Source organism: Gossypium hirsutum, chromosome A11, assembly GCF_007990345.1.
Source record: "Gossypium hirsutum isolate 1008001.06 chromosome A11, Gossypium_hirsutum_v2.1, whole genome shotgun sequence".
Taxonomy (NCBI): domain Eukaryota; kingdom Viridiplantae; phylum Streptophyta; class Magnoliopsida; order Malvales; family Malvaceae; genus Gossypium; species Gossypium hirsutum.
The window spans coordinates 100548620-100620708 of NC_053434.1; the positions used below are offsets into that span (position 1 = coordinate 100548620).

General features: G+C 32.9%; 3 protein-coding genes and 2 long non-coding RNA genes across 5 annotated transcripts; 3 read left to right on the plus strand and 2 right to left on the minus strand.

The window, feature by feature from the left end:
- Window positions 1–7257: 7257 nt before the first annotated feature.
- Window positions 7258–8096, plus strand: LOC121210038 (10 kDa chaperonin 1, chloroplastic-like). Its single transcript, XM_041082114.1, has 4 exons — window positions 7258–7395; window positions 7483–7530; window positions 7633–7680; window positions 7978–8096. The coding sequence occupies exons 1-4, from the start codon at window positions 7258–7260 to the stop codon at window positions 8044–8046; spliced, it is 303 nt and encodes a 100-aa protein (XP_040938048.1). The 3' UTR covers window positions 8047–8096.
- A 6150-nt stretch (window positions 8097–14246) lies between these two features.
- On the plus strand, window positions 14247–18605 carry LOC107902360 (uncharacterized). Its single transcript, XM_016828561.2, has 5 exons — window positions 14247–14370; window positions 14490–14554; window positions 16983–17059; window positions 17596–17654; window positions 17750–18605. Exons 1-5 carry the CDS (start codon window positions 14317–14319, stop codon window positions 17993–17995), a joined length of 501 nt encoding a protein of 166 aa, XP_016684050.1. The 5' UTR covers window positions 14247–14316; the 3' UTR covers window positions 17996–18605.
- Window positions 18214–19506, minus strand: LOC107902369 (uncharacterized). The gene is made up of 2 exons (XR_001685599.2): window positions 18878–19506; window positions 18214–18537 (listed from the first exon to the last, which is right to left on the minus strand). It is a non-coding gene; the product is annotated as an uncharacterized lncRNA (long non-coding RNA).
- A 5961-nt stretch (window positions 19507–25467) lies between these two features.
- LOC107960409 (uncharacterized) lies at window positions 25468–27930 on the plus strand. The gene is made up of 3 exons (XM_016896753.1): window positions 25468–26936; window positions 27018–27401; window positions 27870–27930. The coding sequence occupies exons 1-3, from the start codon at window positions 25468–25470 to the stop codon at window positions 27928–27930; spliced, it is 1914 nt and encodes a 637-aa protein (XP_016752242.1).
- A 5395-nt stretch (window positions 27931–33325) lies between these two features.
- LOC121209938 (uncharacterized) lies at window positions 33326–34150 on the minus strand. The gene is made up of 2 exons (XR_005905144.1): window positions 33856–34150; window positions 33326–33516 (listed from the first exon to the last, which is right to left on the minus strand). It is a non-coding gene; the product is annotated as an uncharacterized lncRNA (long non-coding RNA).
- Window positions 34151–72089: the final 37939 nt, after the last annotated feature.

Genomic DNA, 72089 nt, shown 5'->3' on the forward strand with positions numbered 1-72089 from the left:
TCCATGAGATGCATGCATGTTTTAGTTGTTAGTTTGAGTTCTACCTAGCCCATGGTCTAAATCTTGCTATGTGATGGAGATGATATTCAGCCATGGGTGTTGTCTTTCTTGGTTGGTGTTTTGATGTTGTGGTGATGAGGCATGAAGATGATTGAGCTTGAGTGTTTAATAAAAAGGTTTGGATGTGAGAGTGTGTGAGGAGTAGAAATGAGGGGTCTTAGCAACTTCATGAAGGTTCGGCCATGGTGCTTCAATATTGCACTTGTGTTTAACCCTAGGATTAATTAGTTATATGGTTAGTATGGGTATGGGTGACCGAATATGAGAGCATGAATAGATGGAGAGTTTGGTGAATTGATATGTGGTAAATGTTAAGTGTTAAATGAAATGGAGATGATAGATTAATGTCGCACATTCAGCTATAGTTAGGCATGTTGATGATCTTATCTTGACTTAGATAATTAGGCATAAAAGGGTGGTAATGAGGTTGAGGTTGTTGAATGGTTAGTTGGGTAACAAATGAAGCATTCGGCCATCACTTGGGAGCTTATGTGATGTTGAGTTTAAAATTAGCAAAGGTGATTACCGAATGTCCAAGTATGCATATGCATGTGTGATTAGATTATTGATAGTATGGTAATTGCATGAGGTTATTAGCCGAATAGCTAAGAACATAAAGTAGCAAGATGAAAATTTTACCATGTCGTTTCGTATGTCATAAAACCATTAAAATGTGGATACCAATATATGTAGCAAAGCGGTTAAGTGAGTTAATTTATTTGTTTAAGCTCAAGACTCTAAAAGAGAGGCGTCCAACAAGGGAAAATCGAAGGTCATCGAATAGCCGCCGAAATTGTTCGACCACATCCGAGGTAAGTTTTAAGCAATTAAACGTTGAGTAAATTCAATTATAATAGGACATGATGAGTTGATTTAATAAGATATGATGTGGCCATGATATGTTCTAAGCTCAAATGGTAAGTTCTTAAGTGTTTGAGCTTGGGAATTCAAGGGTAATTTGAAATAGTCTGCTTAGGACAGCAGCAGTAACGTGACTTTAGAAAATCACCATAAATTTATGGATTTGAATTAGAGGCTTAATGAGACATGAAATTAAAGCTTAATGAGTCTAGTTTCTTATAAAAGAAACCGTGTAAGCAAAGGAATTTCCGATAATGAGATATTTAAAGTTGTGTGAGACGGTGTCAGAATGACTCCGAAATCCCCTGTTCGGTATTTAGAAAATCATTATAAATTGTACAAAAATGGTTATAAGATAAAATTTATATGCTTAGGCTCCTTAATGAGTCTAGTTTCAAATGAAATCAAATACAACACATTTTGAATTCTGTAAAATGAGAAATTTGATTCTTAGTGAAGAGTGGTCAGATTAGTCAAACAGTGAAACAGGGGAAACTTTAAGAAAAATCTGGTATTTATTGGCCAAACCTAAAATTCTGGAAATTTTATGGATGGAAGATATACGAGTCTATATTCAGGAAAAATTAACGGAAAGTGATTTGGAGTTTTGTAGCTCCAGTTATAAATATTTTAGTGACTATTGCTCAGGAAAAACAGCTTGTGCTGAATTTGAGATTATGTTGTGAACCTTGATAAACTTGTTTTAGTTGCTCATAAGCTATTGATTAAACCCATACTTGAATTATATATCGTGATATTGTAAGTTATGAGTATTCGAATATGAAATGATAGTAAGGCCTAATGGCCGATGTGATGAATGTGAAAGTGTATATATGTGATAAGGCCTAATAGCCGACGTGATGAATGTGAAAGTGTATATGTGTGATAAGGCCTAATGGCCGATGTGATGAATGTGAAAGTGTATATGTGTGATAAGATAAGGCCAAATGGCCGATGTGATGAATGTGAAAGTGTATATGTGTGATAAGGCCTAATAGCCGATGTGATGAATGTGAAAGTGTATATATGTGATAAGGCCTAATAGCCGATGTGATGAATGTGAAAGTGTATATAGGTGATAAGGCCTAATAGCCGATGTGATGAATGTGAAAGTGTATATATGTAATAAGGCCTAATGGCCGATGTGATGAATGTGAAAGTGTATATATGTGATAAGGCCTAATGGCCGATGTGTGAATGTGAAAGTGTATATATGTGACAGGGCCGAGTGGCCAACGTGATGGATGTGAAAGTGCATAAATGTGATAAGTCCCGAAGGGCATTTGTGTCAGCACTATATCCGGGTTAAAACCCCGCAGGCTTTATGCGAGAATATTATCACTGATTAATGTCCTTAAGCTTCGTGCTTGTACTATATCCGAGCTCTAAAGACCCGATGACTACGTGTGGGGATTATGTTCGGGTAAGACTTCGTAATAAGAATTGCTTATAAATATATTCAATGCGAAAGGTTAAACAGGTATGTACTCCAAGTTTATATGTGAGCTTGATTTGCACTAAATCATAAGGTAGTTATGTGATGCATACGAGAGCAATCTATGAGACTATTCCTATGATTATGTGACATCGGATCAGTGTGAGAGGTGATGTGAAATCATACGATATATCTATGTCACATGAGCTCACTTTTATGTGAAAGTTTATCTGCTTATTGTATATGATGAGATGTGCATATTCGGTAAAGGGATGGTATGCCCGAAGGAAGAGTGAAATAAAAATACGAACAACTATGTTATAATTTGATTGTTATCTGTTGACACTGCTTAAAACTTACTAAGCATTGTAATGCTTACTCCGTTTACTCTGTTTCCTCTGTTTTATAGATCTCATTGCGAAGCTACAGGCTCGGGGATCGTCAGCAACTAGTCACACTATCACTATCCACTGTTTGGTACTGCTACGTTTCGGATTGTCTTATGGCATGTATAAAATAGACTAGTGGCGGAAGAATATTTTGGTTAATGTATATAGCCATGCGAAAATGGCTTATATATATTTGAGCATAATGTTATAATCATTTGGTATGGAATGGTTAATCACTATCATAATTTGTGCTATTTATGCTAAAGAGCTAGTTGAATCATGGAAACTATGAAATAGGTAAAGTCTACCTTAAAGGCAGATGCTGGCAGCAGCAGTGATGTAGATTTGGAAAATCACTAAAATAGTAGGATTTGAATTAAATAATGAATAAATTATGTAAACGAACCTTGATGAATCTATTTTCATAGGAAAGTAACGAAACTATCATATGGACAGTATGTTAAGAGATATTCAGGTTCTCGTGAGACAGGGTCAGAACGGTTTCTGGATTCCCTGTTCCGACTTTGGAAATTCATTATAAATTAACCAGAGATAATTAGGAGTCATTCCATATATGTATAGATTTATCTCTGAGTCTAGTTTCTATAGAAACAAACGGCATCAGTATTGAAGCTCTGTGCAGGGAGATATCCAAGTCGTAATGCACAAAGGTCAGTGTAGCCGATCCCTGTAACATGGGAGACTTTGACTAATAAACTGTACTAATTGGCCCGACCAAAAATTCTAGAAAAAAATATGTAGATGGGCATATGAGTCTAGTTTCAGGGAAAATTTACGGAATTGGATTTCGAGTTTCAGAACTCAAGATATGATTTTTTTAAGCGACTAGTACGCAGACTGGCAGCTTGTCTGAGAAATTTTTTTTAAGTGGTTTGAAGTCTGTTAACACCTCGTGTTCGACTCCGGCGACGGCCTCGGGTTTGGGGTGTTACATCCTCAACCGTCAACCACCATTGATATGCTTCGTCTCAAAGTAAGGAGACTGCGCCCTTAAATTTATTCTCGGGAGTACAGTTCAAATCATTCATAATCCTCTCTGTGGCCACTAACCAATACTTGGCCACAGTAGGGGTGACTCCAATGACACCCCTAAACACCTCAGCACTATTGGATCGGAGTCGTTCAGTTATCGACCCTCGGCTCCCAGGTCCAGAATAGGGTCCAACGACCCCTCTCAAAATTTCAGCATGGCTTGAGACAGTGCGTCGTCCCCAGCCGAGTGACTTTGATACCCAGTCTCGTAGCAGGTGAAACTGGTGTCTCACTCGTATCTAAGTGCACATGCTACCCAGAGAGGAAGACTAAGCTCGAGCCCCCTACAGCCTCTACCACAACCTCGAATGCCACGTCTATGAGTCCCACGAGTGCTCATTATATATTTCGAGTTTTATCTACATCAAAAATTTTATGCATCAGTTTCAGTATTTATTAGCAGATGTTTTATGCATAAATTATCAGAAGTTCAGAGTTGTTTTTAAAGGTTTCAATCTCAAACTACTTAGTATAGCTTCAGAAAGTACCAACTATAGTGTTTTTAGAGTTTTCTATGATAAATTCAAAAATACTTACAAGACCGATATCGGAGACTCGGTGTGCCACACACTTTCCCAATTTATCCAAGAAAAAATCTTTAAAAACCAATTCTTTTCAAAATATACTTTTGAAATCCAAAATTCACAACCTGAGCTTTGCAACCTGACTCTGATACCACTAAATGTAATACCCCAAACCCGAGCTAGATGTTATGTTGAATCCAGAGGTGTCACTAGGTAGAGGTTTTGAAAACAGAATGTCTCGTCAAAACGTTTCACATTTTTAATCGAAAATATCATTTAATTAGTTCAGTTGCAAAAACTTATTATAGCAGAAGCCTTAAAAAAGTTATATTTTGCAAATGTAGTCGTGTTTTAGAAAAACCTTTCTTTGCATACAAATTGTCATATTTAATGAAAAGCGTTTTGCTGAAGCATGCAATTTATCAAACAGATAAAACCAAAACCAACAGTTATAAGACCATAAAGTCTGGAAAGTCCCAAAAATTACAAACTCTCAAATAAATACCCAAAATGTAAACAAAACCATAAATTGCTAAGTTTAAATAAATTACGGTTGTGTGGTCACCATTGAGTCTCTGTCGCATTGATCTGCCTAAGTTTGTGGATTACTTGACAAAACAGACAACATATGTAAGTTTACGAAAACTCAATGTGTAACCCAACAGAACTAAACATGCAAACATACAGAATTATAAACACAATCAGGAACAGATATTGTTTCAGATTTAGATTCAGTTAACAGAAGTATACATGCATAGATCCTACCCCTATCCTCTACACACTATCTCCTACCATCCCATCATGTGGGGTTAAAAACACCCACCTATCCCTACACACCACATTGTGCCATTAAGACATATCAGAATATATGCAGCCAAGCTGCCAGAATATAGGCGATAAACACCAAACAGAATACTTCCTCATCATATACAAACCTCACCCCAAATCAGATACAGAAAATTAGATACAAATTTATCAAATTAAACATGCTTGCCATGCTTTTATACAAATAACAGATATACATATAGCAGTACAGTCAGGCATACATTTAGCATCCTACTCAGATCAGTCTATCAAAATATCATAGCATTCAAAATAGGGTTTCAATAACCCTTACCAACCCTATAGTAGGCCCACAGTCAATCGGAGCGACTCATGTGACCTTAGGAAAAATTTCAAAATTATGGGCCCATATGCTCTTGTGGCCTGTCCGTGTGGGCCCACATGCCCATGTGGCCTACACACTCAACTTGGCCTTACCCGTGTCGCCCACATGACCACACTCACGTCAGCACACAGTCGTGTGTTGTGTACAGCCATGCCTTCGTCGACTACACGACCATGTCTTGCACACGACCATCCACACGGCCGGCCACAAGTTCATGTGGCATCGACAATGGCCATTTTTGACTTTTTCCAAAACTCAGTTTCTCGTGTTTCGGATACAGACTTGGTATCGTTTTGATGCTACAGCAAACCCGAATCCTCCAAAACCTAAAGATCGACATAACAACGTTTAAAATTAGACTTAACACACGATTAAACTGTAACCATAAAAGGCAACAACAATTCAAAATAAGCGTTCATTGCTTACCCCAACACCTCGAACAATTTTTTACTACGATTCCATAAGAAGCGAGTCACAATATTCTCGATTCGCTGCTGCCAAAACACAAGTTCAACATCAATGAAAATTCGACAACACCAAATGGATTAAAGAGAACTCCCTACTCAGCAAAAACATACTATCTCTACTTACCAAGCGAATAAACACAACGATTCGAAATACCGCAACAAGAAGGCACAATTTTGTTAAAACGAGAAAGGAAAAGGGGGAAATTCTGTAGGAAAAAAAAAGGGGAAAATAGAAGTGGAAGGAAAGGAATGTCAGATTTTTCCAAGAAAGACTTTTTAGAAAAACAAGTTTTACCCAAATCCCAGTACATCCACAATCATAACCATTCAATACTTAGAATTCTAATACAACTGAAATTTTAACACAGAGCCGAGCAAAAATAAACTCACGCTTGCTCAAGGATTCGAACACAAGACCTCCAACACACCAACACCCTTACCACTCAAACCAGCAAGCTCATTCTGATATGGATTTACAGGAAATTTAATATAAGCCCACTAAAAAAGGATAAGGCTTGGTCTAAAAAATAACAAAATTAAAAAAGGTGAGACTTGAACCCAAGACCTTTCTCACACACCCAAAACACTTAACTATTGAATCAAATAGATGTTTGTGTCAAATACTCACAAAAACAGAAATAAAGAAGTCAGGGCATTACAATTCTTCTTTAATTCTTCCATAGGTGAACTTCTTTTCTTCTGCGACTATTTTAGTTGTTCTCTTCTTCTCTTTAATTGTTCCTTATTCTTAGTTTAGTTATTTTCTGCAATTGTTTTGGCTTGTGAAAGAATCAGGTTTTTTAGCTCTTGATATTGGATTGAAATATTTGAATCTCTGATTTATGATGAAACAAGAAAAAAAATCTTACAACAATTGATTGTTTGATTTTTTAACGGGATGGGGCTCATTTCTTTTTTTTTCTAACTTTTCCTGTGACAAACATTTGCCTTCAAAGGGCAATGATAATGTTGAAGGGTTTTTAATTTTTTTTTTATCTTTGTTGTTTTTCACTTCCATTCCCTATCCTTTGAATTTATATGAATATTGAGTTACATAAGTTTGTTATTCTTAATTGATGTTGGTTTCACTACTCTATATTTATATTGTCAAGTAGTTTCATTAAGTGAGTCTGTATCTTGTTAACTCTTGACATTAACTTAGTGAGCACTTTAAGCATAGAAGTATATCTACATGATGACCTATTGGTGGATGAATGCACATTTCTAGGTTATGGTGTATAAACTTGTAAATCATTAGGCTCCCTTTGAGAAATTATCTATTTTGTGCTAGTCTCATGTGATGAATATCTTCTGTTTGTCCCACTACTATTGCCAATTGTTGAGAAAATGGATTGCAATTTTTATACCATCAAAATCAATTGGTGGGGTTTTGTTGCCCAAATCAATTGTCAAGTTTGAAAGGTACCTGATAATGGAGGTATGATGACAATTTGTTAAACAAATTTTTCCCCTTTTCAAATGAATGCTTGAGATGTCTTAATTCATTTTATGATTTCAACCTCAGATAGTTTCAGTTGGTGTCGAAGTGGGAAAAGTGGAGCCTAGAAAGAAGGTAAACGAATTTAGGAATTTTCTAAGCAATCTCATGCTAAGTGATGTCTGTCAAAATTTTTCCATTTTCGTATGTAGTTATTCTTCTAATAAAATCTAAAAGAATTATTATACTTTTGCAGTTTTTTTCTCGAATATAAATGCTTATGAGGTTAGTTAGCATTCTTTTTTGGCGAAAATATCATTTTGTTTTACCTTGGGTTGTCTTATATGTCAATATTCAGCCTAGTTAGAAAAGAAATTCTAGTAACTTGCAAGTTTAGCAATAAGACTATCACTAACTATTAAAATGATAGTATATGTTATAGCGATGAATTTTTTTAGTCATAATCTCTAGTTCATTCATTAGGCCATAAGTTTCTTTGACGAACATAGTAGTAATATTATATTTCAAAAAGTTGGGTGCACTGCACATGAGGTTTCTAAAATGCTATTGTGTTGCTTGTAGGTGGATTTGGGAACAGATACTAGGCATGTGTTTTGTAAAGAGAGTTACTTGTTAGCTGAAGTTGATTGAAGTTTCTTCTGGTCTTTTGTTTTAAGATGAAGAATCAATTGTATTTCAGAATTGAGCAGTTGTTATTTGCAATTACAATGTTGTTCAGTTGCTGCTACATTTATGTTAGTAACTTATTGGAGATGATAATAATTGTTTAGATGTTAAGAAAGCTTGGTGTTCTTAAACATGCCTTCATAAAATTTTTGGCGAATAATATGAACTCGTTAAAAATTTGACTCCATGTGAGTTGTGAAATATACCAACTATTTTGATTTCATTGATTTTTCAACAAATTCTAGAAGATATTTTCTTGTTCTCACAAATGGCTAGAAACATTATGCATCTCTATGTTCTTCAAGTGGTAAGTCATGTAAATTCTTAAAACTTTGGTATTTCATTTCTGTAAGACATTTTTTTATGGCAGAAAGGCGAAGTTATAATTTTGAAAAGCAAACGATAATCGTTGTTGCTACAATGGTGATGCATAATTTTATCTGAAAATATGTCGATCGAAATGATGCAGATTTTATGGAATATGAAAATATTAACAGGGCATATGAGAATATTATTGATTTAGAAAATGTGCTTGATGGAGAAAGTGATGATGATGATGTTGATGATGATGGTGAATCAAACAATTCAAGTGGTATTGAAATGGAATTAACAAGAGATGCTATAGCTTCTAGTTTAATGAATTCACTTTAAATTGTAAATGCTAATGTAAAATTTTTAGTATATATATTTGGTATATAAATATTATCCCTTTTTGAAACTTTAATCCAAATACATGTACTATTTTAATGTTGTAGGTTTATGTTTTCTATGTTATGTTAATATCTAAAATGGGTTATATATTCAAATTATATTTTAAAATAAAATAATACAAATGTATTAAAATCATTAATTAAAAATTAAAAAAATCATTTTTTAAAATAATACAATTGTGTTAATATCTAATTACAAATATTTAATGATTATATTTAAATATTTAAAATATAGTTTATATATTCTAATTAAATTTAATAAATAATTAATATTATTTATTAAATTTAAAATTAATATTATATATTAAAATATTAACAATAAGTTATAATAAATTATTTTTATATTCTTATTAAAATATCATAATATTAACTAATTTGAACATTATTTAAATGCATATTTGTTACTTTATAATATTATGTTTAAAATGGACATTTTATTTCTCAAAAGTATTTTTTGACAGCAATACTAAACACTTAATTTTTAAATCAAACTTCTTAAAAGTAATTTTTCACAGCACTTTTCAAAAACAATACTAAACTGGCCCTAAATTTCAAAACAAATTCAACAATCCATTGTTGTTTTCAAGCAATTAAATGTTAATAGAAATCTTTTACTTATTTTTATTTGGTGTCATAAGATATGCATTTACAAGCAAAATACTACTATTATTATTATTATTATTATTATTATTATTATTATTATTATTATTTTGATTGACCCGCATAATTGTTCAATTCTAACCAATGATGAAACCATATATATAACCACTGATGTGTACTTAACTTTGGTTTGAATTTGGAAAGATATTTTTATAACTTTTTATCTTTTTGATTTTTTAAAAAAAAATTGCATTCCCAATATCTTTTTGTACTTTGGAATTTTTTTTATTTTTTAAAATTTTAAAAAGCTTTTTCATAGTTTTTGAAATTATAATTTTTTTTAATTTTGGTTTTTAAGTTATTTGTTGACTTACTATATAAAATAAAGTAGTTTCATGTCAGCAGCAAAAGATTGAAACTAATTTGCTTCAAATAAAATAGTTAGAGCCTAATTGAATAAAGGTGTAAATATTAATAGTTAAATTTGTTATTATCTCTTATATACAAAAAGTCAAAATAAACACTTAACATCTCGGATTTAATGGAAGGACTATTTTATTGCTTCATTTAATGTACATACAATTTAATATTTTTTAGTAAAAAATTTAAAATATAATCTGAAATATAATAAAAAATGCTATAATTATTTTACCTTATTGAAAAATAAAGAAAGGATTGTATGAAACAGTGACGCCATGTCATCTGTATTCCTTTCTAATAGTTTTATGCCACATCAGTATTCTTATCCTGAATTTTAGGATTTTAATTTGGATTTGATTTTTTTCAGAATAAAAATTCTGAAATTCAGGATAAAAAAACTGATGTGACATAAAACTATTAAAAAAGAGATACAGATAACATAATATCACTATTTCATACCATCCTTGCCTGAATGGTATATTCTATAATCCTTACCCCTGTCAAGATAAATAAATAAAGATATATTACGCTGTCAAGCTATCGTTAGTAGGAGTACTTTTTCAACTTATCTCTATTAAAGAAAAATGACAGAAACGACTTTTGGATTGCTCAATTATCTTATCTCTTACCAAGTGAAACCGACATTAAGTATCCAAGTACAACGCAATATGCTTTGCATCTATATAATCCCCGAAACCCCAGAAGTAGCATGCTCCATGCTTCATGCTTCATGCTACTACACCCCACTAAGGCACCAAATTAGCCTTCTATTCTTTAGCTGGTCTGCTTCATGCTGATTTTCCATAGCATAAATTGCCTTATTTCTTCCTCCTTTTAATGGAATAATCATTCTGCCCTTATTCCCCACTTTAACAGTGTTTCATTAGTTTGTTTAACCTAATATTTATTTTGCGAAATACCAATTCCTCTTTGTTAAAGGGAATTTTTGAATTTTTCGAAAAAAGTTTTTGAAGATCGGTATTGAATAGAATTGAGAGACAAAATTCTTATTAGTATTCAATACCGGTTTTTATTAAAAATTAAGTCAACTATTTAATAGACAACACCTTAAAAATTTCTTTCGAGAGAGCTTCAATTCCCTAACACTTTCTCTATTCCTTAAAAAGCTGTGATAGTCATTTCAATTCCACCCTCAACAGTAATACACCAAAAACATGACCATGTCTACGTCTTTCGACCAATCTTTTGATGTCATCCGCCTCAGCAAACAAAACGGTGATTAGTTCGCCGGTGACAAAAAATCAACAAAAATAAGAATTCTCCCAAAATTCCCTCTGGTTTTTGGTGAGAAGGAAGAACTAAAGATGGGGAACAACAAACTAAAGATATCAATAGGTTTAAAGCTACCATCAGAGGACTTCTGGGGGTTTGTTCGAAGGCTTTAGGCTTAGATTTAAGCTATTAGGGTTTGTTAGAGGGAAAAAAGAAGGCAAAGATCAAGTTATGGTAAATATTTAATATCTAAAATATTGTATTATTTATATTCATTTAATGTATTTTTATTTATGAATATATCTTAAGATAGTATAAAATCTTATAAATATTAAAAAATAATATATTTAATACTAAGTTCTTATGAATTACTAATAATATCTTATATTAGGCAAAACAAATAAGTTTGATTTTTATAAAAAAATATATATTTATTTAATATCATTTTATACTTATATTTTATTTATGTTCCAACTAACAATAAAATTTTGATTTCATTTCTCCAATCAAACTATATTACATCTTAATTCCATTTATATTTAATTATTATTCTATTTTCACTTTATTTTATTTTAATAAATCAAACATATCATAATTTTCAGTTTTATTTTATTCTACGAACCAAAACGTATGGTAGTGTGGTTGATATGGTATGTCTAATTTATAATTCATATAAATGAGCCAAAGTTATCATTTGTCAAGTATTTCTTTTTTCTGATTTTTTATTTGTCCCCTTTTGTTTCTTTGTAATTTTTTTTATTGAAAATAAAATTCAAATTAGAGTTGGAGTCTGGGAAAGAAAGAGGAAGAGTATCACGCGATAATTTTTTCTTTTTGCTTGAATTTTATTTATCTTACGTTATGAAATTAGTAATCTTGCTAAGATGACAGTTGCCATTTTGTAATTTAAAATTCGGTTTGAGGGTGATATATATTGTTACAATATTATTTCTATTTTACAATTTGGACGTCCATCGTAAAGCATTCGTTCGAGTTTCAGTGAAATATCGTTAGAGGTCGGTCGATATATGAAGCAATTTTATATATTTATTGATGTGATAGACCATGAAACAATTCTCACCAATTTATAATTTCTTTTGTTTTCGTTTCCCAAATTCTCCCATGCTTCAGTTGATTACTACGTGACGCCTATGTATTATTAATATTTGACTTTGTTTTTTTTTTTATGAACTAATTTTTTTTAATTTGATAACTAGCTAATGAATTTTTTATATATAATATTCATTAACTTTTAAATAAATAAAAAATATGCAATTAAACACATCCAAATTCATACCCTTATTGGCTCAATTGACAAATAGCTAATATATCTATGTTTTATTTAAGTAATATGTATCATATTATTAATTTGTATAAGGACTAGGATAACGTATGAGATATGTTTTCTTAATATATATACTCTTATAATTTCAATAATGATCGCACAATCAACGTTCGATTTTGGTAAACTTTTTTGACCTTTCACTCGATCAATCAATATTTTTCTTTAACGAGATGTTAACATTTTTGTTTTGGTGCGGACTCTTTTGCTTCAATTTTTTTACAAACTTTTATATATATATATATATACACACGCATTATATTGGAAGGGATTCACTTATACGATATAAAAATTAAAGTAATTTTATACATTTTCATAAGTATTTATATAATTAATATTTTAATTATTTATGAAATATTCAATTTTGATGTACTATTTGCTTTATGGAAAAAATATTTCAATCATTAAATATGTATATATTAATATATAAAATTTTTTAAATTGATATAATAGAGATATCAGATCAGTTCAATAATTTATATCATATAAAAATAAATAAATCAATATAATCTATATACTGAAAAAACAACCATTGATTATTGAGTTAATTATTTTCATTAATAAACTATTGGCAAGAAGCAATTTAGTTCCTACTAAAATTAATAATTAGTGACAAGATTTTGAAATAAAAATCTGAAGAAGTTTTTTTTTTAAGTTTAAACATAATAATGTCAAATTTAGTCTTTAGTGTTTAATTTTTTTTATTTTGACCATTATTCCTTTTTAGCTAAATTTGACTTTCAAATTTTTTTTTAAAAAAAAAAGTTAAATTTGATCATCAATCTTCCAAAAAAAGTTAAGTTATTTTTTAATGAAAATATTGTCTAAAATTTTAAATTTATAAACACGACAGCTCGAATGACAATCCACATGTACTTCATGCTATTTTTTTTACTTTTTATAAACTTTTTATAATTTTTTGAATTTTAAATACTTTTATTTTTTATGTTTTTTAAAATTATTTTCTGACATGGCATATAAGAAAAAATAATGTTTATGTCAATATGAAAGTACAAGCAGACTGCCGTATATGTTGCCACACCAACATCATTAAAAAATTAATATTTTAATAAGATTTTTGTTAAAAAAGTGATTTGACTTTCTTTTTTTGAAAGATTGATGACCAAATTTAACTAAAAAATTAAATTAACAAAAAAATTATAAACATTGAGAGTTAAATTAAATATTTTATCAGTTTTTTTTAAACTTCACTTTCTATGCACAACTCAAGTTAACCCAAGCCAATGTAAAGCTTAAGAGTTATGTTATTATTATCTTTTATCATTAAAATATTCAGTAAGGAAACTAGGATGATAAAGTTTAAAAATTTGTATTACCTTTTTGTTATGGTAACTTGTATCACATTAGTGCCAAATAAGAATTTTAACCTTTGCTTCAAGTGAATTATGACACAAAAGTGTAGTAAAATAATATTTTATAGTATTACATTAAATTTTGATTTAACAAAATATTTTTTTAATTTTATTTGTATGCTTTTGAAAAGTATAAATTCTAAACCACCCTAACATAAAAAAAAAAGAAAAAAAAAGAAGATATCAGTTTTTACAAAGAAAAAAAGTTACATTTCGATAATTAAAAAAAAACTCAAATGATTGCATTTTCCATTATTTTGGAAATAATTAAAATCTTACAATTAAGGAGGAGGATTGCGATTTTGTTTTTAAGCAAGAGAATTGAGATTAAAGAATAAATATAGTTGGAAGTATATGAGAATAATTAATGTGTTGCCTAGGTAATCTGCACGTAAGATATGTCGTCCGTTATGTTGCAAAATATTGACTAATTTAATTATTAAAATCTAGGAAAAGGTCCCAAACCCATGACACCTACTCATTTTCGACTCTACTCACAGCTAACCTAACTCTCTCTCTCTCTCTCTCTCTATCTCTCTCTCTCTCTAATATATATATGATCAAAACAATGCATTCCAAAGAGGGGAAATCAATTGCAAAAAAGCTAAAGGTATAATTGTTGTTCTCTATAATTCAAATCCAGTTCCATCGCCATTTCTCTTCAATTGTAAATTTTGGGTATTATGACAATTGAACAATGATTAATTTGCTTTGATTATGGTTTCCCAGCAAAGGATGCAGATACGCCACCAATATAGAGGCGATGAAGGGCAAAGGTGTGTCGGAGGATTAAGGTAACGTGTAAAGTTCTTTTACTATAAAATGGTGTAATCTAATTTAATTGTTTTAATTTTGATGCAAATAAGTGTTGGGTTTGATATATAGGTATCAAGAGATTTTCTACCGACGACATACAACTTGTCGATAGCATCAGATATTTGATATTGCGAAATCGAATTAAAATTACTAAATTATGAAATTTAAGTTAATTATTTTATTTTAAATAGAGTTTTACATTTAACCAAAAATGCGTCCCATTAATTTTAGGCATAATAGTTTATTTGACCCTCCATTTAATTTTTTTCTTTTTAGTCTTTACATTTACATTGTTTCTCAAATCACTTTTAAATGAATGAAAAATTTAATATCTCTTAATTTTACTGGCGTAATATAAATGTGGATTTTAAAAAATAAAAACTATTTAAAATATATAAAAAAATAAAACAATATTTTAAATTTTTAAATTAATTAAATGCTAATCTAGTATACCTGTGGACTGTTACATGAAAAACTACAAATTTTATATTAAGTTGCAGTTTGGACAAGACAAAAATTGCATATTAAAGGTAGAAATTTGGTTAGACTCGTGTGACATTTTTAAAACCAAGACCGTGACCAAGAATTACACCTCTAATAATATTAAATGCAACATTTAAGTATATATAAAACATACCATATTATAAAAATATAGCATGAAATAAATAAATGAATATTTAAAAATATATTTAATATAAATTATTAATGTATTCATATTTATATAAAATATGTTTTACCATATTATAACACAACAAAATATTATATTATGACACATATACATCATTGCCAAGTGAACCAAAACTAGTCAGACCGTTGCAAAATGTTTTATTTTAAATTAATTAAAAATATTTTATAATTAAACTTAAATAAAATTGATTAATTTTTTGAATTATTATCCATTTTTTTAGAGCTTAGTAAAGTTTTATAATTCAACAAGTATAATTAGAAATTTGACAAATATTTTTATATTATATTTTAAATAAAATATGTTATAAATATGTAAAAGTAATATATATAAATAAAAATATATAAAAAAGAAAATATTCTTTTTATTCTTTCCTTTGTTTCTCCTATATATTTGTTTATGGATACCTTAATGAGCACGGTTAACCCTAAAATTAAATAATAATAATAAAGGGTGTCCCGGTCTCTATCAGACTAGTCATCCAGCACTGTGCCAGCGCATACTGTATAAGTTATTTAAAACATCGAAAAAAAAATTTAAGACTGCATAAACTCTATTTAATATTTTAACCTCATTCCATAATTTGCTGCTTTCGATACGATAAAAGAATGAAAAACAGCAAACACAAATTAATTTTTAAAGAAAACGCCAAAGGGTGGATTTATGCTGTATCTTTTCGGTCCAAAACCACTTTCCAAAAACAAATATTTATTCAATTTAATACTACATTTTTCTTTTTTTCTTTTAAATATATTATTTAGTTTTTAAATTTGATTTTAATATTCGGACTAAATATGATCTAATAAATATTTTACATATACAAGTGTTTAATTGGCATAAAAAATTAAGTGTCAACTTTTATTAACAATTTTAGTTTTAAAATCATTTTCCTTTATTCTCCAACTTCATAGCAGATAAAATAATAAAAAAGTTAACTTCTTTCATTTTGTTGCCTTCATTTTTATAGGTGTGTATTTGATCGAATCGAACCAAGTAAAAAATTTTCAAGTTAATCGAATTGATTAGTTTTATTTTATCATTCTAATTCGATTTAAAATTCTTTTTGAATCAAGTGAAATTATTCGAGTTGAATTAAAAAATTAAACATGACAAATTAAATTTTTGTTACAATATAATTAATTTCATGTTAGATCACATAAATTTGAAACCATATATATTTAAAAAAAATTTCAAAGAAAAAAAAGTATTTTAGTATGATAAACTTGAATCATTAATTAACTTGTTCAGGTTCCAAAATTATTATTTAATAATTTTTTTAATTTTTTAACTTTCTTTATATATTTTTTAGAATTTTTTTGATTTTAAAAATTTTTTTGAATTTTTTTTGTAAGTTTTGTTAAAAGGGAGATCGATTTGCTCATTTTCTTAATAAGGACAAAAAGGGTATTTACATCAATATGTTATTCGAATATCACATTCGAATTGTAAAATTCAATTCAATTCGAACTCGAATTAATTATTTGAGTTGACTCGAATAATTCGAATAACTCAATTTAATTAACTCGAAATTTGATTTTTTTAAATTTTTTCGAATTGAATCGAGTTTTACTCCGTCTTACTCATTACATCAATTTTCTTTACAGAAGCAGAATCTAACTGAAATGAATTAAAAACAATTCATCGATATAAAAATATAATTACGTTACTTCTGTGTCAAAGATTATAATATGAATCGATATAAAAATATAATCTACCTGCAGGTCATACACAAAAACAAGAATTGGCAAGAAAAAGTCATCGTCTTCGTCTTCGATTGGGGTTATGACAAGTCTCACCGGTGAGTATGGAATTGGAAGCTTCTAAAAAATTATTGCTGCTGATCAAAACAGAGCTACAAGATAACAGTTATATTTTTTTTTAATAAATGCTACTAATATTTTAGTAATTTCTGTTTACATGATGCATAATAAACGAAACACATTTTACAATATCCTAGGAATCTAATAAAGCAATTCTATTTCAAATCACAAATTTAATTTTTAAAGAAATCAGGTAATATTTCTAGACTTTAACAATCTTTATAAAGAAATAAGAAAATTATAATTTTTCATATCTGTTTTACAAGATTTCATCTATGACACACTTCACGTTGTTTGAAAGGCATGTATAACCAATTAAATTAAATTAAAATACACAATGGTCTGTCTTTTTGTTTTGGATTTTCCTTCTCTAAGGAAAAAAATAAAAATCATGGGCTATTCATACAAATTTATTAGGAATTATTTCTTGTATTTAATTTAAATTGTATTTTTTTTAAAAAAAATTTGGGAGTCAGTGGAATCACTTAATAAATTCTTATGTCTGATTTGAAAGGAAAAGGGGGAATCCCTATATCAGATGGTGGAAAAAAGATGTACAAAAGGAGCATCCAGGTATCAATATATGGTGTGATTAATTATTTGTACAGCAATTAAATTTCTTTTTTTAAAATGAAAGTAGTTTAACAATTATGATTTGGAATACACAGAAAGCGAAAGAAACTACTACACTTAAGAGAAGGAAAACAGTAATGAGAAATAAGATAGAGCAGAAGAAGTTGATGAGGGAGTCACTGAAGACGACTAAAAGAGATGCCGCAGAGGGTAAGTCAAGGTATAGGTTGTTGAAGATGATGAGGAATGAGCTTAGGGATGAGGTGAATGGAGTTATCAACGACTTTGTGAGATTGCGGGCATTGGAGACATTGGTGATGCAGGAGCTGGGTTTCTTTTGAAACTCCACACTTCTATCAAATGCCTTGTTTAAATTAGAAATGCAAATCCACATTATATATACTCTTACTTATCAAAAAAAGAATGATTTTGGGTCTGAGAAAATTAGAAAGATGGATACCAAGACAGTATTTTTCTTAACTTATTATCTTTGCTAGAAACCGCTTTATTCTTTAAGTCAGTTGCTGTCAAACTTCACCCTTCAAGCCCATACCAGAGGTAGAGAAAAACTAATTATTTGTTCAAAAGTTTGATTTGTTTCGGCCTTTGAAATATTTGTTGTAATGGCCAATTTTGGCCCAAGTCAATAGACCCAAAATAACAAAAAGAGTTCAAAAAATATAAACAGTTAATTTACAAATAACCCAATTATTAAACAAGCCCAAACCAAAATCCTGTTAGCCCATTACCTAAACTAACCCTAATAGCCCAACTACGCAAAATGTTTCAGCAACCCTAACCCCTACCTTGTCTGCCGCCACTCTTCACCAAATGGCCACAGCATACACCACCAATCGCAGGCCTCACGCGCATCTGACACCACCTGCAAGCACGCAACCAACAGACAAACAAACAACAAGCAAAAAAACAAAAAGAAGCAGAAAACAAAGAGCAAAAAAAACAAGAAAGAAAAAATAGATAATAGAAGTAGAATGAGTCGATCTTCGGCTATAAAAGGCCACATTCGACTTCTTTGTTTTTTTACGCATATTAGGCAATCAAAAAGCAATATACCAGCAAAAAAGGTTGATGTCTGGCTTTACTTTTCTTTATCTTCATTTTCGTTTTTTTCATTTCTTTAATATTTCATTTTGATTTTAACACAAATCTATTAAGTAAGAGTAGATATAAAACAAGAAAAGAAAAGGAGAGAGGAAACTCACCTGAATCGTTCGCTGTTGCGTCGCCGGAGGTCTCCCCTCTGTCGTCGGGACTACAAAGGGGTGGGGATCCATTTTCCTCGTTTCCTTCTGACTCAAAGAAGGCCAGGCCTTCGAACTCCTCTTGGAACAAGGCCGAGCGACTCATTTCGGTGTATCACCGGCCACCAAACTAGGTGGTGGCGCGGTGGTCGCATGACTGAGCAAAATGGGGGGGGCTTAAAACCCTAGCAGAGGAATTGAAATGGGGGGGTGTTTAAAAGTTTTCAAACAGCAGTAAAAGAATGAAATCTAAAAAAAAAAAAGGGAAATTTTTTAGCTTAAATGAAAGGAGCAAACAACACCGTTTAGAAAGGGGAGGGGTCCGCATGTCTCCCTTGAATGGGAAATTGCCCACTTTGACCCCTCCCCCTTTTCTGACCCTTGATTTGATCCTGATTTGCGTTTTTATCCTTTCAAATAGTGCCCAATTATTTTGTTTCATCGCTGATTTGGTCCCTGACCTAGACAAATTAAATATTGTGCATAAAGGGGTTGGGGAAAATTTCCCAACCAGCCCCTTGAGGTTTCGGCACATTTTAAATAAGTCTATTACCCTTCTTTTTCTTTTTTGAATTCTTTCTTTAATTTTATTTAGATTTTAATTTAGACTTTTTAATATTCGCATTCATTTTATTCGAATTTGGAACCTTAATTTTTATTGTTATTTGTAATTTCCCCCTTTTTCACATCAATCTAAGCCTTTCTTTTATTTGTTTATCTTGAACTATTTTCATTTACCTTAAATTTTATATATTATACTGTTTTAAATTGTCTTAGATATCTGTTATTTTAAATTATTTCATATACTTTAAATTGCTTTATCCATTGTTTATTTTAAATTCATTAAATTGTATTATTTATTCTAAACTGTTTTATTATGTATTTTAATTTTTTTTTGTATATTTTTACTTCCAAATTTCTATATGTGTTATCCATTTTCTATGTATACCCTTTTAAATGTTTTGTACGTTATCTATTTTAAATTTCTATCTGCATAATATTTATTTTTGACTTATTTTTATTATTCATCATAAACTATCTTATATATTATCTATTTTATACTGCTTTGGTTTTACATATCATTTTAAATTATTATATACATGTTAATCATTTTACATTACTTTTCATTTATTCATTTTGGACCTTTTTATATATCATTTTTGAATTACTTATTATTTTTAAATTTACATAATGATTATTCTTAAACTGCCTTTTCGTATAGGGCATTTATTTTCAAATTTTCATATGTCTTTATCTTAAACTCTTTGTACATTGTTTATTTTTTTTATGCATATGTTTATGATAAGTTTTTATACTATGTATATTATTTATTTTGAACTCCTTTTTATGTATTATGATTTTAAACTTTTCATTAATGATTTTAAATTTTTATTTACTTTAAGCTGCCTTCATAGTATTTATTTTAAAATCCTTTATGTATATATTTTATATTTAAGACTATCTATTGGTTTGATTCAAATCATTTTATATTATTACCTCAATTCTGTGTTTATTAAGCTTATTATTTAATTGACATATGTTATGTTATTGCCATTGTGTGTTATAATTCGTTCATTCGTATTTCCACTATTGTCATTTGCTCGCGTAATACTTTATTCATGTATGCATCATTTTTTTTTTCATTATCGCCTTATGAATTAAATTTCGCTACATTTATCCAATAAATCACCTTATTTTAACCTAAATAAATAACACTCGTTGTTTAAATATTGCATTCGTTACTATTCAAAAATGAAAATTTTCAAATAAGGCAATGTTATGCATTTTGAGATATCGAGGAATTGTGCCCTAACTTACGGGGTTTCGATTTTCTCGTTATTTCTAAATAGCAAAATATCCTTTTCGAGTTTTAAAACACATGAAATTCTCATTTAAATTAGAAGACAACCTTGTGCTCGGGAATTCATGGTATTGTGTCCTAACTTACGGGATGTGATACTCCGATATCTCGAGATAAGGAAATCTCTAAACAAATTGTTTTGAGCTAGTTCAAAGATTTTAAAATCAATATTAACAAGAAAAGATCGTATTCCAAATCCATTCCCGATTTTCAATATTCAACATTTAGACACTAATTAGTCAATTTGATACCAATTTTTGGGCGTGTCGAGGGTTCTAATCCTTCCTCGTACGTAACCGACTCCCGAACCTGTTCTCTTGGATTTCGTAGACCAAAATGTCGTTTTAGTAAACTAAAATTGTTTTATTAAAATAAAGGTGACCCGATCACACCAAATCAAGATCGGTGGCGACTCCCTTTTTAAATTTCGTTTTCAAAATCAAGTCGATTCCTGTTTTCAAAAAAAATGGTTTCGACAGCTTGGCGACTCCGCTGGGGACAGGTCGAGAGTCGAGCCATAAATTGATTATTTTTGCCTTTTGTTGGAAATGAAAAATCTGTTTTAAACGTGCGGTCATTGCATTGCATTTCATTTTTTGTGTTATATTTGATTTGCTTCTGGTTTAATTCTCTTGGTGTATTTTTGCGCATCATACTGCATTATTGGTCAATTTTACCCCTTTAAGTGGAAGTGAGAAACTACTCCTTCGTGAGGTCTTCACCTCCGTATAGGATAGTGGATCGCTTTCAGAATACATCTGTACCTACGTCTTCGTGAGGTTTTCATCTCCGTATAGCCGTAGGGAAGTGTATTCCCCTGAATCGAACTCGGTCCGTATGAGCCTATAATGGGTGAAGATTGAGGAATCTGCTGGTTCAGGTACTTTTACTTTAGAACCGAACCACATGTAATGAGCCCTAAGAGCCTGCACTAGGTAGAACCACACCGAACCCTAATGTTTACCCGATTAGGTGTTTTGATTATTCCTGGATTGCTTTGATCTCTATTCTTTGTTTTAATACTGACTTGTTTGTGTTTCGTTGTTGTTGCATGACATCTCATCATAAAAGGGGCATTGATTCACGATTCGGTTACTAAATAGAAGAGTTTAGCATGGAAAAAGGGTTTCTTGATAGAGTGGAGGATAATGCGGCCGTCCGAGTATGGTCTGAGAAGACACAACGAGAGAAAGGTGATAGTTTGGCCGAGGGATACGAGTCGGAGTTATGGGATTTCACTCGCATCAAGGTGACTCAGAACGACCTGCGAGAACTAAGAGAAATATGGAATAGTTGGAACGACGAGATCAAGCAACTCTTTTACTGCAACTACGGCGACTTACCTTATTTGCTCGACATAAAGGTGGATAAATATTTATTCCGGGCCCTCGCGCAGTTTTAGAACCCCGCTTACAGTTGCTTCACCTTCGGAGGAGTCGATTTAGTACCCACTGTGGAGGAATACATGGCGTTACTTAATTTCCCGAGGATTCAGGCCGATAGGGCCTATTCAAGACCTGTTAACATCCCTCCCTTCTTGAAGAAATTGATGAGTATCACGGGAATGAGTGAACAATGGGTTACAACCCGTATCAAGCAGAAAGGGGATAGTAAGTGTATTCCTTGAGGGAATTTGAGGGACTTGATCTTGGCACACCCAGATTTGAAGAAGAGGGTTGATGTTTTCGCCTTGAGCATCTACGGTTTGGTCGTCTTTCCCAAGGTATTAGGACATGTAGATGAGGCTGTTTCAGACTTATTCGACCGACTTGATAACGGTACTACACCAGTCCCAGCAATCCTAGCAGAAACTTTCAGATCCCTGAATGCGTGTCGGAGAATGGGCGAGGGAAGATTCATTGGTTGTGCACAGCTTCTTTTGGCTTGGTTCCATAGCCATTTTTGGAAAATAGAAAAGGTCTCCTATCGGGTTTTCTCTAGGGACTATTCCCCATTAAGAGAAGTAGTGGCCACATCGAGACGAGATGACATCTCAGAAGAGAAATGGATAACTATCCTCCAGAATTTGCAAGCCGAAAATGTTGAATGGAGAGCTCCGTGGTTGATCCTTGGCGAGATCTTATATAAGTGCGGTAATTTTGACTGGGTCCCTCTAGCTGGAATATGGGGGGCTTCTGGATACACTCCACTACTTGTGTTAAGGCAATATCGATCGAGGCAGTTCATACCGACAACACAAGGGTTAGCTCAATGTGAGTTCTCCTATAAAGATGACGGTTATAAGAAAAAGGTCCGTGAGATATCAGATGCGTGGAACCAGACTCGAAGAATAAAGGGATTCACCGCGGGCCCGATGACAACCCCCGAGTATGAATGATGGTGGGTTAAGAGAGTCAACGATAACATTCTTAAACCGGATCAAGGGAGCACTCAGCCAATAGAAGAGCATTTGCGAGTAGCCCCATCTGAGCTAGAGATCATCAAGCAAGACTTCGAGAGAAAGAGCTCAGAATTTGGAAAAAGGATAGAGCAGTTGGAGGAAGAAAAAATGCGGCTAGGATTAGATGTCGACATCCATAAGCTAGAGGCCGAGAAGCTAAGAAAAGGGAAGAACAAAGCCGAGGAAGACTTGGATAGTTTGAAGACCGATTATAAGAAGCTGCGTATGTCAATAAGAACTGCCGGTTTGGGCAAAACGTCGGAGCAGTGGCGTCAAGAGATTGGAAAAGAAAAGACTAGAGCCGATCAGTGGGAGAAAAAGTTTCATGATGTCAGAGTGCGAGAGGATGTTCTGAAAAAGAAATTGTTAGAAAGCCAAAACGAAAAGGAAAAGTTACGAGCTCGGGTGGTTGAACTAGAAAGATCACTATATCAATATCGTAACCGCAATTCCGTAATCGAATTGAAAGCCAGTCTAAGTAGGATCGAAGAGTTGAAAGAGGAAATAGGAAAACTCGAGGCCGCATTACAAGATAGTAAAATTCGAGTGGAACTGCTTGAGGCAAACAACGACCATTGTAGGGAACAACTTCACCACTCTCAGAACCAGATTAGAGATAGAGATTATGTCATGGGCGAAGCTGTGGCTCAGGTTCGAGAGGTAGCCGATCACTTGCAAACCTTGGCAGTCCAAGCTGATGTATTAAGCTTAAAGTACGAGTCGGAATCAAATCGAGGCCGAAAACTAGCTTGGCTCCTTAGAAAAATTAAGGCTTTGGGCATTAGGGCAAAGTCGTATATGTAATCATCCGTTCTATGTAAAGAAAATTTTCTTCTAGTGAAGTTCTTCTAATAAAATTGAATTGGAATCAACGCCTCTTTTTTTGTATTCATTCATTTGCATTACATTTCATCATGTGCATTAAATTTCGCGAAAAGACCCTGATTAAACAAAATTATTTCAGTTAATCTGGAAACCAACGAGAATCAACCAACCGAATACAGCTACTATACCCGCCGTAAAACCAAAGTAATGGATCAGAGATTAGAGAGAATAGAACAAATGCAAAGGGAAATGCAAGAGCAATTACAAGCACAGATGCAAGAGTAACTGGCTAAGATACAACAAGATATGAAGGAAAAAATGGAAGAATCCCAAAATAATCTAATAGGCCAGTTGGCGCAGTTGCTAGCTAGAGAACGCGAGAAAGGGAAGAGCACCATGGGGAACGATAATGAAGACCCTATCTATCCTCCAGGCTTTGCTCCGATAAACACCCAACCACAATCGGAGGTGCATCCACGAATGGTATCCATCACTATTAAGCCCCAGCAATACCAGGCCAATGCCTCGACACCAATAAACATTCCTATAGGATCAGACTCTAATCCCGGGGATAATCCAGCTAATCCATTTGTCCCAGACCTTGATGACATGGCAGAAATGGAGAAAGGAAAAATAGATATGGAAAAACAACTCGATAATCGGTGCAAATGGCTTGAGGAAAAATTCAAAGCAATGGAAGCTGCTGATTACTGTGGCGGGATCGATGCCAAGGACTTAAGCTTGGTCCCAGATCTGGTGCTCCCACCAAAATTTAAAACCCCGGAGTTCGAAAAGTATAACGGGACGAGCTACCCTGAAGCTCATATTACGATGTTCTGCCGAAAGATGACAGGGTATGTTAACAATGATCAGCTGTTGATCCACTATTTCCAGGACAGTCTGATCGGATTTGCGGCCAAGTGGTATAACCAGCTCAGCCGTGCCCAAATTGGTTCATGGAAGGACTTGGCTCAAGCTTTCATGAAACAATACGGTCATGTAACGGACATAGCACCTGACAGAATCACCCTACAAAACATAGAAAAGAAGCCGAGTGAAACCTTCAGACAATATGCACAACGGTGGAGGGAAATAGCAATATAAGTCCAGCCACCTCTCTTGGAGAAGGAAACGACCATGCTATTTATTAACACTCTAAAGGCCCCATTCATTAACCACATGTTAGGAAGTGCTACTAAAAGCTTCTCGGACATAGTAATGTCCGGGGAGATGATAGAAAACGCGATAAGATGTGGGAAGATTGAAGCAGCGGAAAATACCAAGAGAACGGCTCCAAGAAGGAAAGAAAACGAGGTGAAAAATGCGAGCGCATATTATAAGGGCTATTCCAAGCCGGTCACAGTAAACCAGCTGAGGGCAGTGACTACTAGCCATCAGGGCTCCGCGAGTCAAGATTCCAATCCAAGGCCTAACACGGAAAGAGTCTAGTTCACGCCAATCCCAATGACGTATAGGGAGCTTTACCAGAATCTGTTCGATGCGCATGTAGTGTCTCCCTTTTACCTAAAACCCATGCAACCTCCATTCCCAAAGTGGTATGATGCAAACGCGCAATGCGAATACTATGCAGGAATTGCGGGGCATACAATTGAGAACTGCACGGCCTTCAAAAAATTAGTCGAAAGGTTCATAAAGATGGGCATTGTGAAGTTCGATGATCCCACAAAACCTAATGTGGCGGGAAATCCGTTACCCAGTCATTCAGACAATGGGGTAAACGTGATAAGTGAAAGTAGAGGAAGGAAAACTAAGATAGACAAATCGGAGGTAAAGACCCCGTTGAGATGGGTTTGGAAGAAAATGGTGGAAGAAGGTTTACTTATACAAGGTTTAGAGGAGAAGCCTGAAGGAGGGAAATACTATTATGAATTCCACAACGAGGAAGGGCATGAGATCCAAAAGTGCAATAAATTCAGGGCTCTGGTACAGAGATTGATAGAAAATAAAGAGATCGAATTCTTTGAGTACACCGAGGGCCCGAAGGGAGAAGATGTGTGCACGTCAGAGCAAGGGCCAACCAACAATGTCCGAGGGGTCAATCACCCGGTCGTAATTATATCCCGACCAAGAGTCAATGAAGTCGGAGTACCAATTGCGCCAAAGGTCATGATTCAAAAGCCTGTTGCTTTCCCTTATAAGGATAGCAAAAGGGTTTCTTGGAATTACGACTGCAATGTAACGATCCCGGGAGGGGAGAATCCAGTTGTCACTTTGGAGAAAGGCCAAGACGAGGGTTTCTATACACGCAGCGGAAGGCGTTATACTCTGAACACAAAGGCAGAATCAGCTAAAGGAAAATCCGTGGTCATTGAACAAGAAAAGGGAAAGACGACCAGACCTGAATCACCCGTCAATGAGCCTGTAACTGAAAAAGAGGCTAAGAAATTCTTAAAATTCTTAAAACACAGCGAGTACAGCGTTGTGGAGCAATTGCACAAACAGCCAGCTCGTATATCCGTACTAGCCTTGCTCTTGAATTCAGATACTCATCGAAGTGCATTGATGAAGGTTTTGAATGAAACATATGTTGCGGATGACATCTCTGTCAACAAACTCGATCGTCTGGTCAATAACATCAGCGCGGATAATTTTATTTTCTTTAATGATGATGAAATACCACCGGGAGGCATAGGATCTACAAAGGCCCTACACATTACCACTCGCTGCAAAGGATACACATTGCCGGGGGTATTGATTGATAATGGATCGGCATTGAATGTCATGCCCTTGTCCACGCTAAATAGGCTGCCAGTTGATAGCTCTCACATGAAGACATGTCAAAACTTCGTGAGAGCATTCAATGGTACGGAAAGGAGAGTGATGGGAAGAATCGAGATACCTCTCTTGATTGGCCCAAATACATACGAGGTGGACTTCTTAGTAATGGACATCAAGCCCTCATACAATTGCCTGTTAGGGAGACCGTGGGTTCACTCGGCAGGGGCAGTACCGTCGTCCCTACACTAAAAGTTGAAGTTGGTAACTGAGGGTAGGTTGGTAACGATAAACGCGGAGGAAGACATCATTGCATCTGTCACCAGTGACGCACCGTACGTGGGTACAGATGATGAGGCGATAGAATGTTCTTTTCGATCATTAGAATTTGTCAATGCTACATTCATCGTCGAAAGAAACAAGATCCTAGCACCTAGAATATCTAAAACCACAAGGATGGGCCTACGATTAACTGTTGGCAAAGGAGCTTTTCCAGGGAAAGGACTTGGAAGATGCCTCCAAGGAAGGATCGAGGTACCAGTGTTGAAGGAAAAACGAGACCGCTTTGGCTTAGGATTTAAGCCGGATGTGAAGCAAAAGAAGAAAGAGCTGGAGAAAAGGCAAGAGATGAGGAGAGCGCGTTTGTGCTGTGAGGAGGTCAAGTGAGAGCCGATGACCTTCCCTCATTTATCCAAAACATTCATCTCAGGAGGGACTATTCACTCTAAAGGAAGATCGACAAGGAAAGATCCCGCCGAAAAAATATTGAACAGTTTGAGCATTAACACCATATCCGAGGGGAAAACTGAATAAAATTTAGCTGGAATTCGCCCTTACATCCCTGGAAGCATTTTGAACAATTGGACCGTGGAGGAGATCCCTGTAACTTTTAAGGTTAACTCAGAGTAATGTTCAAAACAAACTTATTGCTCTAAGCCTAGGGGGCAATAAGAATCCTTTTATGAAATAGGCATATGTCCAAATATCGTTATTTCAATAAAAAATGCATTTTTGCGTATCATCTTGAGTGAATATTCTTTTATTCTTTCCAATTCATTCATAATCATACCATACAAATAAAATATTCTTAGATTCACTGTTCTTTGGATTTCTTTCTTCATCCATAACAGGTCCCCAGATATCAATGATATGAGCGATATTGCCAATGACTCAGAGATTCCTTTCGAATAAGACTTGTGTATAGAGGACATGGAGGATTTTGAAGATGACCAAAATTGTGGCCTATCTCCTGATTTGTTAAGAATGGTAGAACAAGAGGAGAAACAAATCTTACTTCACAAAGAGTCGGTGGAAATTGTGAGCTTAGGAGAAGAAAAAGAGGTGAAAATTGGAGCTAGTATCGCTGCAGAAACAAAGCGAGACCTCATCGAGTTACTCCGGGAATTCAAGGATGTCTTCGCGTGGTCATATAAAGACATGCCCGGATTGAATACCGATATCGTGGTGCATCGACTCCCTATAAAGGAAGAATGCAAGCCAGTTCAACAGAAACTCCGAAGGATGAGACCCGATGTTTTGTTGAAAATAAAAGAAGAGGTCAAGAAGCAGTTCGACGCCGGTTTCTTACAAGTGGTCAAGTACTCAGAATGGGTGGCCAATAGAGTCCCAGTTCCTAAGAAAGATGGGAAGGTGCGGATGTGCGTAGATTATCAGGATCTAAACAAGGCCAGCCCAAAAGATAACTTTCCGTTGCCTCACATTGATACATTAGTGGATAACACGGCGGGTTACTCACTTTTCTCGTTCATGGACGGCTTCTCGGGATACAACCAGATAAAAATGCATCCAGAAGACATGGAAAAGACCACATTCGTAACCATGTGGGGAACATTTTGTTATAAAGTTATGCCATTTGGGCTAAAAACGCGGGAGCAACATATCAGAGAGCCATGGTAACTTTATTCCATGATATGATGCACAAGGAGATCGAAGTTTACGTTGATGACATGATTGCAAAATCCAGAACAGAAAATGAGCATGTGCAGGTCCTGAAGAAACTATTCTTAAGGTTAAGGAAGTTCCAACTAAAACTCAACCCCGCAAAGTGTACCTTCGGAGCCCAGTCAGGAAAACTGTTAGGATTTGTGGTCAGTGAAAAAGGAATTGAGATCGACCCAGATAAAGTCAGGGCTATACAAGAATACCTCCACCACGTACTCAAAAAGAAGTTCGAGGTTTCCTAGGAAGGCTAAATTACATCGTTCGGTTCATCTCACAACTGACAGAAAAATGTGATCCGATATTTCGTCTCCTTAGGAAGCATAATCCAGGTGTTTGGGATGAGGATTGCCAGAGAACTTTTGACAAGGTCAAGCATTACCTATCCAATGCCCCAGTACTGATGTCACCTTGCCCAGATAAACTACTGATATTGTACTTGACGGTGTTCGAGAATTCCATGGGATGCGTGCTAGGCCAACATGACGAGACTGGAAGAAAAGAAAAAGCAATATACTATCTCAGCAAGAAATTCACTGAATGTGAAACGAGATATTCGCCGATCGAGAAGTTGTGTTGTGCTTTGATTTGGACAACCCGAAGACTGAGGCAATACATGTTGTACCACACAACTTGGCTCATCTCAAAACTGGACCCTTTGAAGTACATGATGGAATCAAACGCTTTGAACGGAAGAATGGCTCGTTGGCAAATTTTACTTTCTGAGTTTGACATAGTCTACGTGAATCAAAAGGCTGTAAAGGGGAGTGCAATAGCAGACTTTCTGGCCAGTAGAGCTTTAAAAGATTATGAGCCATTGAGCTTTGATTTCCCGAATGAAGATCTAATGTATGTTGCAACCACAGAAGAAGACTCTCAAGAAGGCCACCTTTGGAAGCTGAATTTTGACGGAGCTTCAAATGCTGTAGGTAATGGAATCGGGGCAGTCTTGGTATCCCCAAACGGAGATCATTATCCTTTCGCCAGTAAATTAGATTTTGACTGCACAAACAACATGGCGGAATATGAGGCATGCATCATGGGCATCCGTGCAGCCATAGAACGCAAAATAAAAGTATTAGAGGTATACGGAGATTCTGCGCTAGTGATCTATCAGCTTAAAGGTGAATGGGAGACAAGAGATCCCAAGCTGATCAGTTATCGAAGACTGGTTCTTGAGTTAATCGAGGAGTTTGACGATATCACTTTCTGCTATCTCCCACAAGATGAAAACCAGATGGCTAATGCCTTGGCAACTTTAGCTTCTATGATCAAAGTGAACAAGCAAGAGGATATGAAGCCTATCCAAATGAGCATTTATGAAGCTCCGGCTCATTGCTGCAACATCGAAGAAGAAGAAGAGAAAGATGACCATCCTTGGTATCAGGATATTTTACGATATGTGAAGAGTCGTGAATACCCAGACCAAGCGACTGAGAATGACAAGAGGACATTAAGAAGGTTGGCCAGTGACAATGTCTTGGATGGAGAAATCCTGTACAAAATAAGAAAAGACCAAGTGCTCCTAAGATGTGTGGACGCTGTCGAGGCTAAGCAAATCCTAGAAGAGGTTCATGAGGGTGTCTGTGGGACGCATGCTAATGGTTTCACCATGGCCAGACAGATCATGAGATTCGGATATTATTGGTCTACTATGGAAGGAGATTGCATCAACTATGCCAAGAAGTGCCATAAATGCCAAATCTATAGAGATAAAATTCATGTACCTCCATCACCCCTTTACGTCATGACTTCTCCATGGCCTTTCTCCATGTGGGGCATGGATGTCATTGGGCCAATCTCACCAAAGGCATCTAATGGACATTGTTTCATCTTTGTGGTTATAGATTACTTCACCAAATGGGTAGAGGCTACTTCTTACGCCAATGTCACAAAGTCGGCAGTCAGTAAGTTCTTGAAGAAAGAAATCATATGTCGATATGGGATGCCTGAGCGAATCATATCGGACAATACACTGAACTTGAACAATAGCATGATAGCAGAGGTCTGTAGCCAGTTCAAGATTGAACATCATAACTCGTCACCGTATCGCCCAAAAATGAATGGTGCAGTAGAAGCGGCCAATAAAAATATAAAAAAAATCATAGGAAAAATGACTGAGACCTATAAAGATTGGCACGAGAAATTACCATTTGCCCTGTATGCCTACCGGATGTTAGTCAGAACATCTACCGGGGCAACACCATTCTCTTTAGTTTATGGAATGGAGGCGGTTCTACCTATTGAGGTCGAGATTCCCTCTCTACGTGTGCTTTCAGAACTAAAGTTAGATGAAGTAGAATGGATCCAGTCTTGATACGACCAGTTGAACTTGATTGAGGAAAAGAGGCTAAAGGCTATCCGTCATGGTCAAATGTATCAAAAGAGAATGATGCGGGCTTACAATAAGAAGGTTTGCCCTAGAGAATTCCATGAAGGAGACCTCGTATTGAAAAAGATCCTTCCCATATAAAAGGACTTCAGAGGAAAATAGATGCCGAATTGGGAGGGACCTTATGTGGTAAAGAAGGCTTTCTCTGGAGGGGCTCTGATTTTGACCGAGATGGATGGTAAAAGCTTGCCTAATCCCGTGAATTTAGATTCGGTCAAGAGGTATTTTACCTAAAAAAACAAAACGAAGAGGCCAAGGCGAAAACCCGTAAAAGGGCGCTTTGAGACCAAAGGGGTTTTGAGTTGAAAACCCAGGAATGGGCGATTCAAATTTTGATCGAAGATTGGAGGCATGCAGTGGTCCTGTTTCCTCTGAATTGACAAGAAGGAGGGATGCTACATCTTGGGGAATCGACAAAATACTCTTGATCTTCTAACGCATACCGAGTTCAAAGGGTCCTCGAGAAATTTGTGCAGAGAAGTTCATACTACGATATCTGGGACACTTATTCTTATCTCATTCACTTTACATTTTTTTTGGCAGAATGTGCTATCTCGATTAATTCGTTAGTTCTCATTTTGTATCTTAGCAAATTTACTATCTTGATTACCCTATTCGTTTTGAGTTTTGTTCTCAAATAAAATTCCATTTTGTCTAATGCGACAACCTTTGTCGAGTGTTTTTCATTGAAATGATGATTAATGGACTAATAATATTCACAAAAGAGTTTTGCATATTACTCTGAAAAGCTTCTAAATGATACAAGGACCTAAAACGGGACTAATTGGTTTGAATTACCCAAATTTAAGGGTTAGAAACGTTAGAGGAAGAATAGCCCAGATTGTGATTATTCTTGGGGTTTTCTGCCAGAGGTACCAGTCGAAGGAAAGGCAGAATAATACGTTGATGAACAACGAGTAATACCAAATTAGGTAAAAAAAATTCAAAAAATGACATTTTCATTCATACATCATTCATAACACATCTAATTAGGAGCATTTGATTCATTTCAATCATAGCATCCTAGTTATTTGATTCATTCATAACACGTTTAATTAAGAGCATTTAATTCATTTCGATCATACCATCCTAATTATTTGACACATTCATCACATCTAGTTAAGGGCATTTGATTCGACCATAACATCCTAATCATTTGACATAAGCCTAGATACATGGAACTGATTCTACAGGTCATATCCCTAAAATTAGTATGTTCACAAGCTTTAACCCCCTAAGCAGTAGGGTAACAAGCTGAAGATCACAGATCTTGTCTCCCTAAAGTTACAGTGGAACAGATCGAAGACGGCGAATCTCGTCTCCCTAACCAGTAGTGGAACAGATCTAAGCCACCATCCTATCTACCTAAGCAGTAGTGGAGTAGGCTGGAGATTGCAGATCTTATCTCCCTGAAGTTGCAGTGGAACAGATCGAGGACAGTGATTTTGTCTCCCTAAGCAGTAGTGGAGCAAATCAAAGATGATGGGCTTTAACCCCCTAAGCAGTAGGGTAACAAGCCGCATTTATAGATCCTAACCCCCTAAGTAGTAGGGAAACAGATCGAAGATGATGGGCCTTAACCCCCTAAGCAGTAGGGTAACAGGATTGAAATCAAGTATCTTCTCCCTGAAATGGCGTTGGAGCGGCTAAAAGCCACAATAGATCTCCTTGAAGTTTCAGTGGAGTTGATTGAAGTCACAAGTCTTATCTCTCTGAAGTTGCAGTGGAGTAGACTCATGACAGCAAATCTTATCTCTCTGAAGTTGCAGTAGAGCAGATTAAAGCTATAAATCATATACCTCTGAAGTTGTGGTAGGTTGGATCAAATCTACCATGACAAATCTTACCTCTCTGAACTTGCGGTAGTACGGATTAAAGCCATTAGCCTTATCTCCCTGAAGATGCAGTGGAGCAGGTTGAAAATGCCAAGTCTTATCTCTTTAAAGTTCTAGCTGGGTAGACCGAAGCTACTAATCTCTTCTCCCCGAGATCGCATTGAAATAAGTCGTAGCAACAACTCCTATACCTCTGAAGATACAAAGGATTGGAATGAGGCTATTCGAAGAATAAAAGAAGTCAAGATTCGATGAGACTAGGCAAAATTGGCCATTTTAAGGTCTTTGCTCCATTCTCGCTACACGACAATGAGCAAAGAGGGGCAGCTGTAATGGCCAATTTTGGCCCAAGTCAATAGACCCAAAATAACAAAAAGAGTTCAAAAATATAAACAGTCAATTTACAAATAACCCAATTATTAAACAAGCCCAAACCAAAATCCTGTTAGGCCATTACCTAAACTAACCCTAATAGCCCAACTACCCAAAATGTTTCAGCAACCCTAACCCCTACCTTGTCTGCCGCCACTCTTCACCAAATGGCCACAGCATACACCACCAATCGCAGGCCTCACGCGCATCTGACACCACCTGCAAGCACGCAAGCAACAGACAAACAAACAACAAGCAAAAAAACAAAAAGAAGTAGAAAACAAAGAGCAAAAAAAACAAGAAAGAAAAAATAGATAATAGAAGTAGAATGAGTCGATCTTTAGCTATAAAAGGCCACATTCGACTTCTTTGTTTTTTTACGCATATTAGGCAATCAAAAAGCAATATACCAGCAAAAAAGGTTGATGTCTGGCTTTACTTTTCTTTATCTTCATTTTCGTTTTTTTATTTCTTTAATATTTCATTTTGATTTTAACACAAATCTATTAAGTAAGAGTAGATATAAAACAAGAAAAGAAAAGGAGAGAGGAACCTCACCTGAATCGTTCGCTGTTGCGTCGCCGGAGGTCTCCCCTCTGTTGTCGGGGCTACAAAGGGGTGGGGATCCATTTTCCTCTTTTCCTTCTGACTCAAAGAAGGCCATGCCTTCGAACTCCTCTTGGAACAAGGCCGAGTGACTCATTTCGGTGTATCACCAGCCACCAAACTCGGTGGTGGCGCGGTGGTCGCATGACTGAGCAAAATGGGGGGGCTTAAAACCCTAGCAGAGGAATTGAAATGGGGGCTGTTTAAAAGTTTTCAAACAGCAGTAAAAGAATGAAATCTAAAAAAAAAAAGGGAAATTTTTTAGCTTAAATGAAAGGAGCAAACAACACCGTTTAGAAAGGGGAGGGGTCCGCATGTCTCCCTTGAATGGGAAATTGCCCACTTTGACCCCTCCCCCTTTTCTGACCCTTGATTTGATCCTGATTTGCGTTGTTATCCTTTCAAATAGTGCCCAATTATTTTGTTTCATCGCTGATTTGGTCCCTGACCTAGACAAATTAAATATTGTGCATAAAGGGGTTGGGGAAAATTTCCCAACCAGCCCCTTGAGGTTTCGGCACATTTTAAATAAGTCTATTACCCTTCTTTTTCTTTTTTGAATTCTTTCTTTAATTTTTTTTAGATTTTAATTTAGTCCTTTTAATATTCGCATTCATTTTATTCGAATTTGGACCCTTAATTTTTATTGTTATTTGTAATTTCCCCCTTTTTCACATCAATCTAAGCCTTTCTTTTATTTGTTTATCTTAAACTATTTTCATTTACCTTAAATTTTATATATTATACTGTTTTAAATTGTCTTAGATATCTGTTATTTTAAATTCATTAAATTGTATTATTTATTCTAAACTGTTTTATTATGTATTTTAATTTTTTTTTGTATATTTTTACTTCCAAATTTCTATATGTGTTATCCATTTTCTATGTATACCCTTTTAAATGTTTTGTACGTTATCTATTTTAAATTTCTATCTGCATAATATTTATTTTTGACTTATTTTTATTATTCATCATAAACTATCTTATATATTATCTATTTTATACTGCTTTGGTTTTACATATCATTTTAAATTATTATTTACATGTTAATCATTTTACATTACTTTTCATTTATTCATATTGGACCTTTTTATATATCATTTTTGAATTACTTATTATTTTTAAATTTACATAATGATTATTCTTAAACCGCCTTTTCGTATAGGGCATTTATTTTCAAATTTTCATATGTCTTTATCTTAAACTCTTTGTACATTGTTTATTTTTTTTATGCATATGTTTATGATAAGTTTTTATATTATGTATATTATTTATTTTGAACTCCTTTTTATGTATTATGATTTTAAACTTTTCATTAATGATTTTAAATTTTTATTTACTTTAAGCTGCATTCATAGTATTTATTTTAAAATCCTTTGTGTATATATTTTATATTTAAGACTATCTATTGGTTTGATTCAAATCATTTTATATTATTACCTCAATTCTGTGTTTATTAAGCTTATTATTTAATTGACATATGTTATGTTATTGCCATTGTGTGTTATAATTCATTCATTCGTATTTCCACTATTGTCATTTGCTCGCGTAATACTTTATTCATGTATGCATCATTTTTTTTCATTATCGCCTTATGAATTAAATTTCGCTACATTTATCCAATAAATCACCTTATTTTAACCTAAATAAATAGCACTCATTGTTTAAATATTGCATTCGTTACTATTCAAAAATGAAAATTTTCAAATAAGGCAATGTTATGCATTTTGAGATATCGAGGAATTGTGCCCTAACTTACGGGGTTTCGATTTTCTCGTTATTTCTAAATAGCAAAATATCCTTTTCGAGTTTTAAAACACATGAAATTCTCATTTAAATTAGAAGACAACCTTGTGCTCGGGAATTCATGGTATTGTGTCCTAACTTACGGGATGTGATACTCTGATATCTCGAGATAAGGAAATCTCTAAACAAATTGTTTTGAGCTAGTTCAAAGATTTTAAAATCAATTTTAACAAGAAAAGATCGTATTCCAAATCCATTCCCGATTTTCAATATTCAACATTTAGACACTAATTAGTCAATTTGGTACCAATTTTTGGGCGTGTCGAGGGTGCTAATCCTTCCTCGTATGTAACCGACTCCCGAACCTGTTCTCTTGGATTTCGTAGACCAAAATGCCGTTTTAGTAAACTAAAATTGTTTTATTAAAATAAAGGTGACCCGATCACACCAAATCAAGATCGGTGGCGACTCCCTTTTTAAATTTCGTTTTCAAAATCAAGTCGATTCCCGTTTTCAAAAAAAATGGTTTCGACATTTGTTTTATCAGTTTAAAAATTTGATAAACTTTCACCAATAATTTAATTATCGGTAAAATTGAAAATTTTGGTTAACAACTATTTGAAAAACAAATTAGAACAGAACCTAGATAAAATTATAGAGAATGAACATACAATATTTGTTAACACAATTCAGATTTCTTAATTTTATATATGTCGAACTTTGCTCAGAAAAAAAATTTTGTTCACTAATTGTCTAGATCACCTATTGACTTAAATCCAATCTACCTTTGTTCAAAAAAGTATTTGCAACCCCAATACTGACACCAATTGTGCATATCATTCTCCCCAAATACCTCACATTACACAAAATCTCTCCATAACAAATTCCTAAACAAGAGCGTGTCAAAAACACCAGACACGGCTAAAGAATAATGTTAATCAACAACCTATTTATAGGCTCTTCAATGTGATCAACACTTCTTTAAAGGTTGATTTTATCCATTAATTATTTTCAATATATATCTCACAATAACCCTTATAAACAAGTTCCCAACAAATAGAAATACTACATTTAATAAATCTAACATATATCTCTAAAATATAATACTTAGATTCCCACCTAATAGCTATTATATTCCAATCCTATTTGATTCCAAGTAACTAAACATACCTTAAAATGATTTAAAGGTGGAGTTTCGATTAAGGGATGTTAGTAATGTTATTTTCCATCTATTTTTGTTAGGGACAAGCAAGTTTGTTTTCAGTTTGCTATAACCATACATGGCTGCTCCTTGTGGTAGAAGAGGCGCCCAAAACACTATTTCCTTAATAAAAAAATGGTCCTTCTTCCAACCTTCAATCTCCCCTCTTTTCATTTCTCTATTATTTCTGTTCAATAGTTAGATTAGATGGTAAGCTTTTGGTGCTTGCTGTCTTGTTAATTTCATTGCTTGTTTCCGTCTTCCATATTGCTACTCTAATTATTATTTTATGAATAATAATAATAATAGCTCTTTCTATTATAAAAAAATTTCTACTGGATTAGAAATTAATTTCTTCTAATTACGTTATCTTTACTATCTAGATTAATTCTTTCACTACTGAATCAATACGTTTGGATCTAAAATAGTTTTATATAATTGTTATTTTGGAAGATCGAAATAATTATTCATCATTATCTCTATGCTTTGCCTAGATTTACTTGTGCCCATGATTAGACTTTTTTTTCTCTTTTTTTTGGTGTATTAAACCATAGACTTTTTTTTTATATTTAGATATACCTTATTTGCTTGGTACAAATTTTTTTATAATTTAATATAAAATTTGTTTTCCTGAAAGACTAATTATCAAAACAAGCAAAAAAAAAAAAATCTGATCATGCTCAAGGAATTGTTTACTTTAAAATCTCAACCAGTACAACCACCTCAAACAAATATTGACTATTAAAAAACAACACAGAAAGAAAAAGTATTTAAGCTTACCTTTCTTTATATCATCGATGAGATCACATCTGGTAAGTTTAAAACAGTGTAATAATGATAAAAAATTAATTATTATAAAAGTAAGATTAAAATTAATAGTTGAATCCATATTTAGATTCAAACATAATTATAATAATAAATTAATAATAGAACATCGCTATTAAAAATAGATATATAATAGATGTTTTAGATTATTTTATTTTTATGAAATTAATAAAAATATGTGAAATTGTAATTTTATATAATAAAATAATATGTATCATAATATTTTTATTAATATTATAGTTAAGTATTTTATAATCATTTATTATATTAAATGATAAATATTTTTAATTATTTTTGTAATTAATTGGGGTCTTTATAACAATGCAAAGTGTTAATACAAATAAGATCAAATAAGAAAGTATTTTAATTTTAAGGATGAAAATGAAAATCATAGTTATTCTGTGAAAGGAAAAATCTTCTTGATTCACACTAGTATACTAGAAACTTTGGCTCCACTCAACCCAAAATTGTTGGGAACTTTGATCTAATATGAGATACAAGAACACTAGTAAATAACAAGCTGGACTTTCAATGACTTCAGTTTTATTTATGATGACCTTCGCCTATATAACCATATAATAAGATCTTAAAAGAGAATAAAAACTCCACACTCAAATTGATGAGAATCTGGTAAACTAGTGAATTTCTTTATCGAATGATTACAGAGAATTAGAAGATAAACTTCATTCAAATTTCATTAAACTTTGCTTACTTTGAATAGTGCCCAATTACATGTATATACACTTGAGAGACCCTTTAACAAACTACCAACTCACTAACTGCCTAATCACCTAATCCACACATTAATCACATGCGTAAACCTCATTCTATAACATTCACCGAGCTTCCTCGATGGGGACGACCCGAAGAAGATGGCGAAACCGGGTAAATGCCGACACAGACAACGGCTTAGTGAGAATATCTGCTACTTGGTCACAGGCAGGAACTTCACCAACAACCAACTCACCACTAGCCACTTTCTCGCGAACAAAAAACAGATCAAGTTCAACATGTTTGAACTTAGAGTGCAGAACTGGGTTAGCTGCAACAGCAGCAGCACTAGAATTATCACACCACACCGTCGGAGGATCAATTAACTGGATATGTAATTCTATTAACAACGAGACCAGCCACGTAACATCACTAGCGGCGGTTGCTAAACTCCGATATTCAGCCTCTGTTGTAGAGCGAGGAACAACTTGTTGTTTCTTGGAACACTAAAAAATAGGTGTGTGCCCAAAATACACACAATATCCCGTAGTAGACCGACTTGGTAAACTAGTGAATTTCTCTATCGAATGATTACAGAGAATTAGAAGATAAACTTCATTCAAATTTCATTAAACTTTGCTTACTTTGAATAATGCCCAAATACATGTATATACACACTTGAGAGACCCTTTAACAAACTACCAGCTCACTAACTGCCTAACCACCTAATCCACACATTAATCACATGTGTAAACCTCATTCTATAACACAAATTAAATAAAAGATAAGAGATAATAGCACCATAGAATAATTCAAATACCAATATCCCTAAAAAATAGTAACTTATTCTAACAATAAGATTTGCAAAAGACTCCTTCATTCCCTCCCTTAAACTAAATGCTTTTCAAGCAATTAGTTTAGATTTGAAATCTCGCAAACACCCAACATCTTTCGAAGCTTCTGAAAGGCTTTAAGCTTCAATGGTTTTGTCATTATATCTGGTACTTAATCTTGACTGTCACAATAAACTAATTCAAGTGCAGCATCATTCATAAGATCCCTTAGAAAATGAAATCTCACATCAATATGCTTACTGCCACCATGCATAGCTGGATTTTTTGACAGCTTCATGGATGAACTGATGTCACACATTATAGTAATACGACTTTCATTTGATTACCCTAGCTCATTCAAAATTCTTTTCATCCAAATTCCTTGACAAGCACAAATTGTAGCTACTATGAACTCAGCTTTTATGGTGGATAGAGTCACGATTGGCTATTTTTTTAACACCATGAAACAACCCCTGAACTCATTAAAAACGCATATCCAAACGTACTTTTTCCATCCTTCATATATCCAGCATAGTCACTATTTGTGAACCCCCAACAACTCACCATCTCTTTCTTTCTTATGATGAATTCCATAGTTTGTAGTCCTTTTTAAATATCAAATAGCTCACTTAGCTACTTGTAGATGAATCTCCTTTGGTTTTTCCATATATCTACTTATGAGACAAGTAACAAACATCATGTCGGGCCTTGTAATGGTGAGATACATCAAACTTTCAACTAGTTGTTTGTAATGAGTTTTATCAACAAAAATTTCATCTTCATCTTTGCTTACTTTGAAGCTTGGAACAATTGGACTCCCTATCAAATTACTTTCAACCATACCAAACTTCAAACTTTCCACAGCATATTTTCTTTAACATATGAAAATACCATTAGATTTTTGCAGCACCTCAATTCCAAGACAAAATCTCATCTTTTCCAAATCAGTCATATAAAATTCTCTCAACATAGAGCTTTTAAATTCAGATATCATAACTTCATCATCACCAGTAAAAATTAAATCATCAACATAAACACTTACAATGATAATTTTTCCTTTGCTGCTTTTCTTTGTGAATAGTGTTTGCTCGCTGTCGTACCTTTGAAATCTTTCTTTGATAAAGTGCGCTTCAATTCGACTAAACCAAGCTCGTGGAACTTGTTTTAATGCATACAAAGCTTTGTGTAACTTGTAGACCAGATGCTTTTTGCCCTTTTTTAAACATCCTCTTGGCTATTCCACATAAACATCTTCGCTTAGCTCACCATGGAGAAAAGCTGACTTAACATCTAGTTGAAAAAGCTTCCAAGTCTTTTATGTAGCTAAAGCAATGATTATCCTTACTGTATCCATCGTTGCTACTGGTGCAAAAACTTCAGTATAGTCTACTCCATGTTGTTGAAAGTACCTTTTGCAACCAAACGTTCCTTTTTCTTGTCAATCTTTCCACGTTCATTGTACTTTATTTTAAAAACCTAGTTTACACCATTTTTTTTTACTCCGGTTGGCAGCTCAGTAAACATCCATGTCTTGCTCTTTTCAAAGGATTTGGTTTTTCTTTCCATGGCCATTTTCCAATTTTCACTTCTTTAAAATATAATGGATCATTAGATATTACTTGAGCCATATGAAACTCATAATCAGATAGGTCCAGACTGTAACGCCCTCAACTCAACCTGATTCTCTAGGTCTGGGCCTTGGTTGTTACTACACGTTTTACTTAGCAAAATTCACTAAATGTCCTTCTTAAACAAGTGACTCAAAACATTTTTTCTTAACATTTCTTTCAAAATATCATTTATTTAGAAAAGAAAGAAGTCTATTTAGAGATAATACATCATATTTATTATAACTTTTTACAATACATAGGTATAATAAAACAGACTAATACGGCATAATCCTACAATTCGCCACTATCTAAAGATGACCACTGTATGCATAATATCCCTGATCATTGTATCTTTGGCGTACTCCTGGCTTCTCTCTTATTGAACTTATCCAAACAACATAACGTGAAATATAAACATAACACTTTTTAGTTATACGAACTTAGTGTGCTTGAAATCCAATTTACCTTCAAACCTTTCAAGTTGAACTCTTCATCCTGATTATTTAAATTACCAAATCTATCATTGGTTGGTATCTTTTCTTTGTCGTACAACACATATATACATATCTGGGCACCATTTACCATAATTAATTAATCCTAACTTAACTCAATGGCTGACTTTATATTTTACCAGACCATACCACCTTTTTTTCTCTACTCAGATTACTTGTACCTGTTATTCTAAAACACTTGTTTACAAACACTATTCATTGGCGGATACTTCCACTTTTGGATAATTCCAACGAATAGTTGAATACCATCAGTATGCCAATCATATCATATTCTATCTCAATACCCAAACTGGCAGTTAGCACAAATACTAGATAAATTCAGAGTTTAAATATAACATTGTCCAAATATGGCAGATACTAAAAACTCAAATTACTAATTGTACATAATTCAGACAAAATTGGAACAATGGATACTTATATACCACTTCTAGCTAAGAACACGCCCGTATTCTGTTGATAATGCAAAGAAATCATGATTGTTGAGGATTTAATGGGGGTGTTGAGGATTTAGTGGAGATATTGTTATGGGTTTTTTTTTTACAAAATTGTCTATGCCTTTTAATCGTTTTATCCTTTTGTTACTAGTATAAATAGAGGGTTGATTTCCTCTTTTTTCACACTCAACATAAACACAACCCTCTCTGAAAACATTTTTCTCTAAAAACATTTTTCTCCTTTGCTTTTTGTTTGCGATTTCTTTTATAAAATTTGTAAATTTTTCCCAAATCACTTTTAAAGAAAATTCTGTCTAGGAGTTTGGGTTTTAAGTGGAACCGACTGTGACCCTTCCAAACTTTCCTAGTAATTATTCCTACTATGATTTCCCGAGAAGAGCAACACCAATTGAGTTTCATCTTTCATATCCGAGTGTATGAATACCGAAGGACTGTGTTAACCTTAGGGGACGACGTTCACTACACGATTACACTGATCAGGGAAAATTAGTTTCTAAGGCAGTGGATTTATCATCGCACAGTAGTTTCAGATTTTATATTTAATTATTTATTTTTCCCAACTAGTGCTTACATATTTGTTTTTGCAGTATATTATATTTCCAACAATTTAGAAATGAATCCCTACTATTTAAACATGTCTAACTTGATCAACAAATACATCTCGGGTGAGGTTAGAGCTATTGTGGTTTCTGAAGTAAACCTGGTAAAAAATAACGCTTAGTGGATTGTAGACATAGATGCCTCTAAACATTTCTGTGCCAATAGAGAAATGTTCATTGAATTTGAAAAGGTAATTAAAAGTGAGCAAGTTTACATGGGTAATTCAAGCACATCAGAAGTATTCGATAAAGGAAAAATTTTACTTAAACTCACTTCTGGTAAAACATTCGCATTGAATGATGTTTTGTATGTATCTACCCTTTGTAGAAATCTGATTAGTGGTGGCCTATTGAATAAGGAAGACATTAAACTAGTCTTTGAAACAGATAAACTTGTACTTTCCCGAAACAGAGATTATAGGGGAAAGGTCTTTTAAGTAGGGGTTTATTCGTGATTGAGACTATGTTTAATAATAATAAAGATACCACTTCTTCTTATATTATTGAATTATTTGACATGTGGCATGCTAGATTAGGACATGTGAACATTTATTCTTTAATGAAACTCATAAATTTGAATCTACTTCCTAATCTAGATAATAGTAGCTTTAATAAATGTGAAATCTATGTTGAAGCCAAGCATGCTAGACCTTCCTTAAAACTTATCACTGATAGGAAAATTGAACTTTTGGAATTAATTCATACTAATATAACAAACTTTAGAAACATAGAAAGTAAAAATGAGAAACATTACTATGTTACCTTTGTAGATGACTACTCTAAGTATACAAAGGTCTATCTTTTAAGAACAAAAGATAAAGCTAAACAAACCTTTCCCCTTTATAAAGTAGAAGTAGAAAACCAACTTAATAGGAAAATAAAACGTCTTAGATCCAATAGAAGGGGCGAGTATGGCACTAACTTCCTTAAAGAGGTGTGTAAGAAAAACAAAATTCTACATAAATTTTTCCCTCCCTATTTTCCATAAAAAAATGACATAGCTGAAAGGAAACACATAACTCTAAAAGAAATGATGAATGTTTTACTACTTAGTTTTGGTATACCTTATCACATGTGAGGAGAGGCCGTACTCTCTGTGAATCACATCCTTAATAAAGTGCCTCACAAAAAAATGAGGTTGTACCCCATACGGATTATGGAAAGGTTATGCCCCTAATCTAAAATATTTGAAAGTTTGGGGGTGCTTAGCAAAAGTAGGCATACCTGTTTTTAAATAGAACACTATTGGGTCTAAAACTTTTGATGTTGTTTTTATTGGTTAGGCTCTGAATAGTGCTGCATATAGATTTATGTTTTTGCATGATTCTTTCATATGTGAATCTAGAGATGTTGTCTTCCTTGAAAATATTATTCCTCTAAAGAAATTTGATGTAAATCATGATACATAATTAGATGAGCATGTTTTTTTTCTAGTACACATGATAGAGATAATCTTAATGATGATACGGAACCTAGGACAAGTAAAAGACAAATGACTGCATCTAGTTTCAGACTTGATTTTCTTACTTCTTTTATAACCAAGGTTAATGATTTAGACTTAATAAATGTAACGCCCCAAAATTTTAATTTCGACTTTTGATAAATTTGACATAAAATATGTATCTACTTCAGTGGCTAAGTGTTCTGGGTGTGTGTATGAGAGGTCTTAAGTTCAAGTAATGCTTTTGGAAAATTTTGAAATTTTTTTGAATAAAGCCCTAACCCTACTCAATAGGCTTAACTTTAATTGTTAGCAAAAATATATCAGAATGGGCCTGCTGGTCTGGTGGTTAAGTGGAGTGTTAATATGTTGGTGGTCTTGAGTTCGAATCCCTGTGCGTGCAAGGGAGTTATTTTTCCTATTGGTGTCGTGTAAGAGTTTAAATTGAACTAAAATGCCGAGTAGTGGATGTGTAGTGGGAAGTGTGGGGTGTAACACCCCAAACTCGGCCCAGACGTTATGACCGAATCTGGCGTGTCACATTGAAGTGTTTTAGTGAAAACCTTATTTTCATTGGAAACACTTCCTTAAAACGAAAAACCTTAATTACTTTGTAAAATCTCTTTTCAGTTGCGGAAGCTTTATTTAGAACATATGATTTTACGAAAACTCGTCATTTAAAAATTGAGTTGCGAAAACGTAGTATTTAAAAATAGTTATGGTTTAGGAAACCATGTTCTACTTCTAATAAATACAAAGAATAAAAAATGATAATAATCATAATTTGAAATATTAGCCAGAGGAAAGACCTTGTTACAACCTAAATCAAATAGAAATAATTTAAAGTCAATATATTAAAAATTACATAAAGACTAAATCTAAACTTTTTATGCTAGTTGGCCACCTCCGAGTCCCTCCATCCGTCGAACCGCCTACTGAGGATCACCTGAAAAGTTTAGAAGGGGGAGGTGAGTTTCGAAAACTCAGTGTGTACAACCCTCAATGAGTATAAAGCAATTGTTAGTCATTTTGGGCCAGAGCCCAATTCAATAACAGTGGTCTCTAGGCCTTACCCCAAATTAGCCTCGGTTGGGCCGAAGCCCACATCGCAATAATATCACAACAATATCATACATGTAATGCAATACAGTGCAATCCCATCCCAATAATTCATCCGCTACACACCAGCTCCGTCCCCTGACACGTCATGTGGGGATATAAATATCGACCCACCCAACCGATACATATCCATGGTAGCCCGGTTGCAGAACTACCTTTATCTACACATTGGGCTTAAAAGCCGTCGGTGGATCCACGATTGTTAAGCAACCATGCAATCCTCGTATACTTCTTTCGTCCCATAATACCCAACCCATATGCAACCTAAGCAGAATATCATATGTATGCAGCAGATATGCATGTCACATCCATAAAACTTACATTCAACACCTAGGGGTATTTCGGTCATTTTCACCCTTAGGGGCATTTCGATAATTTTCCTTTTATTACGATTTTCACTTGCCTTGGCCCGTTAACAAATCCCGTGAGCTAATATGAACGCATACTATGCACCAGGTAGGATTCCAGAAAAGAAGAGGTGAGTCATTAAGACCGCTTAAGTACCAAGCTCCCCCCAGATCCAATCCTAGACATGCATATACCTGTTGCCACACCTTAACCCTATGACTTGTCCACGGTCGCAATATATTAATTAAGTTTTATGTAGCCATCATATACTAGGCCCAAAATCTCTTACAAAGCCCAGTCAAGTTCACATACCTGTATATGGCCCACTAGGCCCAATCACATTTATATGGCCCACTAGGCCCAGTCACATTTATATGGCCCACTAGGCCCAATCACATTTATATAGCCCATTAGGCCCAAATCACATTTATATGGCCCATCAGGCCCAATTCACATTTATAGTCATGCTCACATACGATTTTTCATCACATAGCATCAATTATCAATTTTTGCCTATTATGGGCCCAACAGCCCATCAGGCCCATTAAGCCTATTCTGGCCCGGTTGGCCAATTCATAGCCTAAGCCCATGGAATCGCTCATGGGGCCTCAGACAACCTATCGATTTCCATCTCACGAGTGTTCGCGCACTCGCAAGACTGCCGTAGTCAAACTTTTGGCTTTTCAGTATTTCGGCTTTTGCCGTTCTACTTGTGTGTGCAATGTGTGTACACACCTTCGGCTTTATATCAAGTTATCATAGGGTAGAAGTACACACCTTATCACCTGGAGTACTAAGTATTCATAATCGCCTGAACCTATATTCAATGTTATATTCCATTAGTCACATTCCATTAATTTAAAATAAATCCACTACTTACCGAAGAACCACCTATACTTGCATTGACTAGATTGATTGACTGCGATCTGCCTATGTAACTCGAAATCTGACGTAGTCCCCCTTTCGCATCCAGACGGAAGGTCCCGAACGGCTGACACCTTACGTCGCTTAAACTTGGGAGCCTCTATCCCAACTTCTCTGCTAGAACCCCCTTTTTCCATCAACTAATACTTTGCCAGCGATCACACTCTTGAATGAGAGGGAGAAAGAGAAATAAATGGAGAAGCCATAGGTTAACGAAAGTATTGGAAAGGATAAAGAAAAATCAGCTTTTAAGAGTGTAGAAACAAAATAACTTAGAAATATTTAACAAAAGCCGAAGAAGATCTAATTCACTTACCAGTTGCGAGATTGCTTGCCAACAATAAATCAAACCCCCAAAGTGTATGAATCGGCTTTTAAATGAAAAAGAAACAGTTGGCTAAGTTGAAGAGTGAAGAGATTGATTCGATTAAAATAGGGAAGAAAAGATAAAGAATTTGGCTTAAAGAAAGGAGGAGGTGATATGCGACTGAAGTACATAAAAACAACAAATGCCCTTACTCGCCCGTACGACACACATATTTATACTAAAAATAAATAAATAAATAAATAAATAAATAAAATACACCTACACTCCTCAATCGACTTAAACTCATCAAGATAATTTCCCTTCAAATTCTCTAATTTTATCACTATCATATCTACCCTTAATCCTCATCCTAATCCCCTTGATTTTAGCCAAAAGTTCCAATTTGAATTGCATTCAAATTGCTTCCACCGTACAGCACTTGAGTAGCAAAATTAAATTCTCCCTTGGCGCGCACCTCCACTCGAACTCCAAACCTCAAGGTTACTCTACCTCCCCACACGTTGCTGGCCACTGCACCACATCCTTTCTTATGTTACCACTCGGTCACAATTAATTATAAAGCTTATATGCCTAAGCCTTAGTTTTCTTAAAGAATAAAAATTTAAACTTTGCCAAGCCTAGGATCTGAACCTGCTCCATCTCATATCTATAACATGCTTTTCGCCACTGCACCACAAGCGCTCTTGTGCCATATTCCATTCCTAACTATTTTTAAGGCCTATTAACTCGCAACTTGGTTATCCTAAAAATATTTGCTACCATTCAGATTCGAACCCCTGATCTCTTAGCTACGCTATACATCCCTTGCCACTAAGCCACAAGCTCTATTGTGTAGTGTCTTCTCCCCAATAAATTATAAACTCTTTCTGTCGACCTTCAGGTTGTCTAAAAAAACCCACAATTTCTACTCGACTGCGACTTGAACCTAATACCTCTCCTTATTCCTAAGGCCATCATGACCACTGGCCAAGCACATCCTTGTGTTAAATTCCCACCTAACATATCTATAAAGCCTGAACACTAGCTTCCCTACTAATCTTATGCGCAATAAAAAAATTTTGCCAAGGCCAAGACTCAAACCCTGGACCTCCTACTTACTACCCAAGCCTTTTACCACTAGGCCACATGCTTCCTTGTGTCAAATTTTACCTGGCCTTATTAATAAGCCTTTCACCTAATGATCAGGGTTCTTTAGAAAAAAATACAAAATTTTGCTAAAGCCCTGGATCGAACCCAGGACTTTTTCCACGCTACCAACCCTTCCTAAATAATTTAACAATTAAACTAAACACACAATTATAAAATATTTAAACACATTTCTTTTATTCAAGCAGCCTTCTAACCGATCCCAAACTCAAGGCCCATTACTTCTAGGCCCAAAATCAGGGTGTTACAATTCAACCTTCCTAAAAAATATTTTTCGTCCCTGAAATTTCTAAATAACAGAGTAGATGTGCGTCAAATATCCCACTACGCTACCGCTGCGCACTCTGATTCTAATAATTTTAATACATATTCAAAACATCCTCCTATTGCAAACATTCTCAAACATACACAAAATAAGTATCAAATTCAGACTCAAATGTTTTAGTCCTACTGAATATAAACAATCAATATCTTAAAACATATTGTAGTATATCAGTTCAACATGATTCAGTAGTAAGAGAACTTACTTGGCTCGACGTTGGGAACCCGGTGTGCCACACAATAAAATCTTTTAAAATAATTTTAAAAGCCCATAAATAAAACCCATTTTATAGCTTGAGTTTTGAAACCTGGCTTTGATACCACTAAATGTAACACTCCAAACTCGGCCCAGACGTTATGGCTGAATCTGACGCATCACATTGAAGTGTTTTAGTGAAAACCTTGTTTTCATTGGAAACACTTCCTTAAAACGAAAAACCTTAATTACTTTGTAAAATCTCTTTTCAGTTACGAAAGCTTTATTTAGAACATATGATTTTATGAAAACTCGTCATTTAAAAATTGAGTTGCAGAAACGTAGTATTTAAAAACAGTTATGGTTTAGGAAACCACGTTCTACTTCTAATAAATACAAAGCATAAAAAATGATAATAATAATCCTAATTTGAAATATTAGCCAGAGGAAAGACCTTGTTACAACCCAAATCAAATAGAAATTATTTAAAGTCAATATATTAAAAATTACGTAAAGACTAAGTCTAAACTTTTTATGCTAGTTGGCCACCTCTGAGTCCATCCATCCATCGAACCGCCTACTGAGGATCACCTGAAAAGTTTAGAAAGAGGGGGTGAGTTTCGAAAATTCAGTGTGTACAACCCTCAACGAGTATAAAGCAATCGTTAGTCATTTTGGGCCAGAGCCCAATTCAATAACGGTGGTCTTTGGGCTTTAGCCTAAATTAGCCTCGGTTGGGCCGAAGCCCACATTGCAATAATATCACAACAATATCATACATGCAATACAATGCAGTGCAATCCCAATCCAATAATCCATTCGCTACACACCAGCTCTATCCCCCGACACATCATGTGGGGATATAAATATTGGCCCACCCAACCGATACACATCCATGGTAGCCCGGTTGCGGAACTACCTTCATTTACACATTAGGCTTAAAAGTCGTCGGTGGATCCACGATTGTCAAGCAACCATGTGATCCTCATATACTTCCTCCATTCTATAATACCCAACCCATATGAAACCTAAGCAGAATATCATATGTTTGCAGTAGATATGCATGTCACATCCATAAAACTTACATTCAACACCTAGGGGTATTTCGATCATTTTCCCTTCAAATTCTCCAATCTTATCACCATCATATCTGCCCTTAATCCTCATCCCCTTAATTTTAGCCAAAAATTCCAATTTGAATTGCATTCAAATTGCTTCCACCATACAGCACTTGAGTAGCAAAATTAAATTCTCCTTTGCGTGCACCTCCACTTGAACTCTAGACCTCAAGGTTATTCTACCTTCCCACACGCTGCTGGCCACTGCACCGCATCCTTTCTTATGCTACCATTCAGTCACAATTAATTATAAGGTTTATATGCATAAGCCTCAGTTTTCTTAAAGAATAAAAATTTAAACTTTGCCAAGCCTAGGATTCGAGCCTGCTTCCTCTCATATCTATAACATGCTTTTCACCACTACACCACAGACGCATTATGCCATATTTCATCCCTAACTTTTTTTAAGGCCTATTAACCTGCAACCTGGTTATCCTAAAATTATTTTTTACCATTCAGATTCGAACCCCTGATCTCTTAGCTGAGCTATATGTCCCTTGCCACCAATCCACAAGCTCTTTTGTGTCGTTTCTCCTCCCCAATTAATTATAAACTCTTTCTACCGACCTCTAGGTTGTCTAAAAAAAAACGCACAACTTCTATTCATACTGTGACTTGAACCCAGCACCTCTCCTTACTCCTAACGCCATCATACCACTGGGCCAAGCACATCCTTGTATCGAATTTCCACCTAACATATTTATAAAGCCTGAACGCTATCTTCCCTACTAATCTTATGCGCAATAAAAAAATTTTGCCAAGGCCAAGACTTGAACCCTAAACCTCCTGCTTACTACCCACACCTTTTGCCACTAGGTCATATGCTTCCTTATGTTAGATTTTACCAGGCCTTATTAATAAGCCTTTCACCTAATGCTCAGGGTTCTTTAGAAAAAAAATGCAAAATTTTGCTAAAGCCTTGGATCGAACCCAGGACTTTTTCCATGCTACCAACCCTTCCTAAATAATTTAACAATTAAACTAAACACACAATTATAAAATATTTAAACACCTTTCTCTTATTCAAGCGGCCTTCTAACCGATCCCAAACTCAAGGCCCATTACTTTTAGGCCCAAAATCAGGGTGTTACATGGGGAGCGGATTAAGGGATTTTAGTGGGTTATCAAATTATCTTGATATTATTTGTTTTTCTTCCAAATTTCAGGTTTCTCCTTGTAAAAAAAAAAATTTGGCGTTTGCTTTTCTTTTCCCTTGTTGCCAAATTTTTGCTCTTTCTTCACCTTTTTTTCTTGTTTCCTTTCATTTTCTTTTGTTTACTGATTGTTTTTTTTCAAACGTCTCTTTTGTATAACATTGGGTGTGCATTCAGTAAGTTTTCGTCTCTGTTAAATCTTAACGTTTCTGGCTAAGTGGTTAAAGAGGGGTTTTACGCTTGGTGTTTAGGAGTTAATCAAGGGGTTGCTGATCGTCCATCGACATCTTCAGCGTGCGGAGTTCCTATTCTCTATCGAGGGTAAGATTCTTGACGACTAAAGGTTATATAACTCGTGGTAACTTCATTTTAGTTTCGTTAGTATCACTAAATCGAGCTTTGGTATGGCGATATTTAGGTATTGAAATGCTCGGAGGTGTTTTTATAGCAATTTAGTAACAGGTGTGTACCCGAAACGCTGAAAACGGGATTCGACGAAAAGCCGAAATTGCTTGCTGTCAAGAAATAAGAGAAATAAAAGAAAATGATGCAAAAAATTGTAGAGAAAGGAAATAAGGGCGTTATAAACTTGGAAATCAATATTTTGTACTAAAATAGTTTTGGACAGCAGTAGTTAGTCTAATTTTGAAAAATCATAAAAAATAGTGGAAATTGAGTTAAAGGTTACTTATATGAATATTTAGCTAGCATGAGTTATATTAAAAATGGATCACACAGCCAAGGCCAAATTGGGCCATGTAGGCCACAAGGGCATGTGGGCCCACATGAGCAGACCACATGGGCGTGTGAGCCCATTTTACTGAAATGTATTTGAAGGTTGCACGGGTCACCCAAGACGGCTATGAACCTATTGTAGGGTCAGTAAGTAATACTTAGACCCTAAATGTGTGAACTGAATGTGTAATGTATGCCTGTTTACTGATATATTTTTGTATGATTACTGTTAGTTGCATATAAGCATGTCATTTACTGTATGTTGCATTGTATTGGGTTGGAATATGGATATTTTGAGGAAGTGTACTAAAAGGCTTGTAAGCCTAATATCTGGCAGCTCAGCTGCAATCTACTGCTTTTGTACCGCATTTAGTGCTATTTGAAGTGTAGGGATGGGTGGGTGTTAGAGATTAACGGAGATGGTATGTAGAGGCTGGTTGGGTAGGACTTTGATTTTGTATACTGTATATCTGTTACTGATACTGTGATGGGCTAGGGCCTTTGTGCATTACTGATACTGATACTGAATTGGGCTAAGGCCAAATTGCTACTGATACTGAAAGAGGCTTAGGCCCAGACTACTTTTAACTGTGCACTGTGTTTGCTGTTGTTTGTTTTCTGTGGGATTATACATTGAGTTTACATAAATTCACCCCTCTACTTAATGTGCACAGGTAATCCCCAAACCTAGATGGATCGAAGCGGCGGAGGACTCGGCGGTGACCACGGTTTTAGACTTTCATGGTTTTAATCTATGAGTATTGGTTTTATTTTTAAAAATTTTAATTTCAATTTATTTGGTTAAGTTTTTTGTTGTAATTTGAACTTACGAACTTTTGGATTTGTTTTGGTTTTTATTTTCCTTACTTCATGGATTAGTAACTGTTAGTCGTAGGAAATCTAGGTTTTCAAAAGAACAAATAGTTTCTCTAAAACGCATGATTACTTAAACTGTTTTTTTAAAGCTTTCACAATGAGTTACGTTTTGAATCAACTGATTAAATAAGTAAAAGGTTTTTTGAACTAATAAGAGGTAAAGAATAGTAAACAAATGGAAATGGTTTTATCGCTACAACACGATTTTGCAAACACCCTATCATGTGACATCGCTAGATTCAGCCATAACGTCTAGGCTGGGTTTGGAGTGTTACAATAAATGATTCTATTTCTCATGATTTTTTGATAGACAATGATCCAAAAACTTATGATGAAGTCATAAATTCCATAGATGCTAGTTTTTAGAGAGATATTATTAATAATGAGCTTGAATCTATAATGTCTAATCACACTTGGGAATTAGTACACTTGCCTAAATGTTTTAAACCTTTTAGTAACAAATGGGTATTTAGAAAGAAGCTTAGACCAGATGGGTCAATAGAAAAGTATAAGGAAAGACTAGTGGTTAAAGGGTAAAACTTAGAAATTTGGAGTAGATTATTTTGATACTTACTCTTCTGTAACAAAAATCTCTACCATTCGTGTGTTGTTTGCATTAGCTTTCATTCATAATCTATTGGTACATCAGATGGATCTAAAGATAACTTTATTGAATGGTGACTTGGATGAGGAGATCTATATAGAGCAACCTCCAAGATTTATGGCACCTGGTATGGAAGATTAAGTTTACAGACTCAAAAAATCACTGTACAGTCTCAAACAATCTCCAAAATAATGGTATGAAAAATTTCATAAGACTATTCTTATTTCAGTTTTATAGTTAATGGTTCAGATGCATGTGTATATTCCAAAATGTTCGGATCTGATTGTGTCATCATAAGTCTGTATATAGATGATATGTTAATTTTCAGTTCTAATATAGAAACCATTAATAAAATTAAGAATTTCTTATCTACCAGATTTGAAATGACTGATTTGGGAGAGGTAGATGTAATCTTACGAGTTAAAGTCACAAAATCAGAAAAGTGATTTTCATTAAACCAATCTCACTATATAGAAAAAGTGTTAAAAAGATTTAATAGTTTTGATGCAATCCCCATGAAAGCTCCTTATGATTCTAGCATACAACTGTTAAAGAATAGAAGAAACAATAGTTCTCAATTAGAGTATGCAAAGATTATTGGAAGTCTTATGTTCTTTATGAACTACACTCAACCGGACATTGCTTATGCTATTACTAGACTAAGGGCTAGTTTGGCATGCTTTTAAAAAGTGCTGTGGAAAAGTGCTTTTGAAAAGTTTAGTTTAAAATTTGAATGTTTAGCATTGTTGTCAAAAAGTGCTTTTGAGAAATAAAATGTCCATTTTAGACATGATATTATAAAGTAACAAATATGTATTTAAATAATGTTCAAATTAGTTAATATTATGATATTTTAGCAAGAATATAAAAAAAAATTATTATAACTTATTGTTAATATTTTATTATATAATATTAATTTTAAATATTTCTAAGTAATTAAAATTAATTATTTATTAAATTTAATTGGAATATATAAATTATATTTAAATATAATCATTAAATATTTGTAATTAGATATTGACACAATTGTATTATTTTAAAAATGATTTTTTTATTTTTTATTAATGATTTTAACACATTTTTATTATTTTATTTTAAAATGTAGTTTGAATATATAACTCATATTAGATATTAATATAACATAGAAAACATAAACCTAACAAATTAAAATATTACATATATTTGGATTAAAGTTTCAAAAAGTGATAATATTTATATACCAAATATAAATACTAAAAATTTTACAATAGCATTTACAATTTAAAGTGAATTCATTAAACTAGAAGCTATAGCATCTCTTGTTCATTCCATTTCAAAAACACTTGAATTGTTTGATTCACTGTCATCATCACCGCCATCATCACCATCATCATCGTCGTCATCATCATCATCATCACTTTCTCCACTATGCGCATTTTTTGAATCAATAATATTCTCATACGCCCTGTTAATATTTCCGTATTCCATAAAATCTGCATCATTTCGACCGACATGTTATCGGATAAAATTGTGTATTGTCATTTTAGCAACAACGATCATCGTTTGCTTTTTAAAACTATAACTTGACATATCCCTTAAAATGACCCATTTTTTTTTTCAAAACACCAAAAGTTCGTTCAATCACACTATGTAATGATTAATGTGAATAATTGAATATCTCTTCTTTACCATATATCAATCTACCTCTACGAAAGTTACGTAAATGATATCTTTGACGTCTATATGGTCCAAGATAACATTTCATTTGAAGATATCCAGAATTAATAAGATAATATTTTCCTACATGTAATAATATAACACAAATAATCATATTAGTTTCGTGCATATTTTTAATCGACCAAAAATATTAAAATATAATAATATAAAATTAAATTTTAACCTTAAAATGCGGCATATATCTAGAATCATTACGTATTTGTTCATGTATCGAGCTAAAAAAAGGATCTTCGGGTGCAATTAGATCAATGGTCATCCTTGAAACTTTTTCAAGCACAATTGCAAAGTATCGACTTATTGTATCTAGACCTTTGAAATCTTTCTCGACATTGGGAAACTTTTGCACCGATGCCCAAGATGTATAAAAAAATTCCCAACATTTCACTAGAAGATATGTGTCTTGAAGTTTGCAAGTTGTATCTTGTCTCCAAAACTCTCAACAAACTTGTGAATACAATTTTAGACATCCTAAAATTAATCATACAACGTGATTCGTGACCGTCAAGGATCTCCCAGATCCATGTCTCACCTGACTGTTTTGAATTCATTCATGGTTGCTTTAATATATACTTCTCGTAATATAATTGCATGGAAGAAGATGCAATAACAAATAATCGGTTAAAATATTCCATCTGTTGTAAAATCTTTTTATTTTCCCTTTCATCATCACTTTCATCACTGCTGGAATTCTCAACTATACTCATCACCTGTGAATAAATTTTATATCCAAAATCATATATAAACAATTATTGATAAAAATAATTTAGTATAAATAAGTAGAACATAAATTTAATATCCAAAAATCAAACATAAACAATTATTGATAAAACTAGCCCTAAGCATAAATAATTAGACCATAAATTCAGTATCCAAAGACCAAATATAAACAACTATTAATAAAACTAGATTACACATAAATAAGTAGAATATAAATTCAATATCCAAAAACCAAACATAAACAACCATTGATAAAACTAGATTACACATAAATAAGTAGAACATAAATTTAATATCCAAAAACCAAACATAAATAACTATTGATAAAACTAGTTTAGCATTGTTGTTTAGTCACATAATAGATATCTCTAAACCCTAGAAGATCAGAAAATTTTCAAGTATCCTCCATTTCCGTCTTAAGCCACAAAGCTCTAATCTTGGGATTAATTGATAAAAACATAATTCGCTTGTCCTTATTGAGCAATAATTTAAGTGAGAAAAAGTATAGCGGACTAGCTTCTGGAACTTCTTCTGACATGCTATCAAGCACTTTGACTGCTTGTGGAATACCATATGGATCCATAACAGGAGTCAAACTAGATATGGCTTGACTCATATTTTCAGTTGCATTGTATAATTTTTCTATTTGACTAGACAATCTTGCAGCCCCTCCAATTTGCTTTGAGGATTTCTTTCTTCTAGTTTTAAAATGTGAACTTGATATCTTAGGTGTTTTTCTTTTTTGACCTTTTCCATCAATGTGAACATCATTTGAAATGTGAACACCATTTAAAATGTGAACATCATTTATCACATTTTCTTCCTCATTCTCTTCAGGTATTTCATTGTTAACATCATCAAAAAAATCACTACAGAGTGTACCAGAAGAAGGTGCCCATGCTTTATCACTTGTTGCAACTATCCCCATGAACATTTAGTCTAAATTCCCTTCGAATTCAAGATCAATGCCCGATGTTCTAAATTTTTGAGCTTCAAGCACAACTTACATATAAAATGATAATTTAATAACAGTAATTATCAATAACCTCATAAATATGAAAAAAAAAACAAAAATATTCAGAATTATTAATGTACCTTTAGCCTACTTTCCCACCTATCATCCGATGCATCAACGGTTCTTTTTATAGGATTCATCCTATACCAGTATCTTTTCTTTAAGTTCCCACCTATTTTTAAGTTGTCTTTGTGAATAAGCCTTGCCCGTTTCTTTTTCAAAGTTGGTCATTATTTTCAACCATCCATCTTTTGTGAAATGAATACCAGGTCTGTTACCTTTCAATATCTCTTTAATACAAATATCACAAAATATTTCTATCAATCTCTTATCCCAAATTGCTTTGACTTTTTCACCACTAACTTCAACTGCCAAAGTACTCATCTATTGTGTATACGAACATATTCGTTTCAACCAGTAAAGCAATTAAGAAAATCAAATGTCACATAAGTATTTTTTTTACATGTGCATCAAAATCAAGATAGGGTCTAAGATTTTTTTTCTCAATCAAAATAAACTTTTCAAGACCGAAATAATAACCAAAAAAGAGAACACAACTAATAATAGCATCAAACACAATTAAAAAAACCAGTATAAACAAATTAATTTTTTTACCTAACCATGAAATCTAAAAATACCAAATCACTGACCTCATCTAGTTTAATTATAACAAAATAATAAATTAAAGAAAAATAAAAGATAGGTAAAATTAGAAATGTTGGTCTCTCCTACTTCTAGAATCCAGACTTGCATTTATCACCCACATTGTAGAATAAAATATATGTGGCTTAATCATTTTGTAATTGATTTTTTCAACCAAAAGCAATTAAAATATGTGGTATCATAATCATGAATATTGTGAATTTTTTATTGTTTATTATTTTAGTGGATTTATAGCCAGACGCAACTATAAGATTGACACTAGTTGTCAACTTCTAAAACTGTAAATGCATTGTTTTATATCAATGGTTTCCAACTCCACAAATGCATACACTTTTTTACTTCAATTTTAGTATGAATTTGAATAAAAAAAACAAAAATTCATGTTTCTGGTTTGAACCATAGGAATAATACAATATATAACATTAATAAAAGAACATGTTTAATACAAGTATTAAATATCAATGATTTATAGTATATTTTGACACAAAAAAAGTAACTAGATAAAAGTATACTTGTTATAATTAAAATTTTTACATAGATTTGACTGATAAAATACCATTCCCTATCATCTTTCTTAATTAATCTATAATTAATGTTTAAATAAAAGATGGTTTAAATAAAATACCATTCCCTATCAGCAAAACATGGTTGAAATCTAAAGAGAAAATAAATTGAAAGAGAAGATAATAAGTAAGGATTTATAATTTATGAGCTATGATTAATCTTTGTCGCCATCTGTACTCAGCATGTTCTGAAACTAGTTATCTCCAACATTTTTTAATTTACCGTCATGTATTTTTATCATATTTTTATAAAGTATTTTATATGGTTTAAGTTTAAACCACTTCATATTAATAAAAAGATTTAAGTAGACACCTCCACAATGAAAAAGAAAATAACCAAGCAATCAAACAAGACCTCATGTGACAAGATTAGTAGGTGTTCAATAACTAATCAACAGAAAAGAAATGGTACATTGAATTCAATGTACTAAAAGACAGGTATTTGTATGTATGTATGTATATATATATTAATACCAACATTAAATCTCCAAAACCTAAAATAATTATGACCAAACAATTAAAAAACAACAACATGCAGTACTCACTAAAGAAAACTAAGAAAATGGCCTTACTTGTTTGATGAAATACATGCAAGACAGCGCGACAAAAAATACAAGTCTTCACCACAACCGTATGTTATTTCGCAGGCAGGTGACAAGCATGATTATTTAACTAAAGAAAAGATCACATCTTCCTTGATCATTCTGTGTTTTTTAAAGAAAAATTATTGATATTTAAGTACATGTGTGTCTGTACATATATATTCATTCAAAACATGAACAGAGTGAAAGAGAGAGGCATGCAAAGCAAAGAAGGACAAATGAAGACAACATATTAATTAAATCCAAATACTATGTTGAACAATGACTAAAGCTAAATCTATAAACCAATACTTCTCAAACAAGGCTTTTGAACCAGGGTATAATAATTTATGTTAAGGAACATTACAGATTGAGTTTCCTCCAAAGGTGTCAATGGTCGGTTTGGACGATAGGTATGGTTTTGATGCTTAGCCCACAACCAGAATCGCTGAAATTGCATTGGTATGCTAAACTCTCTATCAACCTCTTCCTACATATTGAATCAAAGAAATGAAAATAAGCTTTTGGAGAAGAGAAAATGAGCTTCTTCTTTTTTTGTGCATAAAAAAAGCAGCTGATTGCATGGTCTCTAAGAAAGAAAAACAAAGTATATATAATTGATATCTTGAAGCTTTTGAGATGAACAAAGTTTCAATAAAACAAAAAATTATCTATGCCAGCAAAAAAAAATTATCACTCATTATAGAGTATGGAAGTGAAAACAACAAAGAAAAAAAAACAAAAAACAAAACATTTCAACATTATCACTGCCCTTTGAAAGCAAAAATTTCTCGCAAGAAAAATCAGAAAAAAACCTAATGAGACCCATCTCATTAAAAAAAAATCAAACAATCAATTTCTGTAAAAAATTTTGTATTAAAAATTTTGTAAAATTTCTGTAAAATCAAACAATCAATTTTTGTAAAATTTCTGTAAAAATCAAATAATCAGAAAACAACTAAAAACTAAAGCATAATGATTAATTAAAGAGAAGAAAAAGAAAAGGAACTCACCGTTGGAGGAAAGAGGAACAAAGAACCAGAGGAAAGAACTTTGAAAGAGAAAATGTGAAAAAAATGGGTATTTTAACATCTTTTGGGAGAAGACAAACCAAGGTTAAAAATGTTAATAGCAGCCAAAAGCACTTTTGGCTGAAGAAAAAGTTAAAATTTTCAACTTCTCCATCAGCCAAAAAACATTTTTTTTAAGTTGAAAATTTTAGTCAAATGATGTCTGTTTGGTAATGATTTTAAGGGAAAAGTGATTTTTTTATAGTAAAAGCTCATCTCAAAAGCTAAGCAGAACAGGGCCTAAGTAGGTATACCCATAATCCGAGCATTGAGCATTGGAATGCTCTAAAATGTTTACTTAAATACCTTAAAGTTACTTTAACTTGGGGGTTAGAATTTTTTGGTTACCCTGCAGTTCTTGAAGGCTATTGTGATGCAAACTGGATAATTGATAATGATGAGGTAAGGTCTACAAGTGGGTACGTCTTTACTTTGGGTGGAGTAGCCATTCCATGAAAGTCTACTTAATAGACTTGCATTGCTCGCTCCATGATGGAGTCAGAGTTTATAGCTCTTGACTTAGCAGGCCAAGAGGCCGAGTGGCTTAGAAATCTGCTTGCAAAGATTCTTATATGGGAAAAACCAATACCTCCCGTATCTTTATTATTTGACTCACAAATCACAGTTTGTATTACTAAGACTCAAGCTTACAATGGTAAGAAGAGACATATTTGAATAAGAATAGAGTACATGCTTTGAGTACGTGAGATCTGAAAGGATCCTAGCTAATCCACTTACCAAAAGAGTTAAACAGGAAAGTAGTTCTTGATTCGTCAAGGGGGAAGGGTCTTAAGCCTAGTGGTTGAGGAATTCATGGTAGATACCCAACTTAGTTTCTAAGTTCATTGTGGTCAAACTAAACCGTGGAAAGACTCATAATGTACCTTTTACCTATCCCTATGAATTCTTGTATTTTAATAAAATCTCAGAATCATTTGCATTAGTGAGGGATTGTTGATAATGCAAAGAAAATCATGATTGTTGAGGATTTAATAGGGGGCTGTTGAGGATTTAGTGGATATATTGTTATGAGTATTTTCAAAAATTGCCCATGTCTTTTTACCGTTTTGCCCTCTATTAATAGTATAAATAAAGGGTAGATTTCTTCTTTTTTTACACTCAGCAGAAACACAACCTTTCTTGAAAACATTTTTCTCCTCTGCTCTCTGTTCGCAATTCCTTTATAAATTTTGTCGATTTTTCTCAAATCACTTGTAGAGAAAATTTTTCCTAGGAGCTTGGATTTTAAGTAAGATTGACTGCGACCCCTCCAAACTTTTCTAGGAATTTTTCCTACTGTGATTTCTCGATAAGAGCAACACAAATTAAATTTCATCTTCCATATTCGAGTGTACGAATATCGAAGGATTGTGTTAACCTTGGGGGACAACGTCCACTACACAATGACACCAATCAGGGCGAATTCATTTCTAAGGCGGTAGATTTACAACATAGTAATTTCTGCTTTCATATTTAATTATTTATTTTTCCCAGTTAGTACTAACAGATTTGTTTTTGAAATAGATTATATTTCCAACATATTCTACTGACAGATAATCATGACAAATATCCTCTTTGAACATACAACTCATACTTCTTTTCGATAAACTTTTTTTAAGGTCCATTTGTTTACATCATAGAATTCTTCAAGTCAAATTAACTTCAAACAGATTATAGATTTATCAGAGCACAACACAAAGGCCAAACATAATATGCCACATAAGCAACATACCAGGTACGTCACAAAAGGTTAACAGAATGTCACAAAAGCTATACAGAATACGCCACAATGGCTATACAGAATGCCACAAAAAAACTCCAAGAACTGTTGTGTTTGCAATATGGATTTGCCTAAACTCACATCGCGAGTGGTTTGCCCGTCATCATGCTGAGACACATAGAAAACCCCAGTCAATAAATACAGCTTATCCATTCCTTTCCAGAATGTGCCATGGCCATGGATTTTTATCGGAGTTGTCATATTAAAACTAGTGTTTTTTCATATTAAAACTCGTGTTTATTGTCCTGACGAATTTTATTGAATTCTACCGCAGTGTCAAGACTTATATCATAACCTCACGTCACTTAGTTACACCCCATTTTCCCTAAAATTTTCAATCAAACATTATATATCTAACATAAGTATCATTCAAGCAAACTAAACTCATTTTTTTTAACCAAATCATACTTCAACACATGTTTCACACACATCTACACAATCACATATCACAGTATACATTCCAAGCACACACACATATAGTTACTTTATAGAATCACATGCACTGATATATACCACTTATTACATACTGGTCTCGTAATGATTCTATACTAAGATTACATACATATTTTTAGCAGTCAATAAAAAATTCATACACCATTACTGGAACATCGATCACAAGAGATCTATCTAAAAAGACTTGTATGAGTTGATACTAGAGACATACCTACTGTAGCTTAAAGCTTTAAACTCAAACATTTTTCTCGAACCCACAATAACCACCGAAGATGGAATGACAACTCATTTAACAAAGAACTATAACTTTTAGCTTAACGAAGAAGAAATACAATTAAATTTGAGAAGAAATAATCAAAGTGTAATATTGGAGAAAGAAGAACCTTCCTCAAAACTCTTCTCACATAAATATAAATATTACACTATTCCACTTAGTAGAACTTAACAAGTGTCACTCAAATTCATAATTTGTCCTTCTTAATGCCTACAGATTTCAAAAAAATAAATGAGGATCCTAAACGAATATTATTTGATTGGCTAACCCAATTGGCTCCCAACCAGATCATTGTACAAACCTAACAAACACAGTACTCAAACAAACTAAGTGTACTATATATTTGGTAATAACTCATACCTTAAATACCCCATTTTTGCTAATACATTCCTTTTTCTTTAAATAACAGAATAAATTAAAATAGAATCTGTACTTACTTACACAACAGTTACTATATGCCCATTCTTATTTGCCAATAGAAATAATTGGGCAGATCATACTTCGCCAAATAGATTATTTCACTAGTATACGCCTACGTCTTGGATCCGCTAGACTTGGAGTGTGGCACAGACCCTCTCCACTAACATAATCACCCATCTAAATAGGAGGTCTCCTAACCCTATCTTCATTCTCACTAAACCTATCTTCCTCTCCTCCAACTTTCTCATCACTCACTTTTTCATCAATGCTAACTCTATTCTCATTTTCACTCACCCTTTCTTTATTCTCACCCTACTCTAAGTCTACTACAATATGTTTTCTTATAACTCTCATCCCAATCTCGTTGTTTACCCTTTCAAAAATTACATCTTTACTCACAAGGACTCTTTTAGCAATATGATCAAATAACATGCAACCTTTTGATTCCTCAGTAACCTCCAATAGCACACAAGCAATGCTTCTATTGTTAAGTTTTTTTCCTCCCTCCTTCTCGAACATGGGCATGTGCTATGCAGCCGAAAACTCGAAAATGTTTTACTGATGGCTTTAATCCACTTCAAGCCTTCTCTGGTGTAACATCTCTGACCACCAATGTTGGACACATGTTAAGGACATAGATAATCCAGTTTATTACTTTTGGCCAAAACCTTTTTTTAATGCTTTTATCAGATAGCATTGATTAAGCTATGTTCGTGATGGTTCTATTCTTTCGTTCAGCCACTCCATTCTGTTGCGGTGTATGAGCAATGGTTTGTTGCCTCCTTACTCCATTTTGTTTGTCTCCAATTACTTTTCTTTGGGATAAGATCACAATGTTGTTTCCCATTGATACAATTAGTACATATCACATTTAAGGTGGTGAGTTGAGATAGTCCATGTAGCTTAGATATCCGTATCATCTATGCCAAATATGAGTCAAGTTTCAACTTTTGTATGAAAGCATTGATTAACTTGCGTTGGAGAAGAAGTATGTGGCTGAGTTATTAGAATAAAAATTCTATTGGTACTCATATTGGTTTGCATAATCAAACCCCATTTTGGATGAAAAATCTTGCACATTCCATCTTTGATCAAAATAGCCAAACCTGTTTCTTGCAACTGCCCTATGGTCAAAAGATTATTTTTTAATTCAAGAATATAGTATGTCTCGGTAACAGAATGATTGACTCCATTTAGCAATAGTTTCACACTTTCTTTTCCCATCACATTCATCTTTGTGTTATTCTCGAGTTTCACTGAATGTCGAAATCATTCATCAAGTTCACTGAACATAGCTCGATAACCACACATGTGATTAGAATAACCCGGATCAAAGAACCATGTATCTTTCTTTCTAACTCCATTTGACTCCACATAACCATTAGAAGCATATCATCTTCCTCACCAAATTCTGCATAGTTTACTTCTTTATTTTCAGGGTACTCATATTGAAAATGTCCAAGTTTATAATATTTGTAAGATTCCACCATTGTTTTGTTGAAATTTCTTTGACCTCTTCCTCTTATATAGGTATTGCAACCGCGACCTCTTCCTCTATCATGTCACTTTCAAAACCTACTCTTCTCTAGGATACTCTTAAATTTCTATTCATGTACTATTAATAAGATTTATAATTCATCAATTGTGAGATCATCAATGTCTTTTGATTCCTCAATAGAATAAACAACATAGTTAAACTTCTTAGTTAAAAAGTGTACATTTTTCTCTACCACTTTAACATCTTGCATATCTTCTCCAAAAGTTCTCATCTTATTTTCCACTGTCATGACCCTTGAGAAATACTCTGTCATGCCTTCATCGTTTATCATCTCAAGCATTTAAAATTCTCTATGGAGAGCTTGAAGATGAGATTTCTTAACCCTTGCATTTCCTTTGTATTTCTTATTCATGACATGCCATATTTCTTTGGCAGTATTCTTGTTGAGAATGGTGTTAAGAACTGTGCAATAAATGGCCTAAAAAATATAGTTTTTCACTTTCAAATCTTTTAGCTTTATCTCATCATTCTTCTTTCGTTTTGCATCTGGCTAAGGTGCTTCTCTTACTAGTTTATCATAGTTGGATCCACTAACTCCCAATATTCCTTAGAATGTAGAAAAAATTTCATTAGCATGCTCCAATGATCATAGTGAAAGAAATAACCAGTTGTATAAGGTTGTTAGAATTTATCTTTTGAGTTATCTTTTATGCTCCTGCTAGAAATTCTCAAGCCTAGTGGGGGCTCTGATACCAAACTATTAAAAAAATTTATCTAATATGAGACATAAGAACATAAGTGAACAACAAGCTAAACTTTTAATGTAACAACCTGATTTTCAGTAGTGATGGAACAGTGGTTTCGAGACGAAAAATTTTCGTTGTGTCAACTCGTAAATATTATTTATAGAATATTTACTATGTAACACCCCAAACCCGACCCAAAAGTTTCGTGAAATCAATTGCTAACTATAGTACTTTATCATCCTTCCTTTTTTTATTTCTTATTTCTTTTTTTTTAACTTTCATATTCTGCTACTTGATGGTCCAAAAAATTGGGATAGCTTTATAACCAATGATATAATTTTAGGTCATAAAATAAATAAATTAATAAAACTATTGTAAAATAAAAAAAAAACAAAAAGTAAAGAACAAAGAGAATGGGAGAATAAAGACAGAACGTATTTTTATTAATCAATCGGGATATCCGAAATCTCTATTTATATGTATAAGAAGTATAAATGAAGTAAAGATCTACTTCTAATTACTATTTCTAATTACTATTAAAATTTAAAGTACATCAAAACTTATATTGATCTTGATGGACATCCACTTAACAGAAAATTCATAACACTCCCATTGGATGTCCATTTGTGAATAATTTTTCTTTTTAAAACCTTACTAGGATTAAAACCCAATGGGAAAAAAATTCCTGATGAAGGAAAAAGAGTACATATATCTATAATCCCATAATACGATGCCTCATTAAAAAAATTACTAGGAAAACCCAATGGGACAAAACCTCGGTTAAGGAAAAAAGGGTACAACGCATATTTACTCCTCCTCATGAAAACATCACATACTTTCTCATATTCTACATATTCAATCTTGAATACTAGTTTTTTAAATGACTATTTGAATGTATTTTTTAAGTATTTATATTACCATTCTTTTGAAAATCATGAGTGAGGGAAAATTTGGGGGAAATATATTTTGATTTTTCAGGAGTTTCAACAATAATCATAGCAAACTTTAATCACGACTCTTCTATAAAAACACAAATAGATATTTTGGATCAATTTATAATCCTCCTTCCACGACTATTTATTAAGTCAAACTTACCACATATGTTCAAAATTTCAATTCATATAAATGAACAATTTCTCGAGAATTTCAATATGCTTCTGACATTCTAAATCCTTCAAGGATTTTAATATAAACTTTACTATATAGTGATTCATGAAAGGTTGTAACACCAACCGTTAGACGCAAGTTAAATCTTTTATGAATTGCCAAAATGATATATCTAAAGGTTATTACGTTCACCATAAAAGAATATTATATCTTTTTATAATCAATGTTAGGACTTAGCGAAAAAATCATATTTTTATTTTGCTTTTGCAAAACTACTTCATTTGCACTCTCACTGGCTTTATACATTTAGATATTTGGACTGCTGGTCCAAAAAATCCACGAATTTAATTATACTTGAGTTAAGTCTTTCTATTTTGATTAAATTATTTCATATCTATATTTCTCAATATATTTATTAAAGATACTCCTTTTATTTCATTATTTCAATAATATTATTGCATGCAAAATCATTGTTGATCACTTTTATTATTCGGTTCCACATTTTCTCAAATTGGCATAACTTATCGAGATATCTTATTTTCATTATTTTAATCTTCAGTTTCAGGTACGTGAATCTTTTCTGGAGTTTTACTTATAAGTTATGTTTTAGGTCTCTTCTAGAGCACCCGCCTCCACTATATGACCATCTAGAAGAAATTTCATGTTTGGGGCCGATCAATCAATTATTTATTCTAACTAATTTTCCTTCTGGGACTTTGATTCAAATTATAATATTAGATGGTAGATAACAATTGGTTATTCTCATGAAGTTTGTAAATACATCTAACAATTAACTTGTAATGAGTTATCCTTGTTGAACTTCTGGTTCAAATTACTCTCCCCTAATGTCGAGAAAACTATCGAATCAAAATTTTAATCACAAATCATGTCATAATTGAATCTCCAATACATTCAAAACATCTAATAATACAAAGAAACTTGTAATTAATATATATTCCCAACTTTCTTTGAGGATTCACTCATCTTTGTGCGTTGTGGTGGAGTAATTGAAACATATACGCACATACAAAAATTCAAAGATGAGAAATATTTAGCTCTTGATCAAAAACTAATTGTAATGGGGATTATTTATAACTTATTGGCTTGATGAGTACAACACGTAAATCAACATAATCTCATATTGGAATAGGAAGTTTAGTTCTCATAAGTAATGATTTAGACATTAATCAAATATGTTCAATTAATAATTTCTAAACCATTATGCGCATAAATAACAAACTTTTACAAAAGCTTTTCAAACTCAATCAATAAAAGACTGAGATATAAACCCATCAATATTAGTAAGATGAATTGTCTAAATTGCATGATCTAAAATTAATTATTTAAACAAACAATCTTGCAAATGATATGTTGCAAGTTGATAACACATACGTGATTATTTTGTAAATGCATCTACTAAAATCATATAATATCAAAACCATCCACATGGTGGATGAATGAGTCCATATTCATTTCAGAAATGCAATACATTAAATCTCAACTTTAGCTAGTGAGTTTTTAACAATCAATTTTCATTGAGAACAAGTAACAAATGAGAATTCTTTAAATTAAAGAATTTTCTGGCTTTTTAATGAATGTTTATATGAATTCTCAATTAATTTCCGCATTATATATGATTCAATGTTTATATGAATTCTCAATTAATTTCCACATCATATATGATCCAAGATGGTCTAATTGGTCATGCCAAGTAGTAAATGCATTTGTATTAGTAAACTTCTGGTTTACTTTAACATGTTTTTCAATTGTACTAAATTGTAACAAATTGATAATTTTACTATCATTTACTACTAGAAGTGTCTAAGTCAATATGAAGTCTATAATGCCACTAAGTCAATAAATATAATTTCTAAATAATTTTCTGCAATATTCGCTTCAGGGAATATGCCAAAATCTTTAAATGTAGGGCATTTGGTCTAGTCGTATGATTCTCGCTTAGGGTGCGAGAGGTCTTGAGTTCGATTCAAAATACATTTAAAACCCTTTTAATAAGAGTTTTGCATAATCAGTTAACTATCAAGAAAAACTTGCTAGGTCATGTATAAAAACAAGCCTATATTAAATATATCAATAAAATTCAAATTTCAAACATAAAAATATGACATAATGAAAAACTAACATTTTTTTTCATAACCATTATCCTAAACATGCATGGAATTTAATTCAAAATCTAACCATTCATACTCATAGAACTTTTCATTTACAATTACTCATGTCATTTCTCTAAATAATTAACAAATGAAATAATATAAAACATATGAACTACTACTTTTAACAATTCTTTGAATTAAATCAAATCCAAATAACCATAAAATTCATTGGTTTATTAACACAAATTTGCATACTAGATATGTTTTAATCAAATATATTATTTAACTATAAAACCTACTATAATGACATGAATAAATCAGCTAATTTCATTTTCATGAACAAATGAGATGCCTAAAACAATATGAAACCCATATAATTAAAACTTAAAAAGAAGACCATCTCAAATATTTAAACCATATATATCAAGTTGATTTAATATTTAAAGCTGTACATTTTTTTCTACATTGAATCTTGACGATTTTATCAAGAAGTAAAAAAATTAAACTCCAATAGCAAACTTTGAATCCAATCGAAAACTATTAATAGCAAACTTTGAGAGTGGATCTTATTTTCCATGTGTATAACATGTACATAACCATTGACTTTTCATACATAAGTTTTCTCTCTTGCAAGTTCTCATCAGTAATATTTTTTCATGTAATTTTAATTGAGAACTTATTTTGAATACTATTGAGATATACTCAAAGTTTTTTAAAAAAAAACTTGCAATTTCAGGTGCATCAAACCGTAACAAGCTTTAGATAGAATTATCATATTCTATTACTCATAAGTAGATATTTCACAGTCAAATATTTTACTTTCAACCCCTTAAGGGGGATGATAACAAAAGATCATAAAGATAGTCACAATCAATTCAATTTAATAATAAGAGTAATCAATAACTCAATCCTCCTTGTTTTTCATCCTTTCAAAATAGATATTTATAGCAATAGTGATTCATATGAAATATAATTTTTTCTTCATTCACAATCTCAATATGAGATCCATTATAAATATATTTTAAAACCAATAGATTAACCATCACAAGATATTAATATATTAGCTATTCTAGATCTTTCAACAAATCTTGGACTATCAAATATTAGAATAATATTTGTTTATTTCAGTATCAAATAAGATAAATATTTTCTATCTGTAATGATAAAATTCATTACTACATTCTCATATCTTTCCTCAAAAAATATTAATAGAAACAAAATATTTGGGCATACCTGAGATTATAATAAACATGATATAATAAATAAATCATAGTAAAATATAATCGTTATCATACTAGCTGAGTGGTTAAAGGCTCTAATGATTACCCATAGTGTGCAGGCTTCAATTGAAATAACAACTCCAAGAGGCAATCGACAATAGCAAATTTTGGGATATTTTGTGACTTATGGAGAAAAGCAATTAAAAGAGCATCGTGCTGATAACATGTTATTAAAAAAAAAAAGAGTAAAGAACAAAGAGAATGGGAGAGCAAAGAGAGAGCGTATTTTATTGATCAATCGAGATATTTACAAAGCTTTTCCAAAGTCTCTATTTATTGACATAAGACGGATAAGTGAAGTAGAGATCTACTTCTAATGAATATTAGAATTTAAAGTGCATCAAATCTTAATATTAATAGACATCCACTTAATAAAATATTCATAACAAAAATAAATATTTTAATAGTTGTTAGTCGTAATTAAGATTCCATTTAGTTCATGTGTTGGTTATTTTATTTTCTATTACTTTCATATGTATTTTAATTTATTAATTTATGTATGGCAAAATCATTCTAAAATAAGCTACCAACATTTAAAATTTAAACTTGTAATTAATTACTAATTTAAAATTAAAAGTAAGAGAATTCAAAAATTAGGTTGGATGAAGCTTGATTGACAATTTGACACGTTTAAAAGTTTTGTTTAATCCAATGCCCGAAGTATGCATTTGGGCTTTGACCCTTTGGAAATAAATACATAGTCTTAATTATTCAACGGTGATGAACACAATTTAGAAATTTTTATTTCAACACCTTCCAGTTCTCTTATGAAAATCTTAGTGTAAAAAATATAACTTGGGTTGCAAATTTAGCTTAAAGAAAAAGACGACTTGAGCTATAAATCAATTAAGCAAGTAAACCCGAATTTCTCATAGTTAAGAGATATTTTGCTCCAGTTTGTTCAATCATTGAGCCCAATTCTTAATCTTAAAACACCAATGATATGAATCAATTGAAGACGCAGAGTTATCTTGAATTTCTTGAGTTATATATTAAATTCAATAATACTTTACTGAACCTTAATCCGACTTGCTAGCAATTTTACTTCTTTAATTAATACAACTAAAGGTCATTTAATTTTTAAAACGTTTTTATTTTAGGTTTTTTATCGTTAAATCTCTGATGACAATTAGTTTGTACATGCCACATCATATTTAAACTTTTATTTTGGTCACCTAATTTTTAAGTTGTTTTCATTTTGGTCATCTAAAATTATCTTATCCTTTTTTTAATATTTGATCGGGGTAAAAAAATTAAGAATTAAAGTAAAAAAAAAAGTAGAAACTAAAGTAATATTTTAAAAATTGTTAAATTGTACTTGTTTATCCCATTACCGAAAGTTCTAAATTAATATTGAAATTTTAAAATTTAAAACATCAAAATCATTTAAATGTTATTGAAAAATTTTTATCCCTTAATAATGTCAACCAATTTGTGGTTATAATATTGAAATTAATTAATTTACTCTTCTTTTAAATCTTAAAATTTTATTTTATGTTTCCAAATTAATATCAACCCAAATAAATTATATTTAATAATAGTACATGAAACCCAATTTTTTTTATCATATGATCTCGAGTATTTCATATTAAGATAAAAGTAAATAAAAATCTTTACAACTAATTAAATTAATTAATTTTATATTCCATGCCAAACAAAACTCAGAATATTTTCATCATTGTTTTACTCAAACAAAGAAGAAGCAATTAATTTAATTAATTGCAATGATTTTTCTTTGTTTTTAGCTTAGTAGGGAAGATTCAAGATTATATAATCAAAATAAATTTAAGTTTAGCAGACAATTATAAATATGAATTATTGAGTTTATTTTATTGAGAATTATAAGAAAATTTAAAATAAAAACTTAAAATTTAGAAGGAGATTATTTAATTAATTTCAATATTACACTAACAAATTGGTTAACATTATTAAGGGATAAAAAATTTCAACAATTTATTTAATTGACTTTTATGTTTTGAAATTTAAAATTTCAATATTGAAAAAAATTAAAATTTTTGGTAAAGGATAAACAAGTACAAATTCAATTTTTACTACATTATTTTAGGTTCTACCCTTTTTTTCACTTTAATCCTTAATTTTTTTTACCCTAATCAATACTTTAAAAAAGGATTTTTATTTGGATGACTAAAATGAAAGCGGCCTGGAAGTTGGGTGACCAAAAAAGGATATAGCATGCATAATTAATCGCTGTTAGAGATTTAACGATTATGTAACTAAAATGAAAGCGTCATAAAAGTTGAGTGATGAAATTATAAGAATTTTATTTTAATCACCCAAAATAAAAGCGCCCTAAAAATTAGATCAACAAGTAGGTAGTTTACCTTAATTAATATAATTATTTTTCTAATTCCTGTTTAATACAGGATCTGATAGCTGACGTGGGAAGAGTGGCAGAGGAGGAAATATGCACAAAAGCCAGGCTAATAGCTGTGGAAAGTTCACTATAGTTTAAGAGAGAGATTTGGGATTGTAAAGCAAAGGCAAAATTGGTTGATGGCGTGGTGAACCTGGTCATTGAAGCTTTAATTGATAATGATCTCAACATTGACGAACAAACCATTGTCGTGATAGATGAAGCTACAAGGGCCTTCACGGAAGCGTTGAACGAGGCTCAATCTCACGGGAGCCGTCCCGCTGCTGGCGGAAATGGTGGAGGGCATGAAAGCAGCTCACACGGTGGTGATTGATATGACACTGACTCTTTCATTTGTGTCATAATGATATTATGATGTGCTTTTAAGTGTCTTTATTTTGTTTTAGTTATTTTTCACTTTTAGTATTGTGTTTAGGGTTTATAATAATGTTATATACGAAGTTATTAAATCTAAATAGCATGACACGAGGGGGACCATTTTATGAGTCCACAGTTATAAATAAATAATAATGTTGTCTATTCGAGTGGAAATTGGCTTCTTATTAGCATTGATGGTGTTGTTCAACTGAACTTAAGGAGTGCAGCTGCCTGTACGTGATGAGAATGGCGATTGTGCATTTGGATATAATCGATATTTAAGGAAGTGTTGAATCTTCGATACAAAATTTTGGAGTATTTTAGAGGGTCTCAAGCTCATTAAACGAGGCGGTCATGATAAAATAATAATTCAATCAGATAGCTTGAAAGTTATTAAAGTCATACAATAAAACACTTCCAACACCTCGAACTCAACTTTGATAAGACAAATACAATATATTTTATCTCAAAAAGGCTAGTAACTCTTGCGATACAATAGTGGATTGTTTAACAAAATTGACTTTCGCGAATGAAAAAAAGTCGCAGACTTTTGATATCTCTCCAAAAGAAACTCAAGCTCCTCTCGAAGCAGTTAAAGCAAAGGACATTTTTTCTTTTCAGTATAATTCTATGTAATC

Excerpts from the sequence above, each read along its gene's own strand:
- LOC121210038 (XM_041082114.1), top strand. The coding sequence starts at position 7,258 with ATGAATATCTTCTGTTTGTCCCACTACTATTGCCAATTGTTGAGAAAA. Across the intron at positions 7,396-7,482 it reads AAAGGTACCTGATAATGGAG|ATAGTTTCAGTTGGTGTCGA; the intron begins GTATGATGACAA and ends TTTCAACCTCAG. Across the intron at positions 7,531-7,632 it reads AAGTGGAGCCTAGAAAGAAG|AATTATTATACTTTTGCAGT; the intron begins GTAAACGAATTT and ends AAAATCTAAAAG.
- LOC107902360 (XM_016828561.2), top strand. The coding sequence starts at position 14,317 with ATGATCAAAACAATGCATTCCAAAGAGGGGAAATCAATTGCAAAAAAG. Across the intron at positions 14,555-16,982 it reads AGGTGTGTCGGAGGATTAAG|GTCATACACAAAAACAAGAA; the intron begins GTAACGTGTAAA and ends ATCTACCTGCAG. Across the intron at positions 17,060-17,595 it reads GGTTATGACAAGTCTCACCG|GAAAAGGGGGAATCCCTATA; the intron begins GTGAGTATGGAA and ends CTGATTTGAAAG.
- LOC107960409 (XM_016896753.1), top strand. The coding sequence starts at position 25,468 with ATGACGTATAGGGAGCTTTACCAGAATCTGTTCGATGCGCATGTAGTG. Across the intron at positions 26,937-27,017 it reads AAGCCCTCATACAATTGCCT|GTTGGTAACGATAAACGCGG; the intron begins GTTAGGGAGACC and ends AACTGAGGGTAG. Across the intron at positions 27,402-27,869 it reads TTGTGCTGTGAGGAGGTCAA|GTCCCCAGATATCAATGATA; the intron begins GTGAGAGCCGAT and ends CATCCATAACAG.